Source organism: Saccostrea cucullata, unplaced genomic scaffold (genome assembly GCF_032062105.1).
Source record: "Saccostrea cucullata isolate Sc308-1 unplaced genomic scaffold, CSIRO_AGI_Scuc_v1 ctg484, whole genome shotgun sequence".
Classification (NCBI taxonomy): domain Eukaryota; kingdom Metazoa; phylum Mollusca; class Bivalvia; order Ostreida; family Ostreidae; genus Saccostrea; species Saccostrea cuccullata.
The window spans coordinates 173704-245792 of NW_026931863.1; the positions used below are offsets into that span (position 1 = coordinate 173704).

Below are 72089 nucleotides of genomic sequence, written 5' to 3' on the forward strand. Positions count from 1 at the left end.
TATGTGAAAAACAAAACATTGCTCAGTTTTAGTATGTAATTGTGTATAAAAGCCCGAAAAATGGTCTATATCTTGAAAGTGCCCTCATTTGACTACAATAAAGGCAAGGTAACAAAATTTCACTCTAATTTTTTTTAACATAATACAGAACTTTTGGACAATTTGAAATCACAAGACTTTACAAAGATCAACAGCTTAAAAACTTACGACTTTTCAACTTTATACACAACAATTCCCCACGATATTATAATCCAGGCTTTTTGATATCATTGACAGCTGCTTTTTCAATAAAAAATGGAACTCGTAAATTTACTTACCTCGTCATTGGTCATTTGAAAAATTATTTTGTTAAAACAGATTCTGATTGCACACATAAGTACTCTGAACTTGACATCAAGAAGATGCTTGAGTTTCTGATTGACAATATCTATGTGGTTTTTGGAGACCAGGTATTCCAACAATCTATTGGAATTCCCATGGGTACAAATTGCGCTCCGTTATTAGCAGACTTATTTTTATATTCATATGAAGCAGAATTTATGCAAAATCTATGCGTGAAAAGAAGAAAACACTTGCTGTGGCCTTCAACTCGACATTTAGATATATCGACGACGTATTGTCAATTAATAATGATAATTTCCATTCCTACGTCGACACGATATATCCTGGTGAGCTTGAGATAAAAGATACCACAGAGTCCGACACTTCTGCTTCATACTTGGATATTTTACTTGAAAAAGACACTAATGGTAATCTAACAACCAAGCTATATGATAAACGTGATGACTTTAACTTTTCTATCGTCAACTTCCCTTACTTATGCAGCAATATACCTTCATCACCTGCATACGGAGTATATATATCTCAGTTGATTCGATACGCAAGAGCATGCTCTACGTATGAACAATTTCTTAAACGAGGTAAATTATTGACAAGCAAGTTGATGAAACAAGAGTATCAACAGTCTCGTTTAAAGTCATCATTTCGTAAATTCTATGGTCTAATACAATGACCTTGTCAGCAAATACAATTTATCATTGAGTCAAATGCTGACTGACGTTTTTCATACCAATTGTTAGTCCATTATTTATACACTGAATTGACGACGGATTTTTTCCGTTATTTCCTGATCATGACAACGAGCACACGGCGGGTGTGACCGGTCGGCAGGGGATGCTCACTCCTCCCTGGCACCTGATCCCACCTCTGATGTTTCGGAGGTCCGTGTTTGCTCTGCTCTTATTTTGTATATTGTTTAATGGACGTTGAGATTGAATACTGTTCGTTATTTCCATATCATTCCTACATACAAATTTATTTCCAAGAATTAAAATTTTTTATCATTCCGTTTTCGTAATTTCCAACTAGATTGGGCCTTGTTAAGGGCACTCATCCTTTAGTAAATGCAATTTTTAAAAATCCAAACTTTTAATTCTTGTTTGAAATGTCACAGACTCTCGTTTCCAACATCTGTTTGTCGTTTGTCTTGGAAGATGCAAACTTTCATTTTATTCAAATTTTAGGGTTTTTTTTATCAAATAAAAATAAATTTTTCATCTGCAAAAGTCCAAACAAAAATTACATTAATTTTGAGTTCTGCTAGAAAACAAAGATTCCAGAGACCTTCCAAATTTTACGTTATCGGTTGTAATGTTTTTTCAACAATCACTGACCAAACTCCATACAGTGTCAATTCTCCGGGACTATAACTTTCGATCCCTACGAGTAATGGAGTTGTAGCGTAACGTAACACTGAGCTGTTTGGAGCTTGATCACTAATTTCTGTTAAGTGAAAAAGTACTTTGTTAATTATGGGTACACGTGTACAAAGAAAATAATTTAAGAAAAAATTTAATCTGGATATATTTTTATATTTGTTCAGTGATGTCCTATATAGCAAACATTTCGCTGGAAGAAATGAGCAAAGAGTGTGAAAGAGCGATATATGGTAAGTGTCTCAATTGGCCCCTTAAAATTAATATCTTAATTTTACTTTATATGTAGCTTTGATTTGTACAGCTATATATGCGACCTTTATTGATCATTTTCATTTTGATCAAAATGCTGTTATTTTAGAAATATGACATCATAAAAATAACGTTTTCCCGCCATTTTAGCAAATTTTGTATAAAACTGCTTATTTACAAGCAGTTTTTCTTCCAGAAAATATAGAGCGCAGCCTAGAACAAGATTTATATTTTTACCAAAGATGTATCTATCCAATACTAATTAGTGACAGAAAAATTATGTATGTTCTACACTGCGCTCTATGTTTCCCGTAAGAAAAAACATCAAGAAAAAGGCATATTTTTGGGTTTTTTGTTAGATAGCAAAAATAGCATTATTTCTTATGTCATTTACAGCTAGTGAGTGCATATAAATGTGAAAAATATATTGGAAATATTTCTAATATAATATCTTCTACAAAATAAAAATCAATTAAACATGTTTGAAGGTCATTTTAAAATGTTGATTTTTAAGGGGCCAAAATTGGCTCTTATCATATATACTCCTTTGCTAAAAGGAAATAACTTCTCGTAACAGGTTGTTTTAAAGCATTTCTTCCTGTCTGAATAAAGCCAGCCCCTAGTATTTCACTTTGTTAGTAGGCTACTAACGAAGTGAAATAGTAGGGGCTGGCTTTAGTCAGACTGTATTTCTTCCAGAGGGGAAAAAAACGTCATTTTCGACCCCCATTTGACCCTCGGGGCAAAATCAAAATTCCGAAACCTTACTGCACAACTACATGACACCACCAACCATCTCCCAAAAGATGATTAGACTACTGTGTTAAATGTAGGAGGAGTTCAGGTAAGAAAAGTGTGACAGACAGATGGACGGACGGACATGAGTAACAACAATATACCCGAACTTTCTTTAGAAAGTGCAGATATAAAAAAAAGATTTAATATGAATAAAGTTGTCAGTAGTTAATTTTTTTATCAGGACATAAGAATTATTCGTCAGCTCTTTATTATAGACATGGTTAGATACCTGGTTGGTCAGGTCTCTAGTAGGTAGAGTCGGTCAGGTCTTTAGTACTGGACATGGCCATGCAGTCACGCAGGTCATTGCAAATGGTATATTTGTAAAATCACCAATATTTTTTCAAATGCTTAAAAAAATGCTTAAATATGATCTTTAAATTGAATTTGCATTAAATTATAATTTGTGAAAAGTTCACATAATTATGCACATAAATTCAGTTGGTTTACTTTCTCAGGTCAATGCGCATTTTTTTATCTACTACATGTAGTTAATATCAAAGTTCATAAATGTGTGTTTTCATGTCTAAAATGTTTAATTACACTTTAGTATTATACTTAATATAATACTAAATATCATACAGTTGATTATAATATAACATAAGTATCAAACATTAGATTTTTATTTGGTCAGGTCATTTCATATTTGGTCAGGTCGTAAAAATTCCGTGATATAAACTAACAGCTGAGGTTAAAAATGTTTCTAAAACCATTCTCTCTAAAGTATTAACCATTATAATGAGGAACATCTTTTAAAACTTATCAAATATTTCAAAAATATATAATTGTTTTAGATGATTTTTGGTTTTGGTCAGGTTATTTCATATTTGGTCAGAGCATTACATTTTTATGAAATGAGCTGATAAATAACAATAAAGAAAGTGGATGCTTTTAGGAAATTTGGCTCATAAAAAGAATAAAAAAAATGTCATTGATTTATACATTTTTTTTCAAATCGTAGCTAATGACTGTGTTGTAGGTGAATATGAATGGGCAAATATGCAATTAAATATGTTTGATTTTATTTGAATATGCACCTGGAAAGGTTAAAGTTTCTTCATAAGTACAAAAATCACCAAGGTCAAGGTCAAAAGGTCAAAGTTGTTGTTATCCAATAAGTGGTCTTGCCACAAAGAATACATATGTGAAATATGAAAGCCCTAGTATCTACCGTTCAAAATTTATGGCCAAAGTAAAAGTTTGGAATTTTTGTGTAAAAGTGGGTCAAACTCGAAGGTCAAGGCCAAAAGGTCAAATTTGGTTGTACCCAAAGAAAGGTCTTGTCACTAGGAATACACATGTGAAATATGAATGTCATAGGTCCACTTAATCAAAAGTTACGAGCAAGTTTAAATTTTTGTGACGGACAGACAGAGTGACTGACAGAGTGACAGACGAATGAGATTTAATGTCCCCTTGCTTTTGCAAAAGCGGGAGACAATGAGAGTTGGGCTGAGAGCCTTCTAGTTGTCTTCTCCTTGTTCCCAATGAGGTTAAATGAGTACATGTAAATTAAAACGTTTTCGAAAGATGTAATTAATACAAATTGATTCTCTCAATTACTAAAGTCTAGGTCAATAGTTTTTTTTTTGTTTTATGCATCTTTTTTTCAAAGTGCGTTAAATGTTCCCAAGGTAAAAATGTTTATGTACACTCTTAACGCACTTTGAAATATTTTTTTCAAAGTGCGTTGAGTGTGTCCCAAATTTAACGCACTTTGAAAAAATGTTCAAAGTGCTTTGATTTTTTCCAATTTTAACGCACTTTCAAAAAATTTTCAAACTGCGTAATTTTTTCAAAGTGCGTTGCCACATATCACGCATTAGATTCAGTGCTATTAGTTACATTCACTTATTGATTAAGCAAGGTTATAGTTTTCATTAAATTGAAATAAAACATTGTATATTTGGGTGTTTATAGAGTATTGAAAATGTATATAGTTCCTAGTCATGCTAGTGTGTATACTAACGTGCTGTGTCACAAGGTTTCGGTGTGTTATAGAGATTTGAATGTCGTAGATTTCTAAAGGTTTTTTTATTTTTAAATTACACTGAATGTATTTGATAATGTTAATATTTTATTTACCTTTCAATGATTTCAAAAGGCTGTTTGTGATTACAGACGTCGAAATGAGAGAGCTACAGTTCTGCAGCAAAAGCTACAATTTAACATGTTTTAGTCATTATCCGAAATGATGGGATATGGTGAAAGCGTCAAGAGAAACACAAAAGCGACACAGCCAAGCGGAGGTAGATGTAAACTACTAGTAATATTACCCAAGAGGAAACATCACCTATGAAAGTGTCTTCCTGTTGAGGAATGGCAATGAAAATTGTATTTTTACAGATAAAGATATTTTAATAAATGTAAAAAATATTGAGATTTAAACAAGATGTATTTGTGAAACACTATGTGCCCGGTGGCAACAAAGTTCTAAAAGCTATTTTTAGCATATAGGTCAAATTCAAGGTCACAAGGTCATTGAACTTAGTGTTACTTATGTAAACTTTATTAGTGGATTATACACACCAAATATGAAGTCTCTATCTCCCATGGTTCAAAAGTTACGGTGAGAAGTCAAAAATGCTATTTTTAGCATATAGGTCACAGTCAAGGTCACAAGGCCATTGACCTTGGTGTTACTTGAAAGAACTTTATTAGTGGAGCATTCACACCAAATATGAAGTCTCTATCTCCCACGGGTCAAAAGTTATAATGAAGGTTAAAGTTAAATTGACAATAGACAGACAGACAAACATAAACAGACGAACAGACAGAACCAAAACAAAGTAATCATGTACACCCTGGATCTATCGATCGGGGCGCATAAAAATATACCGTTTTAATCAAAAGAACTGCCGATGAGAATTTTTTTTCCCATCTTAGCTATTAATTAATAACAAAATTGTATTATATTTGAATGATTCTTTCTTATTTTCATTAGATTTCTTTACCAGAATGTTGATACAATTAGACTTACTTAGCAATGCAAAGAGAGATACCTTCATTATTTAGGGAAACGAGCGTGACTGAGTTGAACATATTCTTTCTTTTTCTAATTTTAATTCTAAAATGCTATGGTTAATCATGATAAAAGTCTTTGTCAACATTTGGAAGATTTAGGGGTATATAGTTTTTGCCCTGGCCGACCGTCTGTCTGTCTGTTTGTATACTTTAAAACTGAACACTACTCGTAAACAATTGTACTCGTAAATAGGCATAGTCCGCCATATTTCCCGTTCTTCAACGCTCTCCCTACAACTCGTATATAAGAAGCAGATCGCTAGTCAGTTCAATGTATTTCACTATAGTGATCCGACGAGTGTAGACGTACATCTTACAAAGCGTGCTACTCAATATCGATGAAATTATCAAATTTTACGCATTTTTTCCGAAACAGGACAAAAGTATCAAGGAAAATGCAGGTCATACATTATTTACAAACAGAAAATGCACCTAAAAACAAGAAATAAACGCAAAAATTTTAAGACCACAAAAGGAGTACTACATGTCGGCCACGAGTTTCGAGTGTGCAATCGGGTGTAACGAAATCGGACGGCTTATATACCCGTCTGACAGTGCCTATTTATGAGAAGTGTTCAGCTTTAACATGTCCATAACTTTTGAATGGGTGGGTCTATGGCTTAATTTTTCACCCCATCAGTCAAATATTCGTTTTGTTTGATTTGATCCTTCGCTTCAGTATTACTTGTGTATTAAGTATATAATCCCAAACAATGGGATGTGAAGAAAACGTATACCAACTGATGTAGACTAGAAAGATAACGTCATCAAGAAGATTCGTGGCGTACTGTGTATTATTACGCCTATATATTTTAATAAATGACTAGAATATTTAGTGTTTGAAAAATATATTGTTTAATTTAAAAGAACTGCCGGTAATAAAAATGTTTTTCCTTTGATTAATTAAAAATTATATTATATTTATTATAATTGAATGAATCTTTTTTTATATTTATTTAAAATTTAATCTGAATTTTAAAACCATGTGACTTATCTAACAAAACAAAGAAAGATAACCCAAGAATCAGAGGAAAACGCGTGTGATTTACTTTCTTTTTAGTTTTACAATGGTTAATCAATTTAGGTCTTTGATAAATATAAAGGGAAGTCCAATAAGAATAATATTTTATGGAGCTTTTAACAAAAAGTTGGTTTATTGAATAGCTTCATCCAATGACATAGCATCATTTTTTTAAAGTGAAAAAGAGGGAAGGGGGATATTCCAGCATCCTTTTGACTTGGCGCCGCGTCCGAGGTATAAAAGAAGTGTACGGAGGTTAACCGATATCTTTCTTATAGGAGTAGGGGGTGGCAGCTAGAGAAAAAAATCAAAAACTTATCTGAAAATACTTGACCAAAAAAAAACAAAAAAAAACAATATCACCACAGATAATTTAATTTATGCCGTTATGCATATGAATAATTTGGTAAATTTTACACCTTCGAATAGTTACGGATTTTTTTTAGCTAATCAAAACCATTGTTTTTGGGAAATACTTGAGACTGACCTACTAAAGACCTGACTGACCTGACCAACATCAAATTGGTCAAAAATGATTATCATAATTTATTTCCATGATATTTTCTCGATAATAATATAAAATTAAGTTGAATTCATGTTTATATACATATTTTTACCAAATTTATTGTTATTTATCAGTTCATTTCATAAAAATGTAATGACCTGACCAAAAAGAAATCGTTAATAATAGCTGTCTTTTTTAAATATTAGATATCTTTTAGACGATTTTCTTCATTATGATGGTAAACACTTTAAATAAAAATGGTTTTAGAAACAGTTTTACCAAAGTTAATAGTACATATCATGAAATTTTCATGTCCTGACCAATTATATTAAAATGACCTGACCATATGAAAATGACCTGACCAAATAGAAATCATTAATGATAGTTATCTTTTTTGAATATTAAATACATTTTAGAAGATATTGTTCATCAAAATAGTAAATATTTTTAGATAAAATGTTTTGAGGGTCGTTATGTCAATGATTTTCTTATTTAAACACATGATTTCTTTTAACTGAACAATCAAAATATGACATTTTAAAAAAAAATTATTACTTAAGTTTAAATAAATCTACTTCAATCTACTATAATTTCAACCTAGCTGATCTCTGAAATTTTTATTTTAATTTATAAGCTTTTTTAAAGCTTGATTTATTAAAAAATAATCGTTTCAAATTTAATTTCTTTAATTTTTTCACTTAATTGATAACTTTATTTATTTATTCCTCTTAGATAATTGAATTTTATCAATTCATTTTAATCAATAGCGAAGTGTACTGTCTACTTTTATAAAACAAGTGGTATATAATGTATACTGATGGGATATTGAAATGTAATGGTTAAACAAACAATATGTCAGTGTCCATTTTGACACTTCTATCGCAGTGACAATGTGTTCAGCAATGTAAATTTTATCAATTTTTAATAAGATTTCTGCATGAATATTATATTTTAAGTATTAAATTTAAAATACTAAAGATAAACGAATTCTTAAAGAAAGAAAAAAAGATAGAAGATAGAGAAGATTAAATTTATACTTTTACCATAGAAATTAATTGTAAAATTTAACAGATTTAATTTTATTTTTAATCCGAGTTCTGAAAAAAATATTTTATAATATTTATTTTTTTCTCTTTCATATATTAAAAAAAGACATAATCATACCGACATCAAGGAATCATTTGTTCTCTGCATGTCTATCAACAAGTGCAGATCTAATAATAAATGGTTATAATTTGTTTGTCTACATACGTGCACTATAACTACTAGTATACATGTCTCACAATGACATAAAATTTAATATTAATTCTACTAATTTTTAAGATGTTGGAATATGTGGAAAAAAGTTGAAAATAATATCAATTTTACTAGTACATGTATATAAAATATCTAAACATTAAATTACTGCTTTGGATTAGTAATACGTCATATACTGAATCTTATACTTCATTACTCAGATTATTGCACTCTGCATTCAAACTTAAAAAAATGAATTTTAAAGATTTAATATGAATAAAGTTGTCAGTGATTAATTTTTTATCAAGACATAAGAATTATTGATCAGCTCTTTAGTATAGACATGGTTGGTTAGGTCTTTAGTAGAAATGGTCGGTCAGGCCATTCATATAGACACCTGGTTGGCCAGGTCTCTAGTAGGTAGAGTCGGTCAGGTCTTTAGTACTGGACATGGCCATGCAGACACGCAGGTCAAATGGTATTGTTGTAATATCATCAATATTATTTCAAATGCATAAAAATGATTAAATATGATCTTTAAATTGTATTTCCATTAAATTATAAATTGTGAAAAGTTCACATAATTATGCACATAAATTCAGTTGGTTTACTTTGTCAGGTCAATGCGCATTTTTTTTTTTATCTACTACACGTAGTTGATATCAAAGTTCATAAATGTGTGTTTTCATGTCTAAAATGTTTAATTACACTTTAGTATTATACTTAATATAATACTAAATATCATACAGTTGATTATAATATAACATAAGTATCAAACATTAGATTTTTATTTGGTCAGGTCATTTCATATTTGGTCAGGTCGTAAAAATTCCGTGATATAAACTAACAGCTGAGGTTAAAAATGTTTCTAAAACCATTCTATCTAAAGTACGTATCAACCATTATAATGAAGAGCATCTTTTAAAACTTATCAAATATTTCAAAAATATAACTGGTTTTGATGATTGTTGGTTTTGGTCAGGTTATTTCATATTTGGTCACATTATTACATTTTTATGAAATGAACTGATAAATAACAATAAAGAAAGTGGCCGGTTTAAATGGCGATTCGGCAGGAAGTTTGGCTCATAAATAGAATTTTAAAAATATTGATTTACACATTTTTTTTTCAAAACATAGCTTATGACTGTGTTGTAGGTGAATATGAAATAGGCAAATAATCAGTTAAATATGTTTGATCTTATTTGAATATGCACCTGGAAAGGTTAAAGTTTCTTCATGAGTACGGAAATCGCCAAGGTCAAGGTCAAAAGGTCAAAGTTGTTGTTATCCAATAAGTGGTCTTGCCACAAAGAATACATATGTGAAATATGAAAGCCCTAGTATCTACCGTTCAAAAGTTATGGCCAAAGTAAAAGTTTGGAATTTTTGTGTAAAAGTGGGTCAAACTCGAAGGTCAAGTTCAAAAGGTCAAATTTGGTTGTACCCAAAGAAAGGTCTTGTCACTAGGAATACACGTGTGAAATATGAATTGCTATGTTTCTAGAGTATTGAAAATGCATATAGTTCCTAGTCATGCTAGTGTGTATAATAATGGGCGGTGTCACAAGGTTTCGGTGTGTTATAGAGATTTGAACGTCGTAGATTTCTAAGGGGTTTTATAAAAAAAATTACACTGAATGTATTTGATAATGTTGATATTTTATTTACCTTTCAATGATTTCAAAAGACTGTTTGTGATTACAGACGTCGAAATGAGAGAGCTACAGTTCTGCAGCAAAAGCTACAATTTAACATGTTTTAATCATAATCCTAAATGATGGGATATGGTGAAAGCGTCAAGAGAGACACAAAAGCGACACAGCCAAGCGGAGCTACATGTAGATCTAAACTACTATTACCCAAGAGGAAACATCACCTATGAAAGTGTCTTCCTGTTGAGGAATGGCAATGAAAATTGAATTTTAACAGATAAAGATACTTTAATAAATGTAAAGAATATTGAAATTTAAACACGATGTATTTGTGAAACACTATGTGCCTGGTGGCAACAAAGTTCTAAAAGCTATTTTTAGCATATAGGTCTAATTAATTTAGATGGACTGAAATTCATTTTATTAGTTTACATTTTCAGGTACGCTCTCTCCGATGGTGTATTTAGATTTTTAATTAGATGGAAAATTAAAAATATTTTTTTTAGCCCTATGGCGACGTCATTGACAGGCCGTTTTTTGGATAAAATAATGCGAGAAAAATAATCATTCATTACTTACTCGTGTGGGAATAGTGAAATTCCACCTCGAGGCCAAGATTCATGGTCTAGGACTCGGCAAAGCCTCGTCCTAGACTGTGAATCTTGTCCCCTCGGTGGAATTTCACTATCCCACACTCGTAGTAATGAATGATTCTATTATTCCCATCTTAGCTCTTAAGTAATAACAAAATTGTATTATATTTGAATGATTCTTTCTTATTTTCATTAGAATTCTTTACCTGAGAAATGATACAATAACTTACTTAGCAACGCAAAGAGAGATACCTCCATTATTTAGGGTAAACGAGCGTGACTGAGTTGAACATATTCTTTCTTTTTCTAATTTTAATTCTAAAATGCTATGGTTAATCATGATAAAAGTCAACATTCAGAAGATTCAGGGGTATATAGTTTTTGCCCTGGCCGACCGTCTGTCTGTCTGTTTGTCTACTTTAACCTGTCTATAACTTTTGAATGGGTGGGTTTATGCCTTAATTTTTCACCCCGCAGTCAAATATTCGTTTTGTTTGCAGCCGATTTGATGCTTCGCATCAATACTACTTGTGTATTAAGTTTATAATCCCAAATGATGGGATGTGGAGACAACTTATACGTTGCCATCTTTCTTGTCTACATCTGTTGGTCTGTAAGAAAAGTCTTGCCGTATTGTGTATATATATATATATATATATATATATATATATATATATATATTTTAATAAATAACTAGAATATTTAGTGTTTGAAAAATATATTGTTTAAATTAAAAGAACAGCCGATAATAAAAATGTTTCTTTATTGATTAATTAAAAATTATATTATATATTTTATAATTGAATGAATCTTTTTTTTTATATTTATTTAAAATTTAATCTGAATTTTAAAACCATGTGACTTCTCACAAAACAAAGAAAGATAACCCAAGAATCAGGGGAAAACGCGAGTGATTTACTTTCTTTTTAGTTTTACAATGGTCAATCAATATTAGTCTTTGATAAATATAAAGGAAAGTCCCATAAGAATATTTTATGGAGCTTTTAACAAAAAGTTGATTTATTGAATGGCTCCATCCAATGACATAGCATCGTTTTTAAAGTGAAAAAGAGGGAAGGGGGGGGCTGTGTTCCAGCATCCTTTGACTTGGCGCCGCGTCCGAGGTATATAAGAAGCGTATGGTCGTTAACCGATATCTTACTTGTAGGAGTAGGGGATGGCAGCCAAAGAAAAGAAAAATCAAAAACTTATCTGAAAATAGTTGACAAGAAAAGCAATTTTATGACAGATAATTCAATTAATGCCGTTATGAATATGAATAATTTGGTAAATTTTACACCGTCGTATAGTTACGGATTTTTTTGAGCCAATCAAAACCATTGTTTTTGGGAAATACTTGAGACTGACCTACTAAAGACCTGACTGACCTGACCAACATAAAATCAATATTTTAAGATCAATTAATCATATTTCCAGGACATTTTCTCCATAATAATATAAAATTAAGTTGAATTCATGTTTATATACATATTTTTACCAAATTTATTGTTATTTATCAGTTCATTTCATACAAAATGCAATGACCTGACCAAATATAAAATGACCTGACCAAAAAAGAAATCGTTAATAATAGCTGTCTTTTTTTTAATATTAGATACCTTTTAGACGATTTTCTTCATTATGATGGTTAATACTTTAAATAAAAATGGTTTTAGAAACAGTTTTACCAAGTTAAAAGTATACATATCATGAAATTTTCATGACCTGAACCAAATATATAGAAATAACCTGACCGTAATGAAATGACCTGACCAAATAGAAATCATTAATAATAGTTATCTTTTTTAATATTAGATACATTTTAGAAGATATTGTTCATTAAAATAGTTAATATTTTTAGATAAAATGTTTTGGGAGTCATTATAATTATGTCAATGATTTTCTTATTTAAAGACATGATTTCTTTTAACTGAGCAATCAAAATATGACATTTTTAAAAATTATTGCTTAAGTTTAAATAAATCTACTTCTATCTACTATAATTTCAACCTAGCTGATCTCTGAAATTTTATTTTAATTCATAAGATTTTTTAAAGCCTGATCTATTAAAAAATAATTGTTTCAAATTTAATTTCTTTAATTTTTTCACTCAATTGATAACTTTTTTTTTATTCCTCTTAGATAAATATATTTTATCAATTCATTTTAATCAATAGCGAAGTGTACTGTCTACTTCTATAACAAAATCGGTATACAATGTATACACATGGGATATTGAAATATAATGGTTAAACAAACAATATGTCAGTGTCCATTCTGACACTTCTATCACAGTGACAATGAATTCAACAATGTAAATTTTATCAATTTTTAATAAGATTTCTGCATGAATATTATACTTAAAGTATTAGATTTAAAATACTCAAGATTAATTTTTTATCAGGACATAAGAATTATTGGTCAGCTCTTTAGTATAGACATGGTTGGTCAGGTCTTTAGTAGAAATGGTCGGTCAGGCCATTCATATAGACACCTGGTTGGTCAGGTCTCTAGTAGGTAGAGTCGGTCAGGTCTTTAGTACTGGACATGGCCATGCAGTCGCGCAGGTCATTGCAAATGGTATATTTGTAAAATCACCAATATTTTTTCAAATGCTTAAAAAATGATTAAATATGATCTTTAAATTGAATTTGCATTAAATTATAATTTGTGAAAGTTCACATAATAATGCACAAAAATTCAGTGGTTTGCTTGGTCAGGTCAATGCGCATTTTTTAATCTACTACATGTAGTTGATATCAAAGTTCATAAATGTGTGTTTTCATGTCTAAAATGTTTAATTACACTTTAGTATTATACTTAATATAAAACTAAATGTCATACAGTTGATTATAATATAACATAGGTATCAAACATTAGATTTTTATTTGGTCAGGTCATTTCATATTTGGTCAGGTCGTAAAAATTCCATGATGTAAACTAACAGCTGAGGTAAAAATGTTTCTAAAACCATTCTCTCTAAATTATAAACCATTATAATGAGGAACATCTTTTAAAACTTATCAAATATTTCAAAAATAAAACTGTTTTTGATGATTGTTGGTTTTGGTCAGGTTATTTCATATTTGGTCAGATCATTATAGTTTTATGAAATGAACTGATAAATAACAATAAAAAAGTGTATATAAACATTAATTCAACTTAATATTATATTATTATCGAGAAAATATCTTGAAAATATGATAATTGATCTTAAAATATTGATTTTTGACGAATATTGTGTTGATCGGATCAGTCAGGTCTTTAGTAGGTCAGGTCTTAGGGTTTGTTCCCGTTTTGCACACACATCTCCTATTGTTTTTAGTGCGCCATTGATTTTCTTGTAGCCTGCATAGTGCGGTGGAAAAAATAAAAGAACAAGCTAATCCAGAGAATTTGTGTCCACCGCTTAGGGAAAAAGTAAATCATGCGCAGTTCGGGGGGAGGGGGGAGTCGGATCCCCCATACTGAAATTGTAGAATTATTAAATGTATACATGTATACTGAAGTAAATAAAATATGTCAGTATGGATATAAAGATTTGATTGCTTATTCTTAATTATGTGTATAGAAGATTCTTTTTGTATATTTATCACACTGTAATGATGATTTTATGAGTTTGTACAAGCTAGACCTCATAAATTTTTCATTTCACTTGCTGAATACTATCATTTAGTAAATAATGTAAAGTTTTACAACTGTGATGTTGTTCAATCCGAATCACTGTATGCGATGGTCTATAAAATACATACTTACTAGACTCAAAACCTGAGTATACATCTGAACGTTTCGTACAAATTATTTTTTTAAGATTGATTAATTGAATGTATATTGTTTAACGTCCCTCTCGAGAATTTTTCACTCATTTGGAGACGCCATCACTTGTCGGTGGAGAGCTGCAAATTTTCATCCTATACTCGCTACTTAGGGCCATTAAGCAGGGAGGGATCTTTTTCGTGCCAGCACCTACTGCGACACGGGATCTCGGTTTATATGGTCTCTAAAGAAAGCTCGTTTTTTAAAAAAGGATAATGTCTTGAAATATGCACACACAAAAAATCTACTGGTATGTAAATTCATTTATCTGTTAAAAAAAATAAATAGTTTTTACATTCAGATTACGCAAGTGGTGGCGAATCCAGGAATACTGACAGGGGCAGTTTGATTAAGGTCGGGGGAGTGACCCACTGCTACACCAAAATTTGATTTATTATATCTGATGTATATTTTGGACACAAAAGGGAAGGGGTGGACCTTTTGCAACAGTCCTCTCCGATGAGCGGAAAAAAACTCGAATGTTTACGGGGTCATTCATACAACCCCCCAACACACACACATACAAACAAACTTTAACTTCATGAAAATATGCTACATGGAATTTAACACAGAAAAGTTTTCTAAGTTTATCTATCAAGAAATTTGTAGTACACGAATTTGCTAGGAACACTCTGCTAGTAATATTTTGAGATTTGAAAAACATGGGAAGATAAATCGAGAAACAGCGCACTTCCATTTCCATTGTTTTTTTTATCTACACAAAGTGTAGTTTTACATATGGTTTTTCCTGGGCGGCGAGGGAAACATAGTTGTGTTCATTTTTTGGCTGTTTGTTATTTTGTTTTACCCCCTTTTTTGATGACACAACAGTTTAGAGCATTTTGTATATGTTTTTTTTTTTTATCTTATGATGTTTCTTTTGTTTTCGCTTGCTTAAAACAAGCAAGCTCAGTCGTTTGGCAGGTGAACTAAGGAACATAAATTCACTTTTTCAATGGGTGGCACTGCAGCTCTCCCATCTGACCTTAGAGAGTTACAGTTCTGCAGCTAAGGAAACGTTTGACTTATTTGGTATCTTTGTATCATTTATAGGCAACAGATATGTTGAGTAGAGACCTCATTAAAGCTTTTTATGATGCCACCAATGTGCCTAAAAAGCCCAAAAAGGTAACACAGCTTTTAGACTTTATGACATTGGAATTATAGCTATAACCCCAGCATTCCTTCTGTATAACATTAAATATTAAAACTAAATATGAAATTTTCAGCCAAACCTCATCCGTCGTGTCCTACGATGCTTTGGGCAATGTCTTTGTTGTTGCCTTGCTCCACAAGCTGATTAATGCCATTTTTTCAAGACTCTTAACTTTTTAATTGATATGGGTGATTTTACATTAATTTTATTTTTACATCAGATCTTTTGTTTTTCATCTTTTGTTAATTGTAATATCACAGGCACCTGGTACATGGATGGTTAAACCCAAATATTGGGATATCCAACTTTCAATTTTCGTAAAGTTTCAGAGTTGACCCGCCCTCTACCGGTACATAAAAATACTAGTAGAGGCACCATCTATGAAATAAAAACCGGGAAATTTAGAAATAACATCAACTGCTTTTATGGCAATCCATTGATAAATTGCCAGATCTAAATTCAATTATCAGAAAAAGGGGCCGGGGGAAGGGTATCCCATCCATGTGCCAGGTGTTCGTGGTAAAGTTTCCTTTTTTTTTTTTTTGTTTTTTTAATATTTAAGTTTTTCTTTTAACATTTTCACACAACATCCGTCTGATTAAGATACAGAGTGGGCCATCCCTTTTTAATATAAGACACCATTCGGCTTCTGTTCCGCCCAAAACCCAAAGACTGATCTCCGCCCCAATGGGCTCCAATTTGTATTTTGATGGATAATTGTTTGAAAGGAAATAATTTTTTTATATATTGTATTTTTGTTCATTATGTGTAAATTTAGTAAATGCAATTTTTAAAAGTCCAAACTTTTTATTCTTGTTTTGACTCTCGTTTCCAACATCTGTTGGTCTTGTGTCTTGGAAGATGCAAACTTTTATTTTCTTCAAATTTTAGGGCTTTTTTTTTCAAATAAAAGATTTTTTCATCAGCAAAATTCCAAACAAAAATTACATAATTTAAGAAAAAGCAAACGAGGCCTTTTGAAAACACAAAAATGGGATTACATCCCCTGTTACATAGTCGAGCAAAACTTTCCCCTTATTGAAGACCCCTTCTTATGAATTGCTATACAGCAAAAAGTACCTCTCTGACTCAAACGAGAGTTCTGCTAGAAAACAAAGATTCTGGAGACCTTACAACTTTTACGTTTTCGGTTGTAACATTTTATGTTATTTCAACAATCACTGATTTCTGTTAAGTGAAAAGGGTACTTTGTTATATATGAGTACAAGTGCACGAAGAAAAGAATTTGAAAAAGAAAATAAAATCTGGATATATACTGATAATTAGGCAGTGGTGTCCTATATAGCAAACATTGCTCTGGAAGAAATGAGTACTGGTAAAGAGTGTGAAATTTGCTAAAAAGAAATAATTTCTGGTAACAATTTGTTTTTTAAAACATTTCTTCCGAAGGGGAAGATTTGCTTATCTGAAAAACCCGAGAATGGTAAATTTTCTCCAGGTAATTTGTGCAAGGGATGATCTTGGCTTTAGAATACCAGTCAAGATAATTATGGATTCGGCCAGGTCGTCGGTATGGGTAGTGAAACGTCATTCTGACGTGGAACCAATGACTTTACGAATGGAAAAATGCCATATATACATGTAGCTTCGAAAATAATGGAAGCTGACGATGGAAAACGTACTATAGTGATACGTACAGATTGAAGAAAACGAACAGTATATTCAGCTCATAAGTCCATTTATACAATACAAATGAGCAGAGCAAACACAGGCGCCTCTAAAACATCAGATCGAGGAGGGATCAGGTGCCATGAAGGAGTGAGCATCTGCCAACCGGTCACACCTGCCATTTGCTCCATAAATTGTCGAACTCATCACGTGTATCATTAAGTTTAGGCTAGTTGTTAGAATAGCATCAGTGTCTTTCTCTAGGTAAAGATCCAAATAAGAAACAGATGTTTCAGACAATGTGGCTTAAGTGGGATATATCAAACAAATGTCTGAATGAAAATGATTATTTTGGATTAATTAAAAATAACGTCATCGATTTATCTTATTGTCGAATTGAAAGTCATGTACAGCAAAATGTCACATCTAGTACCCTAAAAGGCTGTCGCTCGGTTACCTTCGTTTCTTCGAAAATTAAAAAAAAACTTTTTTAAAAAGTTATTATCATCTTCCCATAGTTGTTTTAAATCTGTATGCCAATAATTATATAAAATTAAATATATACCCAAACAAGAGGCCCAGGGGCCACAGCGCTCACCTGAGCACATCGGCTAGGAAAAAGCACATATCAGATCAGAACTAAAAGTTTACTGGGGGGGGGGCTTGAATTTTAACCCCCGGGGGTTCATGATTTGAACAAACTAGAATCTACACTACCTGAGGTTGATTCCATATAAATATCACTAATCATGGCTTTGAATACTTGAAAAGAAGATTTAAAAAGGTTTCCCTATATATATGTAAAACTTGGGTCGGCCATTTTGGCCCCACCCTGGTCCCAGGGGTCATAATTTGAACAAACTTGAATCTTCACTACCTGAGGATAATTTTACATGAGTTTCATCTTTCCTGTCTCAATGGTTCTTGAGAAGATTTTTAAAGAGTTTTCCTATATATTCCTATGTAAAACTTTGATCGGCCATTTTGGCCCCACCCTAGCCCTGGGGGTCATGATTTGAACAAATTTGAATCTACATTACCTGAGGATGATTCCACATGAGTTTCATCTTTCCTGGCCCAGTGGTTCTTGAGAAGAAGATTTTTAAAGAGTTTTCCTGTATATTCCTATGTAAAACTTGGGTCGGCCATTTTGGCCCCACCCTAGCCCTAGGGGTCATGATTTGAACAAACTTGAATCTACACTACCTGAGGATAATTTTACACAAGTTTCATCTTTCCTGTCTCAATTGTTCTTGAGAAGAAGATTTTTAAAGATTTTTCCTATATATTCCTATGTAAAACTTTGATCGGCCATTTTGGCCCCACCCTTGCCCCGGGGGTCATGATTTGAACAAACTTGAATCTACACTACCTGAGGATGACTCCACATGAGTTTCATCTTTCCTGGCACAGTGGTTCTTGAGAAGATTTTTAAAGAGTTTTCCTAGATATTCCTATGTAAAACTTTGGTCGGCCATTTTAGCCCCACCCTAGCCCCAGGGGTCATGATTTGAACAAACTTGATTCTACACTACCTTAGGATGATTCCACATGAGTTTCATCTTTCCTGGCCCATTGGTTCCTGAGAAGAAGATTTTTGAAAAATGCCATTAATTTTTCACTAATTCATAATTATCTCCCCTTGGAAAAGGGCGTGGCCCTTCATTTGAACAAACTTGAATCCCCTTCACCTAAGGATACTTTGTGGCAAGTTTGGTTGAAATTGGTCCAGTGGTTCTTGAGAAGAAGATGAAAATGTGAAAAGTTTACGCCGACGACAACGACGACGACGACAGACGACGGACAAATTTTGATCAGAAAAGCTCACTTGAGCCTTCGGCTCAGGTGAGCTAAAAAGAGAAAAGAAAACTGTGGTTGTTGATAAATATCTTCAATTCAAATGAGACCATAATTATATAACAAATTAAACAAAAAAGCCCATATAATGGAGAAATATGCAATGACACATGATATCAACATATAATTACAAAGTGTAGAAATTTTTACAAAAATTACATATATTTAACTAATAACATTTAACGTATGCATAATGTTTCAAAAATAAAACTCAAACTGAATGCGTCCTTCACAACAGCCATAGAAATGTTTGGAAACAACAGAGTGATCTTCGTTTTTTCTTTGTATTGCCCTTCGTAATATTGTTTCAAACAAGTTAAAAGAATGCGCGGGGTTTTTTAAATAATAAATAGACAGTATACACATGTACAAGTCAAGATGGTATAAGATGAGCAAGGACCGTCTTTAAACCGAAGTCCTGCAATATTGTACAAGTAAGTGTTAACCTCGCCTTACTTCTTTGTGGCTTAACTGTGCGTTCTCTTTAACTCCTATGATACTTAAAAATGTATAATATTCAGCGAGGCATCTTATGTAAACACACAGTGAGAATGATAATACATGTCACAACATACATTATTCAATAAATACACATACGTTAAACGCTTGTCTTTATATGCCATGCACAAGTTATCTTTCTTCTCACACAAAGTTGCCTATTATACATATCAATGGTCTCGAGGATACATAACATGATGAAAACATGAACTATTTGTGTGATATTAATGAATTCAGATTTGTATGAATTAAAATACATCTATAGACCATTCAATGCACAACTTTGAATCACTCAAACCGGAAAAATCGGCTATAATCATTCAGTTGCATTAACATTCAAATACTGCATGACCAATAATACAAAAATATGTAGAAAACACCTAACCAAACCCACGGACAATACATCTCCCTTGCTAAGTTCAATATTCATATCAAAATATTTACACCAATGATTCATCTACAAGACAGCTTAGGTAATAAAATAAATTTCAGGAATTCTTTTTCCTACGTACAGATGAAAAACAGCCTTCTTCAGTTTAACCATTTTATCATATCTGTGTTATGTAGAACTCCCTGTGAAAAATGGCAAGGGGAACTAGGATTTTGTGCCTTCTGTCAGCCGTTTGATTGTCAGTAAAGCACCGAATGGTTGACAATAACGTCTAACTGACCTAAACAAAATCACACGGGAGTTGTTCGTCTTATAATTGTTTCAGGCGGAAGTGGAACCGTCATATGTTCTCGAGTATTGTTTTCTCGGACCACGTGATCGCGGTATTCGCGCGGCGCATGCGTATCGACAGTAGTTGATATGGTATTTCTAGACACTTCTCTCGGGAATGTATAGTTCGAGAGTTCATTGGAAGCATTGTCAGATATAGGGGTATATGTATAATAACTATCAGATCGACTCATGGAATGGTCTCTTGAACAACGCTCCCTGGAGACGGACCTCTCGCGACTGTGATTTGTTGGCTTGCGGTATCTCCATCTATTACTATGATCATTTTGCTCCTCTTTTAACATTTGTTGGAGTTTTTTCCTGTGTTTCTGTTTGTAACGAGTGATGTACAGATATACTGAAAAAACTCCAGATAACTCAGTCAGAACAAAGGAGCAGACTGTCATGATAAACGAGGCTCCATAATTATATTTGAATTTGACTTTTTCGTCGCCGCTGGGTTTCCCTTTACTACCGACTTCCTCGGTAATGCTGCCTATATATAGAATGATGCCAACTAATGTACACAAACCTAGAAAATAAGTTTTTAAAAAAATTAACAATAAGGTCAAATCAAAATGAACATTCTTCGATACAATGAGAAACACTGAAGAGAAACGCATAATAAAAAAAAACAACATTTTGTTCAATATTCGACTTTGAAAAAAAAAGGAACAAATGTTCTACAATCTGTATCAGATTTATTTTATTTGCTGATCAAAAATTTAAAATATTACCTGCAAGAACGAATAAAATACCGCAGACAAACGTTAAGTTCTTTCTTCCAGATTTACACTGACCAACAAAACAAATGATGGCTCCAATCAACAAAATCAGGAGACTCGCCAGAGGAAACCACGTGGATCTCCGCATCGTCACTGAAAAAGAGGCAAATGACCCACATTAGTCACACCAGCTTAATCAATGATTGAATTTTTGCCAATATATACCAGCGAATCATTCATATAATTATATACATATATTAATTTATTTAAATTCTTAATCAAAGGATTCCAACGTGCACCTAAATATTTCTTAAAAGACCCCTTTGGAGAACTCTTAATTTCTCTATCCTTCATATTGTGCATCGGTTATGGTGAAAATTTTACCAATAAAATGCTTTTTGTGTTTGCTAAACATTAAAGCAGATACAGGACTAAAAGTTGCGACATATAACAGAAAAAAATATCACTACTTAATTTATTGGCTCAGACGTCAATCTTTATATTGAATCGTCCACGGATTTCTCCGCTTGCCCAATTATGACTTAAAGCAGGTGTAACCAATTTACAGGGGATGCTTGCCCCTCAATTGCACGCGATTCAATCTCTGTTTTATTTTTCTTTGGTCCGTGTTGGCTCTACTCATAAATTGTTTTAATGGACTTTTGAGTTCGATTACAGTTCATTGTTCAAATTTTAAATAAAATTAATTTTTTGAAATTTCTTCTTTTAATTAGGGATTCTAATAAAAGCACTTTCAGTGGTATGTTGAAGTTTAACTTTTTAAATCCTAAAGATGTCCTTTACAAACACATTCGTCATTTGAATGAAAATGCCTTGCTTTTGAAACGGATTAACATTGGCAATGCACATTGGGGTTCTTATACATATATTATAAATCATAAATCATATTTTAATTCTTAAAGAATAGCAATCCTTTATTAGCTTGTTCAAAAATCATCAAGCTATTTCTGTACATGATATTAATAAAGGTATAATTAAACAAGAGGTACATTGACCACAATGATAACATGAGCTATATTATGGAACTTCTTGCTTCATACTAAATATTCTAATGTAAAACATGTTTACCAATTGTAGCAACTTCGCATCACACTTCATGATTTGAATAAACTAAAATTTACATTACTTGTGAGGACGCTTTGATGCAACATCAGGAATTGAACCCTGGGTAAATGTACTTTTTTCAATAAAGCAGATCATCAAGACAAATTACACTGTATTTCAAATTTTCTGTCATTGTTTTCTCTCTTGCATTTGAAAAGAATATTCTGCAATTGCATGGATTTAAAATTATAACTACATTTGTATGCGATATTCGTTTCACGGCGACCATTTTAAAAACATCAACAGAAAAGGCAATCTAAGGATACAGAGAAGTGATAATCAAAGATTAACATGATAAGTATGAAGGGTACAACAATACGTAAACAAATTAAAAGGAAATGCACATTGACGTATGTCTCAAATCGTGCATCCTAAGAACGTCAGACGTCATTTTAAGCAGCTGGGGGACATTTCCGCAAGATATTTCGATTCCTTAGTAGTTTTCTTATTAACCGATAAGATCTGATGAAACCTATATATATATATCAAAAGTAATTTCTCAGTACTTTCCACTGACATAAATATTGCCTCTTGAATTCGGAATAAATTTATAGCTATTTACTAATATATATTTGACATGCCGTCATTTACGCAGGGGGACATGTTTGCAAGACACGGATGGTGTTTGATTAAATATCTTAGCGCCTGGAAAATTTTCATTATCTTTTTGGAACAGGTTGTTGTTTAAAAATACTCATTGTATATCAATTCAAATGTGTAAATTTCTTTTTTCCCCGTGGAAAATGCGTTACACTAATTTTTCATTGAATGGGACATCTTAAAGGACTTTATTTCAAAGGATGTGGGTATCTCTTCTCTTAACAGAGGTTGTCAACAAACATATTATGTCTAAATATGATATAAGAGAATGACTCTGTGAAATATCAGAGAGATCCGAGAAGATTTTTCAACTTTTAATAATAAACTGTGTTGAAGGTATTTTTCTGTTACAACGGGACACGACGGAAATTGACGTTATTTCGGAATATAGTAGTCTGTCAATGTGTCCATACCTTGTAATAATACTTCTGTTCATTACAACATTATTGGACGTAAAACCCTTTATTTTCATATAAAACACTACATGTTTATTTTCAAGACTGTGCTACAAATGTAAGCTGAAAGCGGATTAAGCGTATTATTTTCCTATTTGTAGCAATTCCTGACGTTACGTCTTTACTTTTTGTAAGGATTGAAATTTGTCCGTTGTCCGTCGCCGTCGCCTTTGTTATCGTCGTTGTCGTCGTAAACTTTTAACATTTTCATCTTCTTCTCAAGAACCACCGGGCCAATTTCAACCAAACTTGCCACAAAGTATCCTTAGGTGAAAAAGGATTCAAGTTTGTTGAAATGAAGGGCCATGCCCTATTCCAAGGGGAGATAACAATAAATTAGGGAAAAATTAATGGCATCTTCTAAAAATCTTCTCAAGAACCAATGGGCCAGGAAAGATAAAGCTCATGTGGAATCATCCTCAGGTAATGTAGATTTAAGTTTGTTCAAATCATGACCCCTGGGGGTAGGGAGGGGCCATAATGGGAGATCAATGCTTAACACAGAAACATATAGGAACAAGAGGCCCACGGGCCTTATAGGTCACCTGAGTATCATGTAACAACTTTCCAGCGATTGTATTTGGTTCGTGTTTTAAGCAAAAGCCATGAAATTCACAAATTTTGAAAAAGGCACCATTGCTTATCAAAGGGCAGATTTCAAAGCATTAATTCATTTTTAGTCAAAGTACCCCCTTGGTACCCCTGACCCAGCAGCCCTGAAATTATCTATTTTGAAAGAGGCCCCTTTCTTCATTATAAGGCCAGCATTTTTTTTTATGTTTAGGTTTAGTTATGAACATGAGAATAAAAGAGTCCCGAAAGAAAAGGAAATGAATTTTTTTTTTTGATAAATCAATTATTAACATTTGTACATTCTTTTTTTTATGCTATCCTAATAGGCTCCTTACCACTGGACACATAATGCTTACAAATAGGAAAGTAGAACATTTAATTGCTTATTTCATCATCTGCCAGTTTGGGCCAGTTATATAAATTTTGTGATGTTGATCAAAATATATTTTTAAAAATTTAAAAATCAATACTTTAAAAGTCTTTCAATATATCTTTATTTTTTAAATATGTGTTAGGTGAATGTGTAGACATTGTTCTAAAATTTACTTGATGCCTAAAATTATAATTCCTATCATAAAACAGACAGGGAGTATTGGGGAGTAGGGTCAACATTTTTTCAATTAAGTGTAAAATGATTTTTCTGGCTGATACAAATGATACTACATGCCTGTATATATTTGTATATTCTTGCCTTTTAATAGTTGAATTTTTTTTTTATTTCTTCAGGTTATTGTTTATTTCTTCCTCAAATGGACTTCACTTCTCCCATAGTTTTATTCATTACATCTGATGCATAAGCAACCCTTTTCTGAAGAATGATGCTTAGACTGTAAGCTATAACAGAGACCTAAACAATGTCCCTGGCAATATGCAATAGCTACCACGGGCAGTTTAAAACCTGGGGGAGGAAAATAATTTACAGTTACTTTTGAATCGAATACATAATTATCTCACCAGCATGTCATTGTGCAACAAAGTCGTCAGCATTTTATTTGTCCTTTGAACGGGTGAAACGTTTTGAATGGCACTCTTATCGATGAATTTTACACTAAACCAAGCTATCTTCTCAGATCTAGCTTTATTTACTCACCGTTTCATCGTAAAACCGGAAGTGCGAGTTCGTAAATTTGAAATCTCGATCCCGACTCAAATTTGACATCGGAAAGAAAAAAATTGTTTTATTTTTTTCTAAAAATTCAAAACCTTGAGCGGAGGGTTTGTAAAACTGAAAATAAAATAAATCCTGGCCTTAAATATGTAATTAGATCATTAGCATATTAACCAGGAGCAAAGGATAAGATGTTCAAAGAATTCATGCATTTCACTATATAATCATTAGAGCCCCACCCTAAAACAAGAACCCCTGACCCTGGGGCCATAAAATTCACAATTTTGGTAGAGGCACTCTTGCTAATCTTAACTATGTACTTAGTTAGTTTATTTAATACCCAGGAGCAGAGAAGAAGATTTTCAAAGAATTCATGTATTTTCACTATATAATCAATAGAGCCCCGCCCTAACACCAGAACCCCTGACCCTGGGGCCATAAAATTCACAATTTTGGTAGAGGCACTCTTGCTCATCATAACTATGTACTTAGTTGGTTTATTTAATATCCAGGAGCAGAGGAGAAGATTTTCAAAGAAATAATGCATTTTCACTCTACTTATTTAGCCCCGCCCTAGCACTAGAACCCCTGACCCCAGGGCCATGAATTTCACAATTTTGGTAGAGGACTCATTGCTGATTACAATCATGCAAACAGTTTGACTGCTTGATGTCCAGGAGTAAAGAAGGAGATTTTTAAAGATTGCTTTAATTTTAGTGGTTTTGGCCCCACCCCTCAGGCCCCAGGGGGGCAGGGATAAAAAATGAAATTCACAATTTTTGTTCCCCTTCACCCATAGATGCTTTGTGCCAAATTTGGTTGAAATAGGTTCAGTGGTTGCAGAGAAGAAGCTGAAAATGTTCAAATGTTAACGCACAACGCACGACGAACGACGCTCGACGAACGACGACGGACGAAAACAGATAGCAATAGGTCACCTGAGTTTACTCAGGTGACCTAAAAATCTTCTCAAGAACAGCAAAGCCATGATTGGTCATAATTATATGGAATCATCCTCAGGTAGTGTAGATTCGAGTTTGTTCAAACCATGACCCCAATGGTAGGGTGGGGCTACAATGGATGATCATAGTTTTACATAGGAATATATACTAGGAAAAATCTTTAAGTTCTTCCCCTTTCATCTTCCAAAGAGCCACGCCCTACTTCCGGGGATCGTGATTTGAACAAATTTCAATCTACACTACCTAGTATGGATGCTTCCATATGAATATATAACTGATCATGGCTTTGCTATAAATAAAAAATATAAGATTTTTTCCTATCTATACCTATGTAAAACTTTGATCACCAATAGTGGCCACACCATACCATTAGGTCAAGACGAATAAAATTGAATCTTCACTATTTCAGGAAGCTTTCTTATCAGTTTTTTTCTCTATGACCCTGTGTCTCTTATGAAGAATGTTAAATGACCCCACCAAATTTTAACTTTTTCTTAAATGTCTCGCTTTGAAAGAGGATGTGGCCTTTCATTTAAAAAAAATTGAATACCCTTTACTCAAAGATCCGGAAAAAGAAATGGAATTGTGAAAAGTACAGTCAAACTTGTTTTAAGAGGCCACCTTTGGGAAGTCTGGAAACTGGCCACTTAAGACAGGTGGCCTCTTATTCCAGTTTGCCCTCGAAAAAGACATTCGGGTAATGAATAAACAAAGCACTACAGTTCAATTAATTACTCAAATAATAAAACAGGTCAATTTAACAAAGGTTTTTTGTGTATATATAATAATTCAAGCTCATTCAAGAAACTATTAAAGAATTGGAAATTTTTAAGGTTTTGTGCATGTTCCTGTTCCTACATATTAGGTAAACAAAAAATACATACAGTGCCTGGCTATCATCCTTTTTTGTAAAGAAGAAAAAATTACACAAAAATACAGTTTAATGGTAAATAAAATAAAGCATAGAAATTTAAGTAAGACTTTGTCAATTAAAATTTCACTTGCATATGTTCAAAAATGGTCATCAGTGTAACACCACCCCCCCCCCCCAAATTAATTCATCGGCAATTAACTTACTTGCTGAAGTTTTTAAAGTCTGATAAATTTTATTGTTTATAAAGCTGTCATAATTTCTATGTAACATACACAGACACACAAATAAAACTAGAGGTACTGTGAGCGATGAGCTCACTAAATGATACCCCCCGCCTCCCCTATGGTTATAACTGGTGAAAAAGTCCATGTTTTCCTGTGGCCGGGAAACCCAAAATATGTGTCGGATCAAAAAGTAAAATAGGAGGTGCACAATGGCAATATGTAATAAAGATTCTGTGAAAGTTTCATCAAATTTCATTCAGTGGTATGAGAGGAGTTACGGATAAGAGATGGGTACCCCAAAGCGTAACAGACGGACGGACAGACAGACGGACGGACGTACAGACGGACGGACGGACGGACGGACGGAATTAACGATTACTATATACCCTTCCGCTTTTCAAGCGGGGGGTATAACTAGAGGTACTGTGAGCAATGGGCTCACTAAATGATACCCCCCGCCTCCCATATGTGTATAAATGACAGTGTCCATGTTTTGCTCTGGGAAACCCAAAATATGTGTCGGATCAAAAAGTAAAATAGGAGGTGCACATTGGCAATATGTAATAAAGATTCTGTGAAAGTTTCGTCAAATTTCATTCAGTGGTATAAGAGGAGTTGCGGATAAGAGATGGGTACCCCAAAGCGTAACAGACGGACGGACGGACGGACGGAATTAACGATTACTATATACCCTCCCGCTTTTCAAGCGGGGGGTATAATTAACCACTTGACCAGAGAGATGTATTGACGCAGTTGAAAATCATTCCATAACACAGGTGTGATATGCAGTGGAGCGTGACTAATCCCTATCGATCGTCTGTTGATAGTGAAATTCACGAGATAATCATGCCATATGAAGCACTTTGTTTTCACAAGAGTAGCAATTAGGGCTTCTACATGGAAAAAAATCTAAAAGGTGTGAATTTCTTTAGGTAGAGGAAAGTATCAATTGTATTTAAATTCTTTCTATTTTTCAATCGGCGATCTTGAAAAATAATTACAATTTTATCTAACAGGTTTATTCATAAATACAAACAGAGTTCAGTGTATCCAATAGTAATTTGTTTAATTGCATTAATAGCTGAGTTAAATTGGCTATCGGCATATTATTACCCAAGCGAATGAGTTTAAAAGACATAATAGAATCGCAGCAGGTGACGAAATGGCCGCCTATTACAGTGTTAATAAGGCTGTTGGGGGAGGATTTGAGTGGCCGCTGGCCGCGTTACACAGGTGGCCGTTTATTCCAGTTAAAATATATAGGAAAAATCGTTGGGGGGAACTGAAAGTGGCCGCTGATCACGAGTGGCCGTTGATTTCGGGTGGCCGCTAAGACAAGTTTGACTGTATACGACAGACAAAGGACAAATTGTGATCAGAAAAACTCACTCCTTCCGCCCAGGTGAGCTTAAAGCTGATTAAACTGACCATTTTTTAATTTGTAATTATTATTCATATCTATATCCTTTTTGTATTTTTGTATATATTTTATTCTGTTCTATTCTGTATAAATTTGACGAGCCTTTGGCTTAAGGAGAAAAGAAACTGAAACTGAACTGACCATTTTTAAGATGACGTAACAAGAAAGGTTATTGAAAGTAGAGCAAGGACCTATATCTAAATCCTTAACTATAAAAAAAAATCACATAGAGAGATTGCAATTCATTATTTCTCTTCCTCTCTGTGAAATATTTGTAATTTGTTTTACAAAAAAAATCAACCCAGCTTACGTCACTGCGACAGTATGAATTATCGGTAATAATCTTGTTTTGTTATGACAAACCATTAAAAGTTTAGCCTCAGATAATTCAAACAATTTCTTTAATTACAAAACCCATTTTATTCCGTAATTTGTTGCGTAATCGTCCGCAAGTCTTCCTAGAGTCAAATTGATTTTTCCCTCAAAAGTACAAATTTAATTGCACTCATTGTGGTCGGCAACACCAAGGATTCTTAAGCAATTCAGCGAGTACATAATTCACCGAAGACGGTGGGACCATTTCCTGATAATCCGGAAAACTGAAGATAAAGTATTCATACACTTGAGTAAGCGTCTACAGGCCAGGAATAGGGCATACAAGCTTGTTCAACAGAAAGTAGGCTACATTTTTGCATGACAAAAACATGCAGTTAAAATTATTTTGTATCACTTTCCATATTTAGGAGACCCTTCAGTTTAAATGTATGAATCTGCATTGACTTAAGAGCCTGGTGTGAATAAGAAACAGTTGAATTTACTTGTTGAAATGCGTGCAATGCAAAATATTTACATACACTGAATTTTCCCCCCTTTATTTCTGAAGACGATCATTGCCATTTATCAGTGCATAAACGACGCTAAGAAAACCATTTGAATAGATTTTTTTGACAATGGCTGTTCCATCAGTTATGCATACAATGACATATTCATCTATAATACAATATTTAATATATTTAATTTTACTTTTAGACTGTTTTTTTTTTCATAAGTGTAAATGTGAACAATAAAATGTTTTTCTTTGATTGTTAGTATGGGAATGAACGTCGCAGCTATTGCAGAAAAAAAAAATACATAACCCGCTAACGCAGAATCCGTATTTTTTCTGCAACTGCTGCGTCATTAATTCCCGTACTAAAAACCAAAGAAACATTTTATTATTTAAATTCATAACTTTTTTCGCGTGGAAATTATACCAATTGGTTTGTTGAATGTTTGCAAACGAATTTTATTAAATCATCGACTTTTCTTTATTTTTTGTTGCAGAAAGTTTGATTTAATTCCGGAAGTATGGTATATGTCAAAATTATGATCAAAGACATAAAACTCACACAATATTGCTTGCGTCTGTGGTAAGCCCTCTTTTTCATCACTTGGGGTGAAATACATGATGTAATTGCAATCCATTTTTGTTGGAAAATAGCCTGAAAAGAGAATATAACTTTTATTCAAAAGGCAGTAAAACAATGTACAAAAATACAGTTTCAGAAGAGAAGTGATTTGTGTCATGACATTAGACAAACGGACAATTGCTCCGATTGTAAACAAGTTAATCGATGTTTGCCGGTTTGTAATAAAAGAGGTTCAGAATAACTCTACAACAAACAAAATGGTAACCAACTAGTACTAATGTCGAACTAACAACGGAACTTCGCACTACACTATCCTGATGATTTCAAACTTTTCTGTCTTCAACTTTCCTTGTTTGTGTGGACATGTACCGTTATCACCTGTACATGGAGTCGGTGTCTCCAGGTTGACTCGATGCTTTAGAGCAATTTCTAAAATAAAGCAGACTGTTGACAAAAAAGTTGATGATACAACAATATTAATAATCTGGTTGAAAGTCAACATTTCACAACTTATAAAGTAGATAGTGACCTTGTTTGCAAATGCAATTTAATTTGTCGCTGGTGACTGAGTCTTCATACAGATTGTATGGCCGTTACTTTCATACAGAATTCCCTATGAATTTTCTGTTTGCCTAATCATGATAAGGAGTTCACAACGGATGTGCCTGGGCGGCAGGGTATGCTTACTCAACTACGGCACCTGATCCTATCTCTCTTTTTAAAGTTCCGTGTTGGTTCTGGTCATAATGAGTTAAAAATGGGATGATTACTATTTGTTAACTCCAAAGTTTGTTTTTAATGATAAGAATGAATATTTGCAGCAAGTTATACTAGCTGAGGTCTTCATTAAGTTTTCCGAAGCCCTCTACTTCAGTAAGCATAACATTTGAGGGAATATATAGATTTTAAAGTAAGAGGATCGCGAATGAAGACATCTTCCAGTAAAGTATATACATGTAATTTGAAAAATACTCTCATATAGTGTATCTTACTAAGAAATATTCATATTTGTAGTCAAACTTTTCTGAAATGTAGTCTCCGATCAACAGTGAAAGCAAATACATTGACGAAACTGATTCAAGCTAACATCAGATTACTAGTGTATAACCCGATGCTGGTGTTAAACCCGATGTATAATGTACAACCCAATGGAGAAACTCGTCTACTGCAAATTACCAAAACACTCTCTGCACCCAGTCTCCATAAATGTTTGATATAAAAAAGGCAGCAAATTTTCGACTTCATATGTTTAAGTTGCAAAATGTTGAATTAATGAATGACACGTAAATAGAACAGATCATTCCCTGATTTTACCCGACAGGAACACATTTTTTCAACTATTAACCACTATGTAATCAAGGCTTTTTTATTCTAGGAAGATAAATAGCTATCTAAATCTGAAGGACATTGAAACAATGGGACCTCAAAAAGAATTCCAGGTGGGATCAGGTGCTATGATGGATTAAGAATCCGAGTGCGTTTGGTGATCGGACAATCGGAAATATACACTGACAATTCAGTTTGAAAATAATGGCTAACCAATTTGATTGACATTTTTTTGTTGACAAAGTCTTTTTGTATCGACATAGAATTTGAGTAATATTGACTTTAAACGAGAATGTTGATATCCTTGTCATCAACTTATTTTTTAAAAGCTTGGCTCGTTTTAGAAATTGTTCATATATAGATCATGTATTTGAGTATCGAATCAACTTGAAAGTATCAACTCCAAATTTAAGTGATATTTGTTTATTGGTAAATCCGTACGGGAAGGTGATGAAAGAAAGGTGAAGCCATTTTGTTGATTATAATGAGTTGTAAGGTTAATATTCAAGTCTTTTTCCAGTGAATATCCAAATATGAGAGAGATTTGTCAGAGATTGTGGTGTCTTTAAATTCGAATTAAAAGAATACTAGTATATCGAATCGAAGGAATGAAAATGAATATGAAACCCATTTTTGGGGGCTTTTTGATACTTTTTATATTAGATAAGAAGCTCGCAAGCTTGGTGCAGTGGTTAAAGCATTTGCTCGAGAGTAAGTAACTGATCCTAAACCGCGTTTGAAATCATTGGTTGACGCAAGTGCCGAATACGGGTCTAAAGCTCTTTTCAGCTTTCTACTGGCAATTGCTATGAATGTAAAATTCACGATGGGACGATATAAACATACAACAAAACAAACAAAAATTGTCAACAACGTTGTCAATACATGTATATCTAAATGTTGAATTGAAGGTTACACCAAGACCCCTTTTCATATAAAATCTTCAATTAATTCTGCTTCATGTGAACAAAAATAAGTATATGCTAATAACGGGACGCAATTAAAGTACATGTAAAAATTGTCATTACTAAGGCATAATTATTAGAAACACACAAAATTTAGTCTGGTGCAATCAATTAACGAGTATGACATCTACGAGAGTATTAAATACGTTTTCCCTTGTAGGTACGCGATTCAAAAAGGTATACAGTGTAACCATGTGAAAGTAATAATGCATTTATTTGATATCCACACAAGCCTCATCAGAAGAGTTTTTTTTAAAAATCTTGTCAATATTAGGAGGAAAGTCGATTCAAGCCAACCCCATTGTTATTGTTCTGATTTCCTTTAGGGCCATCGTGTTCTTTTAAGGCCATTGAACACTATTCCAAGTTGTCAAGATGTTGCATATTGGTACATGTACCAACTATTGTATGTGCATTTTTTTAATGCAATGATTTTAATTTCACATGTTCCCTTATCATCTCACTGTCGTATAATGATACCAGTTTGATACTTGCGATCAAGAATGAAGTCTTAGAAATAAATACAACTTTTCGCACAGATAGATATAAATACAAGGTTTCGCAATCTGTGTTTTATCCAAGATCGAAGTATATATTTGATATGTTTTTTTTTTCTATCTTAAGGCTACATAACTGTTTTACAAGATGCTATTGAAGTATCCTATTTAAATTTTATTACAATAAATTCTTCTGCATTTCTATTGAAAAAAAATCTTTGCCTAACCAACTAACATATGACCATTTTCCCCTTAAGAAACAACTAAATGACATCACAATTTCCATACGAGAGTGTACAATTACTTTAACGGGGGTATCTCAACAGAATTAAATATTCCACCTCATGAAACCGGAAGTCATCCCTACTCCTTAATTACTTTTTCTTTGGCTGTGCAAAAATTCTTGGCAACACGCAACGCGTCTTCTATTACGTGTCCAGTACCATTATCTTTCGTTGGCCGTCAAGTTGATTTTTTGGGGGCCGCCAAAGGCTGTAATTTCGGACTTGTTTTTGGCTTTTTTGTCAGTATTGCCTGCAAAATTCATCTCGCTCAAGATATACATATGATATAAGAAAGGCGGCAATCTCTCTTCTTCGTTCATGGCTAAATCAATTACTTTTAAGTATATAAATGATAGTGTCTGTTAGGGAAAGTTCGTTTTGTCTGCCGCCGCAATTACCTCCTTTCGATTCCGTCTACATTATGTCTTTGTACACAGAACAATTGCACATAAACACTGCTGCACTGTCACAGAGGTAAATGAACTTTTCTTTAGACTTATATGCAAGAATATTTGTAGCCTAACACAAAACGAAACAAAAAAAAATAATAATAAGTGTATCTTATTATTGCTATCTGCATCTGTATTCAAAGGTTAACAAGTTGCACTTTCGTAATCATATCTTGTACATGTAGATACGTCTTGATTCTTTATACCTAGGCTACATATACCTACATATTCATTAATTCATCCAATATTTCAATTACTAGGATTCTAAAATACAAGATATCTAGTCCAACCATGAACTCAAAAACTTATATTAAGTAAGACCACGTTTTCTTTGAATTTACAGCGCATTGCCCTTTTGCCAATAATATGTACAAAAATAAGAAAAATATCAGGGTGTTTTGAAGGAAAACAATTACGTAAGTATTATGATATCATCGAAATAAAACCAATTTTGGGGGCTTTTAATATCTTTGATATGATATTTTTGTGAACTGCTCTAATGTATTTTTGTCATTTTGTATAATTTTAAACCACAATTTTTATTCATTTAGGAACATATAATCGTTTCTCATGCTGTGCTAATATAGGTTTCTTTACGTCGGAGATTGCTCTGCAAAGATTTTTCCTCCCACAACGGATCATAATGACAAAAGAAACATAGGTCTTATGGCATATTTTTTTTTAAAAAGTTTTATTATCATTATAACCATTACATTGTTTTTCAAAAATCTATGTCGTGCAGAAGAATGCAATGAAAAAAAAATGTAATAAAAATACTTAAAAAGAAGAATATTCAAGAGAGTTGCTTTTAATGAAAAACTGGTATTTGCGTTGAAAAAAGGTTAGATGGTCGAAAATTTAAAATACAGCTGTACTTGCAGTGTACACATTTTGTTTTTTAATAAAGGTATCGGATAATTAACAAAAACTATGCCTAGTAAGGTATACCCGACTATACAAGTATTTAATATGACGAAATGGTTCTATGAGGTAATATCATGAGAATAATTCGAGAGTGGATGGTTGATCATTAAAAATATGAAGATGACGAACACCAACAAAGCTGAAAAATCCATCGAAACCACAAGTAGGGAAAAGAGCAAACATGGAGGTCAACAAATTTCAGAGGTGGGATCAGGTGTCATGGAGGAGTTAGCATCCCCTGTCGAAAGGTCACACTCTTAGCCATGATCGGAAAAATGGAAAATGTGGACAAATCAGTATGACAATGGCCTCATAATTAGTAAAAAGAGATTTTATATCGATTTCAGCACCAAAAAGAAAAAAAAACAAATAAAAAAATAAAATATAATTAAAAAAATTCAATTTAATTCACACAAAAAATAGTAAATGCGAGTTGAATAAATGAAAAAAAAATAGAGAGAGCATAGAAATTTCAATCACGAGTACTGTTTCTCGCAAAATTCCCCTTCGCGTATATTTAGGAATCTAAGTATTGAAAGAAGGGTGGGTCGTTTAACTTCATTGGACAGTAACCATATCCCTTCTACGACATACGTTAGGAACTCCTATAGCTTTCCGCTTTATACGTAGTGTTGTTTCTTTAAGTAATGGCTTACTCAGCAAAATCCTAGTTATCTTGTCTCTATAAGACAAATAAAGGACTCTCATGGGAATTATATGTAATTGGAAACAAGTGCAAAAACGTCGCCATAACAATTGATTTACTAATTGAAATTTACACAATTTGCCATTGCAAATAATGTACTATTTTAACCTAATCTGCCTGTAAAGAGAAGTGTGGTCCCTGGGGTAAACATGTAATTGAAAGAAAACACTCTCCAAATTAAACATTACAAACCGGAGACTGATGTAGCATAAAGAATTTTGAAATTCATCGACCTCGTAGGATTTATATGCGAGTTTCCAAAAACCGCCCAGCATTTTTTTTTTTTTTAAACTTTGATGATGTAAGCTGTGAGTTTTTCGTTTTTGAAAACCTCTTTTCAAACTGCATTTCCTTTAAATTTTGTAGGTCCGTTTAAATCACATAATCTTCATAGTATAATAATCTTCAAAATTTGAAGCCACCATTTGAAAGACATATTAAAGATCGTTTACCAGGTATTACACTGTGCAATGTGCAATTGTCTCTCTTGAACGTGAGGTAAAGATATCCTTAAAAAGACATATCTATGACATATTACTAGATAAGGACAATCACATAATTTAAAAAAATTCTTTAGAAATGCCAGAAAATATATGAAGATAACAAGCAGCATTCAAGCTCTAAAGTTCATTAAAAAATACAAAATTGGAGTAGAGCAAATTATTACGGACCTCCAAAACTTCTTTAGATTGGAAAAATGGGGAAAAACAATGAACGTGTATACAAATTGAATCCGAAAGATACTGTATTGTCCAGTGAAGGAACACTTGATGCAATATGTATTTTCTTTGAAAAAAAATTAAAATATTGAAGGAAATTTACATGGAAATCATGGAGAGATGTAATAAATATACAAGTGGGGTCGTAGCTCAATTCAGTCGAAAGAGAGGACAGTGAACTTTCAGGAATCCTTTCAAATCAACGTATGGAAATGGTGTCAAGGCAAAAGAGGTTCCAGAAGCATTATTAATGTCTCTTAACGCAATTTAAAAAGAATTGTCATGAACATAATACTTTTCTGCTGCTACAAAGCCAACAGTTTGATTATGAAAGCCTTTCAATTGAAGGAATCTGTTCATTTTCGCTTGAAATTTCAAGAAATTTTCAGAACAATATTACAATATTTACAATTGTTTTTTAAACTGTTTTCAATAACAATTTGTATTTCGTAGATTTTTACGCCATGATTGAGATCACTGGGGAAAAACCCTGATGAGTTTGCTAACGTCGCCTATATAATGCACTGCATAGGGAGGGTCATTTAAGTGCGTACCATATCTGGCATGGAAATATTCCCATGTGCCATCGTAATATCCCAAGCTTACGTCAGGTGGAAACGAATACATTTATTATTGAGCCAAATTTAGGAACCTTTCAATTTTATCTACCATATGCCTCCAAGAATAATGACAATTTGTGAACTGCAACTACATCAACATTTATATCGCTACAGTTTAGTCAGGAATATTGATATAAAGAATAAACAAAAAAAATGAACATTCAAATGCAATTAATGATGTTTCTGAAATTTAAGATTTTAGATTAATCTTCTACGAAAAGGTATGAATTAATTTAGTTATACTTTTAAAACCTATAACAATTCGCTAATTTTCAATGTCATTAAGACTTTCAATGAAATATATGGAGATAACGAACAATATTCGAGCTCAAAATAACACACAATTGGAGCCGAGCATACACGGACCTCTATAACATCAGAGGTGGGATCAGATGCCATGGAAAAGTGGGCATCCCCTGCCGACCGGTCAAACCCGCAATGTACATGTTGTCATATGATCGGAAAATCACGAAATAATCTGTCGACATTCTGTGTGTCTAACAATTAGTTTGAAAAACGTCAGTCAGCATTTGACTTAATGATAAATTGCATTTGCTAACAAGGTCGTTGTATTGACCATAGAACTTACAAAATAATGACTTTTAACGCCACTGCTTATGGTCTTGTTCAGCAACCTCTTTGTCAATAATATATCTTGTTTTAGAAATTTTTATTACATGTACGTAGAGCATGTTCTTGCATATCGAATCAACTGAGAGATATAAACCCAGGCGACGAAGGTATATTGCTGCATAAGTAAGGGAAGTTGACGATTGAAAAGTTAAAGTCATCACGTTTATCATAAAGCTTGGTTGTTAAAATAGAAATAACCAATAAAATTGTATTTCTTTCTTGAGAAACGTGGTTTAATGTTGTTAACAACAGAATAATGATTAGCCATAACGAATGAAAAAAAAACTGCTATTTTTGGCCATTCTGGGTTCAATGAGACCTTGTTACACAAAAAACTGTTTAAAGTTACTTATGCAGCAACCTCCTTTTACCCTTGCTTATTATCTGCATACGGGGTTTTTGTCTCTTAGTTTAGTTGATACGCAAGAGCATACTCAATGTATGAATAATTTCTTAAAGGAGGTGAGTTGTTAACAAACAAGTTTATGAAACAAACTCGTCTAAAGTCATTTTTTCATAAATTCCATGGTCGACATTTTCAACACATACAATCTATCATAAAGTCAAATACTGACGGACGTTTTTCATACTAATTGTAAAGCCATTATCTACACATTGAATCGTCGACGGATTTGCCGTTATTTCCCGATCATTACGAGGAGCACACGGCGGGTGTGACCGGTCGGCAGGAGGTACTTGCTCCTCCATGGCATCTGATCCCAACTCTGATGTTTAGAGCTACTTGTTTGCTCTGCTCCTGATTTGTATGGTTTAATAGACTTCTGAGCTTGAATACTGTTAGTTATATCCATATATTTTATCAGTTTGATTTGAAAATGCAGAGGTATAGGATCAGGTGTCAGGAGATGTAAACGCCTCCTGTCGACTGACCACACATACCTTTGGCCTTATGTTTTTATCAGGTAGACAAGGTAATGTTTAATCAATGAAAAAAAGCAAATAATACCTAAATAAAAATACTGGGTTGTATTTGTTAACAAGATCATTGTAAAAATAACAGAATTATAACGAAATGCCTAATTTAAATGAAGTTAACTGTTGTTGAAATCTCTGTATCATCAACTTATTTGCGGTAGTTTGCATAAATACCATATGCAGGTAACAGGAATATTTATGCATGATATGATAAGTCGATGGCAAAGCTGAATTAACATTTCGAACATCTCCATATGTTTCATTAATTAAGTCATGTTATTCGTCACGCAGTTAACTTGCTAGCTGGTTCTTATCGTCATGAGTCATCAGACGAAAAATGTAAAACAAGAATGAAACAAAAATATTTCCCCACACACAAAAAAGATTTACATGAAAAAGAGACATTATTAATATGAAATATTTTTTGATGAATGCATTTTAGACTGATAACGTAATACAAAACTAAAAATGAATAAAAGCCGAAGAGCAAAAAAGCAGATGAGTCAGGAATTTTCAATACAGAAACTTCCTTTCAAGACCCCATAACACTTGCAACAGGTCTTCATAAAATCAAAAAGTTTCATAACAAATTGACAAACTTTGAATTAGACTGCAGCTAGTATGCTCCTTTGCATACAAGTTATATTTAGAGTACGAGTTTCCTACTGTATCGGAGATACAGGGCGGGGCTTGAGGCGAGAGCGATAGCTCAGCCCTGTTTTCATAGGAAAAATTCTAAATGACTTGTGACATGACCTTTCTAATGACCTCACTAATTTACATGCGTATTTGGGTACACATCTCTCAACCAATCAGATGATTTTGCAGAAAGTTGATTTAGTATCCCATTTTAAGCATTCGCAACTGAAATGCCGAGAGAGGTGGACGTGCAGGTATTTATCATTTTATCATTTTAAAATAATTATTTAGGGGATGCATTTTATAATTTGTTTTCCAAAAAAATAAATTTAGATTTGATTGCCTAGGTTTTTTTTTCTCTATTCAGCTGCTGCCGACATTTTTTTTTTAAAAATTTAAGCTAAGCTTTAATGCAAAACGGAGGGGGGGGGTATTTTACCTTCATATTTTTAATAAAATATAGAGTAACCAAAGGGGACCCCAGCACTCACTGATTCCCCCCCCCCACTCAACCCTCCTGTGAGTTTTTTTTTCTATTTCGTAAATGAATTTTGCTAAACTTGTATACATACGCTTTTTAATTTATCAACAAAAAACGATAGCACCACATAGTGTGCTGGTTGGTAATAAATCGACCCCCCCCCCCGAAATATACCAGTTTCCACTTTTTTTTGGGGGGGGGGTCAAAGTAATTATTTGTGAACTGTCCCACTCCCTCCTTTCTAAAAAAATTTAATCCGACACTCATAACGTTACGTTGTAAAATTTTATTCTTTATTCATCTCAAATTTTGAGTAAATACTAACAGTGCTTTCATGGGAATTGAACGATTCGTATGTCTGTATACAGATTCAGCTTTCCGTCATCGCTAAGAATAAACCGTACTGTATCGTTGATATTTTGCAGATACAGTACAGTTTCAGCTCATTTGCATAAGAAACACCCACAAAAAGTGTTCTGTATCGCAGTTACAGTACGCTTGACTTCAAAGGAAAACTCGCCGGGTCATGTCACAATCGAAATCAAATCAGGCTTTTTGAGGTCTAAACAATTCTCGACCAATCTGATTGCATGTGATAATGAAATTAAATAGTTGGTGAGTATTACGTTTAATAACCGGTCACGTGAATTACACGAGATTGACAGTGTCACTTCCCAGAATACACTTGCCGATTCAGCTCACAGCATTTAGTCCCTGTAGAGTCCAGTCCCGATAACGGACTTGTCAACACGTCCGTTTCAAGTGCCATCTACGTCTGATGAACGTACGATTAAGCTCCTATAAGAGCGATGATAATAGAACCCAATGTGCAACATTCTGGATTCTGAGTAATTCTATTTCCCGTCAAACAGTGAATATTGTGATACAGAATGCTAGTCGTTAAAAATGAATTCTTTTAGTCTGAAAATAAATGGCGCAATGTCTTATACGGACCACGTCCGTGTGAATGTAGGATTCCTTGTCCAAACATTCTCAAAAAGAAGTTACATTAAACTTTCAGTGCTTTTTTTCTGAAGATCAGAATTTATAGTTTGGCAAAAAGATTTTTAATCTTATAAAACTGAAACGACAATTAAAGTACCTCAAATAATTACTATTACTAGTATCATTGAGATGCTCAGCAAACTCGAGAGATCGTTTTGGAAGTAGTTTTTAGCACAACTCTACGTTAAGCTGATCTTAATTATCATTCTTTCGTGTTTTCAGTATATAAAAGTCAGAAGCCTTTACAATATCTTTTTAAAAAGTAAAACAAAAGTTCCTAGTTTAAACAAATAGGGAAATGCGATCTAAATTCATAGTGAAGTATAATCCCATTTTGCGTGCTCGCTGGTAATTTTGGGAACTTTTTTTTTACGTTAGGGTCATCGAAGAATTCGGATTTTTACCATTCTCTTTCTCGATTTCAGTCTCTAATGGGATACAACTAATTTCCGAAAGCACGGTTTCAGATTTTATTACTTTGAATTTCCCATTCCGTAAATAAATAACAGAATCAAACACTTACAATCAAAGCTCCCAAACCAATTTAATAATTTATTTCACTAGCTCGCGCCACTAGAGCTCGATATAGTTTTCCTTATATTTTTAAAGAAATCTCATGATACATACGGTAGATTATTGATGCCCATACTTATAATTCAATTTTGGCGTAATTTTCATTCCGAAGGAGTCGATTTATGAAGGGTTTGTTTAATGATTTTTACCTGATAAATAGGACCTTCTAAACATTCAAATAACATTATTAAATCAAAATCTCTTGGGAGCAAAGTTTTCCCTACACTAAGAACTACTATGATTGGTCAGAAATGGAAGAAAAATCGTTGAAATCTCTATTCATATATTTCCTTAAAAATGTCAAATTTTGTATTCTTTACTTATTTAAAGGACAGAACTTGAAGAGAACACACATTAAAAATCATTATTTTCTAGATGCTTCAAAGCCAGGAATCCAACGCTAATTTCGACATCCATCTTAGCGTTCGTCACACCAGTTCTTTGGAAATACACTAATAGTGCCTTCATCGAAGAAGAGTTCATCTTTGTGATTACACATCGTTCAATAACTCGTTCCTCGGTAATAATGTCGATCGTTGCAATACATGGGCAGACATTGATTGCCCGCTGCATATTTCAATAAGCACCCACGTCTAAATTACCAAAGCTGTTGTCGACGTTGTTCATTGATTGAATGTCTGAAATTGGCGGGAAACGAACCAGATATCAATTTATTTTGCTTGCGAAAGAAAGTCTGCACGTTGTGATCATGCATTAATGTTTCCTCTGGTTTGGCCTTAATAGTGTTCATATGCCAGCATCCTCTCAGATATCGAATCAGGTAGCAAATAAACTGAGAGCGGTGTTAAATTATCATTAATTTTGCTTCTTTTTTTTTTTACATTACGGCAACACACTTCCTGACCAGACCAGATGATAAAGAATTTGACCCAATTACCATAATGGTACGTGTTGTTGGTCGGAAGATTGATTGAATGTTGTTTTAATTCCCACTGCAGAAATTTTCACTCATAAAGACGTCACCATATATCCGAATCAGTGCGTAAGTTTTTACCTAGCTCTACTCGGCACTCAAGGCTGTTGAGCAGTAAGGGTTCTTCATCTTTCAACGCGTACCATGACACAGTCTTAAGGACTCATCCGAAAAACCTTGACTCCTAATGTCAGGGCTTGGCAAAGGAACAATTAATGCCGATGTTTCCATCTCAGGATTGACGGGATATGGCGAACGAGAATCCAACCCTGGTTTCCTGATCACGAACCAAACGTTTTACCACTGGACTACTGTGACCATCCTCTAGATGGAAGAGAGACGTGAAATCTAACAACTGTTAGTACTAAACAAGAGCCCCATGGGTCTTAGCGGTTACCTGGGTTTCATGGCCCGCATTTTCTTAGACAATGACCACTTTTGGTCCATATTTGGATTCATGCAACAATTGCAATTGATAGGGAGTTTTTTTAATCCTTATCATATTCATGCAACTTATGCCAGCAGTAAATAAGTTCGGATATTTTGTATAATGTATATTAAATGATAATATACTTGAAAAAAAAAATTCCATATTACCTTTGACTGAATCCATTCACGTACTAGAAATCATCTTAAAATTTTATAAAGGGCAAGTAAATTTGCTTTCCGTCGAATTTCCAAAGGTAATTATAAAAATATGTTCAAGCACATAATATACTGGCTTAGTCTACCTTGCGCTGTGAACCATTGGCCAACTGGTGGAGGTGGGGATAAGTAGAGGACCAAGTGTTAATCAAAATTATGTAAATTGTTCGTCAATTAGTAAAGAAGAGATTTCAAAGACTACAAAATGTTTTCAAAGCAAGTATATTCCTTTGAGGAAGTAAACCTCACCCTGAAACCTAGACGCTGCAAAGGACGAAGTACTCATTGAATTCATAAACATTTGAACCTGCTAAATTTTCGTAATAAAGAAGATTGTTTAAAATATATATTTAATAATTCAATTTTAGTTGCAACACGTCAAAGATTTACTTTATATCGTATAACATAAGTTGCCTATGTCACAATGCTCAATTTATCATATACACTGAAATTAAATTATAAGGAATGAAGCTTACTAGTATCTTAAGCTATGATATACGATATAACATAACTTTTGGCAGTTTACGCTTTTTAAAAACCGGTTCGCGGTTAATAAAGCGTAAACTGTCCCAAGTTATGTTATATTGTATAACCTATTTATATTGTATAACATATGTTAAAATAAGCTTCATTCATCAAATATATCATAAAATTTATGTAAGAGGAACCTAGTCGGACCCTGCGACCTAAATAAACCATGAACCAGTTTTTTCAGAATTTTGATAAATACTGTAAAAATTGGAAGGAGCACTTCAATTTTCTTACTTTAATCTTAACACTGACCTAATTATTCCTTCATTTTGCAGTGAAATGTTTCATAAAGTAACAAATAGACAACGTATCTAGTTCAATATTTAAAAAAATATGTATTAAAAATTTAAAATCACTCTTCATCATATTTTACTATTAGCTCAGACCAAAGAAGCAAGCTATTTATTTCATGTTGATACAAATATAACTTGGGTTTTGCAGTTGATTGCTTGGCCTTTTTTTTTTTAATTTAACGTCCCTCTCGAGAAGTTTTCACTAGCCGGTGGAGGGCTAAAAATCTCAATTCAGCACTCAGGGCCGGTAAATAGTCAGGCATCTTTTATCATGCCAGCACCTACCACGACATGGGGACTTGGATTACACGATCTTATCTAAAGGAACAGTATCCCTCTTCCTAGGTTTGATCACTTAAGAATCAAACTCTATTTCTCGACTCTAGAGCATACCAATGCACCAAGCCTGCGACGGAATATATAATGGAAGCAACGAGATTTCGTTAGGATTTCCAAAGTTTACAAACGTGGTGACCAAGAGAAAGGCATCTGGGAAAGGTTGAATAAGAGACTCTGAATAAAGTTGTCTTGGCCAACAATCATGCAATGAGGTAATAAGTAATCAGTACAAGATCTACCATTGGTACCTCAACACAACCATGCCGGAAAAAAACACATGCCTCAACAGTTTGAACTGCAAAAATCTTTTAAATATATAAATCAGAGAAAGAAAAAACATTATGACAAACTATTGTAGGTCGTTATTTATCAAATATAAAAAGGATTAGATGAGTATATGACGTCACACTTCCGAAAGGCGCAAACCAATTATTTCACCATAAAGAGATTCAGTGGCCATGTGTAGTCTCAATGGGGCTTCAATACACATCAACATGAAGCCAAATATTGATAGATACGGTGACACCATATCTATCTGATTTAAAAGTGAAAACAGTTATTCGCAAGAATTTACATCCAATCCTCCTACGTTTCAACTAAAATAGATTTTTGATAGTGCAGTCACAGTATAAATTTCTTCTTTACACTCTAAATAAACGGTTCTTTTATTCTATTTAAGGAAGTGTTGGTTATTACTCAATCGTTAGCCTACTAGAAGCATCAATTACATTAAGAGAGTAACGTCTGGAAACATTAAGTGTCGGATTTATAGCTGTGGAACTCTATTCCATATATATTGCTATACTGTTGGGCAAGTTTGCTTGATGGTAGCAAATGGACTAGGTCTGTGTGATAACATCCAAAAACGTATTCTTATACAAATGTTTTAGTGCCATACGGTATTTTTTTTTTAAAGGTGGTCATTTCAAATTAAAAGGTCGCGGCGCAGTGGTTATAGCGTCTGCTCTAGAATCGCGAAGTAAGGAGTTGATCCTTACGTCGTGGGTTCGAATCCCACTGTGGGACAAGGAGACCGGTCCTTGATGAGACCGTATAAACCGAGGTCCCGTGTCGCAGTAGATGCTGGCACCAAAAAGATCCCTCCCTGCTCAATGGGCCTGAGTGCCGAGTATAGGTTAAAATTCGTAACTCTCCACCGGCAAGTGGTGGCGTCTCCATAATGAGTGAAAAACTCTCGAAAGGGACGTTAAACAATATACAATCGATCAATCAATCAAATTAAAAGGTGGCTTTTGCTACTTATTGTTGGCAATTCCATCATGAATCTTAGCTTTTCCAACTTTTTAAAAGGCTTTGTGTGTTTATTCGTAAGCCTTTAGTTGGATTCATGTTGCTTTTTACAATTACAACGGAAGGAAACGATTAATTATGAAATTATGTTAAAAGAAGGCATAAAGTGGATCAAGAGAATTATAAATGCTTTCAAAGTTTGAAGTTATATGCTTGGTCAAAGAGAGGAACAAGTTTAATTGCTCACAAATTTATTATCGTGCATAAAGCTTCAAAATAATAATATTAAAGAGAAAACTTCAGAAAAGGTAAGAAAAGCTCAAATCAAACTAGACAAGGATAAAGGTATTATAGTTAGACTAAATTTAGGTAGGATATTTGAAAAACTGACTTTAAGATTGGAATAGGAGTTCTTTTACGTTCACAATGTTCTCAGGATACTAGTATATTAAACTAACTAATCCTTGTTGCACCTTGAGGTATACAAGACAAGGACTTAAGATTTTTATTCTCTTTTTGGGGCTACCCTTTCTCTGGAAATTTTCTCAGAACAGTACGAAATCATTCAAATGGATCACACACATTGTTTTAGATATATTTGTAAACCGATGCAATTTTGTGCACCTTGCATGCACGCCTATACAATATTAGCCCTTTCTATGATTTTAACGCCAAAAATTTAGACATTTGGTAGCCCGCGACGTGCATTGGTCCGAAGGACCGGTCTTCACGTCCCACAGTGGGACTCGAACCCGCGACGTAGGGATCAACTCCTTACTTTGCGACTCTAGAACAGACGCTTTAACCACTGTGCAATGCGGTGACCGACGCAGGTTCAAATTCCACTGTCGGATGTGGAGACCTGTCCTTTGAATGAGTCTATAAACCGAGGTTCCGTGGCGTAGTAGGTGTTGGCACGAAAAATATCTCTCACTGCTCAATGGCCGTTAAGTTTCGAGTATAGGACAAAATTTGCATCTTTCCACCGGCGACTGGTGACATCTCCATATGAGTGAATAATTCTCGAAAGGGACGTTTAACAACATAAAATCAATCAATCAAAACACATTTGGGCCTTGAAAACATTTTTCTCGTATATCGAAAATTGTAATAATCTTGAAAGAAACTCCTTTAACGCTATCATTTCGTAGTACTCTGTATACCTGATCATTACATACACCGGTAGGGTTCACGGTCTGTGTGACCTATCGACAGGGGATGTTTGCTCTTTCTAGGCACCTCATCCCAGGCCACCTCTGTTATTTCTAGAAATCCAGGTTTTTGACCTGGAAATAATGTTTTGCTTAATGAATTCATGAGATTGGTTGTTCGTCATCTTCACATTTATTTTTAACAAAAATGTACAAATGTATTTGCATGAGAATGCAACTTTTTAAAAAGTTGTTTAAAAGGTTGTGACTATGGTGTCCCCATAGGGTCATATGCAAATTGTAAAAATGCGCTTGGACCAATAAGTATAGATCCATTCTCGAGCATGATTAATCGGGTAATATTATTTACGTAATGGGGTAAATGGTTCGATGTTCGCAAAAAATTTACATTCTGCGAAAGGACTGATAAAAATAGAATTTTAAACAAAATGGCCAAACACATTATTTTTGGATAGCTATTTGGCCTACTCTTGAAGTTTTAATTAAAGTGGTATGGAAATGCACTTTTATGTTTATATATATAATATATTTTTCATAAACAACAATGTATTTTTCATGATCAAATATAAAACATGCCACCAAACACTTGTTTTGATTAGCATGAAAAATAAGACAAAACAAACTGAAGAAAACAAGGTGCAATTGCATGTACGTGTAACAATTATTAGTTTTGAGTGTTTTCAGTGCTTTTTACGTAAAATACGAGTATAACGAAACAGGTCTTTTCAAATCAACATGGTGTCCATTATTTTCAAATAAGAAATATGTGACCGTAACACGTAACTATTTTTTGTAATTTCGTCTTCAAAGCAAAAAATGTATAATTTGAATGTAATTCAATAGTCCAGTTATTGTTGTATCATCATCGTTCAATCACCACTCTGTCAAAATAATTTTCTTTTTGAGAAATTATTTCTCCCCTTTTCTGACAAATGAGCATGGGTCAAACCATTCGCGCCTTTCTATTTGTAAAGAAACGGGAAGAATTGTGAAACATTTCCATTAATCTTTCATTCTTCTCGACATGATCAGTCAAGAATATTAAAATACATTCTCTCTGGAATTGGCAAAATAAAATGACTAATGCACTTATGATCGGGCAGCGTAATAGAATTTTTATTTTTTGCAAAAAAATCATCCCGTGCGTCAAGCATCGACAAACAAGCTTTCTGGATTCGACCTGTTTTCCGATCTGACGAAGAAAGCGGCAAAGAGATCGGCATCAAATTAATCAATCAATTAAAAGTTTCTACGCTGATAGTTCTCCAGCGAGCCTTAAGTATACAGAACTAATAACCCAGTTTTATCATAGAACTATTATTTTATGCTCTGTTTGGTAACACGGGCACATGGTCATTAACAGATTAATAGAAATACTGTAAATGAATTATATTAAGCGTGTACGATATTTAGTAGAAAATGATTTTTTAGCAAGTTAGTGTAGATTTGATTTAGTGCATTTCTTGATGTTCTTATACATGTATCAATGTTTAAGACATTTAGCAATGTACTTTAATTAGCGGAAGTTTCTTTCCGCCAAAAGCGCTTAAAAGAATACACCGTCAAATTTTACGTTTAAAGTAACTCGTCTGTAGAACGTGATATTTAAGGTACTGTCTATTACTTTTTTTTAAATTAAGTAGAAAATGAATATAAATTTATTTGGTTATTAATCATTTTCAATTTAGGTTTCTAAATTTAACAAAGATTCCTTTGACTGAAAAACATTCACTGAAGTCAACTGAATTTAAATGAAAAACAATGCAAAGAAGTCAATTCGGTTTTATCCTTCGTTTTTTTTTTAACTTCAGTTGACGACGGAATATTCTATCATACAAGAGCTCACAACGGGTGTTACCGGTAAACAGTAGATGCTTGCTTCCCCAAGGCAACTGATCCCACCTCTGAAAATTCCAGAGGTCCCTGTTTATTCCTTAATCACAAAATTTGAATTCCTTGTAGATTTTTTTCGATCACTGTTTATCATCTTTACATTTTTCATGAGTTTTTTTTAATACTTGAAAAAAAAAATACTGAACGCCATACATTTAGTTATTTCTTTGTGGGGATTGTTTTGCTTATAATGCCTTTCTGAATTTTTTCCCAAGCAATGTACTGCTTAGTGCTACATTTTCTTAAGAACTTTGTCAATACAGTGAGTTCTTTTTTTAAAAATCTAGACAGTGTCGAAAAAAACTAATTCCAAAATCTCATTACTCTCATAACAAGGTAACTGACTTGCTTTAAAAACGTTTATTTGTCGATTTTGCATGGAATTATATCCCCAAAATACCCTTCGTGAGCAAAATATTTTTTCTCAGATGAGCAATTGCAGCGTTAAACAGCTACTGTTTAAGGAAGTCTTTTCGTAACTCTATAGCAATATTGTCTGCACAATAAAAATTTTATTTCCCATTTAAAGTGCCAATCGTTTCCTTATAAACAATGCCGTGAAGTAATGCATCCTGCCAAATGGTTCAGCTGGTGCAATCAAATGGGATTAAGGACACTGCTTCATTTTGAAAACGTTATATTTTTTTACCTCTCCAGGGATTTCAAAGGTATTGGACTTCCTGGTTATTTGTCTTTAATGGGATCAATGCGTTCAATCCCATAAAAAAGTGCATGAATAAAACGGTAAACGGATATTTTATCCGTAACATCATGACAAATTGGTTTATTTGTGAAAAGATCTGTACGTTTTTCAATAAAATGTGGTGATGTCAAACCTTAGGCGTAAACATAGTTAGTGACTGATCCTTCGCCATACGCCCGGCATTAGGAGTGAAAGTCACGGGGTTTAAAACCCATGGTTCCGTATTACGGTAGGCATTAGCATCATTTAGAATCCCCAATACTCAATGGCCCCGAGTGCCAAGTATAGGTCTAAATTTGAAGTCGTTGACGTCCCTATATATATGAGTAGACCGAACACGGAAGTCTAGTGGAAGGACGCTGTGATTCGTTCCTCGTTCGCTGCGACCCATAAAACTAAGGATTCACCAAGCACCCGACACTAGAAGTGAAAGTATAGTCTCTTTTGGATGAGGCATTAAACCTAAACGTAAAACTGAGGTACCTTGACACTGTAAGCATTTGGACGATAAAGAACCCTCCCTGCTCGTTGGTTCCGAGTGCCGTCCACAGGCACTTGGGGTATGGACCCCCCTTTTCCATTTTTTAAAATTTTTAAATCTGGGTTCGAGTCAACTTTTTCCTATATTTCTTTTCTAATATGCATTATATGTTATCAATAATGTAACTCTTTTGTCTCTTTTAGCTGTTTTTAAATGTCGAAAACGAAATATTTTAAAACAGCTTATAGACACAAGAGTTACATTATTGATAACATATAGTGCATATTAGAATAGGAAAAAGGTGACTCGAACCCAGATTTTAAAAAATTTTAAAAATGGAAAGAGGGGGTCCATACCATATATGTTTTAAACTCTCGAATTGGACGTAAAACAACATACAATCAGTCAATAAAGAAATCTTTTAAATTATAAAAACAAATGCGGTTGCGATAGTCATGTTCTGATTTATACCATAGATATTACTCCACTCCTATTTTCAGTCTTAAAAGTGTCCAGAAATTACAACGCATCACGATTCGAACTCAGACATAACTATCAATAAGTACCACATGCTCTAGAACAAAATACTTTTTATGACCAGTCTGCCAAACATTGTTGCCCATTTACTTTAGGTGTTGAGTGATTTACCGATGTCACTTCCAGGGGGGAAGTCAAAAGTAGGGTATATGCACCTACTCAATCTCAACAGTCTTAGAGGAAAGTACGCGTATCTCACGATGTCCCTCGACGGCCATATCTCTGTACGTGTCAACAGACGACTGTTTTCTTCAATGCCCGATACCATATTCGAAGAACATGACAAAGACGCATCCATCCCGAAAGATGACAAAATCTTGCCCACACATTTAATGCTCAATTGGTTATCTTCAATCCCTATTACGATTTATTTGTCATTTACCAGTCCCAAAATGCAGTTGTTTTTGACGAAGTTGTTTTGTTGACAGAGGAATATGCGTATAAAGTTGTGGATAGTCGTAGCTAGATTATATGATTGACTGGAAACTTTTAGCTCTAACTTATAAACAAGTTGATTTATAGCCATAATGTGCACAGCAAGCAAGAAAATTGCGAGCAATTTTCAAATGTTCAATTCCTCGTGCCATTTGTATGTCTTAAAAATACTTTCGAACGTAGTCTAATTTACCCATTGAAAGTCACTAAATCTGTTTTTAACAACTTTAACAAATGACAGTTTACAGTTTACAGACGGTTTATTTGACAATTGACTTAACAAGCAGCACTTCACAATAAAGGTCATGGTTATTTGTCAAATCATAGTAAAATTTAAGTAACAATGAACTGAATATGGCATTCCTATTAACCCGAACAAAACACTTCATTTAGAGGGTTGAAATACCTTTGAGCTAACTACATTGAATACCAATACTGACCCTTGGTACAGACAAAAAATGATAAAAGTTATTTCAAATCGATGGGTTTTGACCAAATGTTTCCTCGAAATACAAAAGCATAAAGGTCCACTGATGGGCTCTAGCAATTACTCACATCAATAATAATGAAAAGATCTACCAATTCTGACTGTCTAGAAGAAAACTTAAAAAGGATTACAGTGAATGTACAAAAGACAAGCTTAAACAACTTTGCAAAACGTGAAAATGATATGCAACTCTAGAGCACAGATAAAACACAGTTTCCCTCGATGATCGTTCAGAGCAAAAAAAAAAACCTAAATGAAGAAAAATCATCAATTGACTACGGAAAAGTCAATATCAGAAGAGGGGCTTATAATCACCAATAACGAATTCCCAACGATCCTCATTTACATAGCCTGGTTCATTTAGTACCTGTCGATATTAATTTACGAATGCCAAGTGGTTTTGCGAGCCCGAAACACTAATAGAAACTAGTACTTTGTATAAAGCACCTAAGTAGCAGTATCCACTTCGAACACTCCTTCCCTGATTTTATAATTAAAACTCCGGCGAATCGATCCCGTCAGCATTAGGAGACGGGCAGAACGTGATGTACAAAGAGATGTACCAATACTGGGGCGAAAGTGAAGATGTTTGGAACCTATTCATTTAATTTGTTCATTAATGCCCAAACACTGCTCAAAATTGTTATTTTATCAAGCCTATAAACTAGTAAAAGTATGGTCATGCGGATCGATAGATGCTATCCGTACATTCCATGTTGCCTTCAAAATGACTACTGAGTATTTAGAGAAAAGTTTTCGTAATTTATATCAAAGTTGCATAGATTTCTAGAGCAGTGTCTTTAGCTCTGATATTACAGCAGAAAGAAAACACGAAGACAGACATTTTTCTTGCCAATTCTTTAAGGTAAACTGGTCAAACTACTTATAGAAACACCACAGCTTTAAATTATTTTTGAAAGTTTGCCCTAATTTGGCTTGATTTCTGTCGGATTTTTAGTAAACCATATAAAAATACGCTTTTTTCAAGTTTTATTGTATTTAAAGGATTTTTGAAGTTATTATATTCCATATAAATATATTTTATAGCATTTCACACAAAAATTTAAAAATTTATTTCGTTTAAAAGATATTGAAATTTCAAATTGTCACAAATTTAATTTTATTCTTAATCCTTAGGAAAAGTGGCAATCTCGTTTTGTATAAATGAAAAATATTAATTTAATCCAGAAAATTCAGAGTAGACACGTTCGAGAGCAAAACAAACACACAATATATTGTCAGTCCGTGCAGTTGTGGTAAGCAGACTGTTAGTTCGGTACACAATAACTATACAAAAATTGTACATAGTGTGCTGATATGCTCGGAATGACGATACTTGTGAGGTGTTTTGACATTTCTACTCTGGATAAAAGTTAAAACACATCAAAAAGTTAAGAATAAAGTTAAAATTTGTGAAATGTTGCCAAAAAATTTAAAGTTTTAATAACTTTTAAATGAAATATGATTTTTAATTAATTTTTGTGTGAAATGCTATTAAAATATATAATTCGTGATATTACACAGAAAAAATGAGAAAATATTAACTTCAAATCTGTGTCCAAGTACCTTTAATCACTTTTGTCTAAACTTCTTAACAACTATATTGTATTTAGTGGTTAAATAAGTGATAAATTTGAATAACAACTGTATTGTATTTAGTGGAAGTTATGAATCTGGGTTACATATCTTGCACATAAATGATTAAATGTCCTTCAATGCAAACACACAAAGTCTGACCGATTTGAAGATGAGTTCGATTCTGTTTAGTGCAAATATTATTAAACTGCTTTGATTATTATGCAATAATGTAATGAAACATCAAAGAATGGACTAAATTGATGAAAAAATTCACATTTATGAAGCACTTCAAAGGCTTTATCTATGACTAGCCATGATTCACTTAGCGTCCTGTCTATTTTATTCTTTACATTGTTCAAAATCGACCCAGCTTTAAACCACATCATGGGATTGAAATGAAATTAATGAAATGTATTTTCTGCCCTGAACATTGGTTGATAACGCACAGGAACGATATAAAATCAGAAATTCATATCTGAGTAATTTTTCTCTTGAAGACACGGACACGTCATTGTAACGAAAAGGGACAATTTTATCACATTCATGGCGCAAAGTCATATTTATTCTACTATTGATATTCAATTTGTTGATTTCATTAATATCATAAAGCGTCTAAATAAATTTATCAGGGGAAAATCGATATGTATTTTAGGTTCCATTTCTCTAGATATGCTTTCTACAAAGTGCAATTCTGTCGTTGGTGCATTCTCACCTCCTTTAAGGACGTCTATCATTTCTGGAGCCCAGAGCAGTGTTAACCGTACATCGAACCCGACGATTAATACCTCGTGTATCATTTGCTATAATAGCAATTTTAGAGCCTTCACAAACTTACAAAATGTGGAGTAATTTACGAAACCGATGATATACAATGACAGAATTTAGTGTAAATGTGAACGTGGCTATTCGCTCTGATGCTCCTTTGAGGATTGAACCTCTATAAAAACTATTAGACTATACTTCTCAAATAGACTAGGGGAAAAATAACAATCATATTTGTGACAACCCTTTCCTTGATATATAGAACAAAAAAGAATAATATCAATTTACCCATGGAAAATATTTTTTTTCAATAATACCTATAATTGTTTAATAAATTCAACTACATGGCAAAACCTTTGCAGCTTCCCATAAAATTTATGAAAATTAAAGCCTCAAGTAATTGACACTTAAGTCTCAAATTCTCTCCTAGTTCCTAGTAAATCAGCTACCATAAAGCCATATAAGGTCGACTTTGAGATGAGGTCTCGGTTAATTAAGTCTGATCCCTCGAGCTGCTAGAAGTATTGATTTCAGCAAGGTCAAATATACAAGAAAAAGAATCAACGGTTATCATCACACATGGAAATCATAACAACCGATTTTATCTACACAAATAACGTCATCAGTGTCAGATCTTTAAGATAAAAATAAAATCAGGGCTTACTCATCAAAATTTCTTTGACCATTTTGATCACGAATGAATAAACAAAGCTAATAACACGTGACTGGCTGTAATCTGGTTCTCTGACCGCTGTAATGGTTCTCACACGGCTCATTATAAAGACAAATAACCTTATTACTGGACAACCTTACCGTCCACTCTGCACGTGCGCCAAAGCCCAGACCAGTGATTTTCGTACAGGTCAGTGTCGTTTTCCGATTCTTTTTGGAGATCACTCGTGAAGAGCCAATAGTCTGTAGCGACACCGATAGCCAGTAATCCAAATGCTGCACACGCACATGCACTTGTCATAACCATCAATACTCGCTTCTTACTACAACAATCCATTGTATAATCCGTTCAAGACACCGTTCCAACCGCACACGTGAAAAAGTCAGTGAACCAAATCTGTCTCCAATCTTATCCACCATTGACGGTTTCGTATTATGCCACATCAAGACTTTTACCAAAGGATGAAACTGACAACTTCCTCCCATCCGCTGAATTCACTGACAACGGCATGAAAATACTTTGAAGCAACGGATTATCACTTATAGGAAAGAAAAAATTTAACAGTGCTCTTCTGAAAGTGACAGGATACCCCTGCGGAGAAAAACTTCGAAGAAAAAACGATTTTCTTTAAAGCACTCCTGAGACAGTTTTAGACTTGATATTTGTGATGCATTGCCTCGTCCGACCCCGTTTACAGAAGACATCTCATTCAGTTTACATGTCCCTTTTTTCAGAATTCATTCAGATGTAATGGAACCGAAATGATTGTTCTCGCTGTCTGCCTTGGATAAACGATAAACCATGTCAACGATCTGATTCCATGAAACGCTTCGAGAGGGGACGGCCTATTCGTATCTTCTCTAGAACTTGTCCATCTTAGCCCAAAAAATCAATAGTAACTCTCAGCTCAGTGTGCGCGTGCTTAGACAACAGACAAGAGACAGAAAGAAATTGCAAGTTATTGTCAAATCTGTTTCCTTAGTGATGGTTTCTAGATTTTTGTATGAATATTTGAAACCGTGCTTACGTAATTCCCGCTAGATCATTGTACGATTAATACTTTTATGTCGTTTTTTTACGTGCTCTTGAACAAACGATCTGATGATATCAGCGTGCAGAATATAATGTAACTATCAATTTTACAGCATATCGTGACATTATATATCACATAGTGTCATTTTATTAAAATAATTATTGGGGGAAAGGGACCATTTTTCTTACCGATGTCTTTTGTTTTAAATGTCAAGTAAATTGATACGCTTCAATATTCTTTTCTCAAGAAATTATCGACAATTTTTTTAGGTTAGTAACTCAGCAAAACTTGACAATTTTAGATTTACAGTCAAAAATATTATAAATCAACTATAACAAAATTAGGATGTATCAATTGTTCATCAACTTCCAGGACAATAATTACAATTAATTAACCATCTTTTTTCCTTTTAGGGTTAGCAAACTTCATACAGGTTAATTTTTTTCGTTTTTAATGCAAAATTAATTATTTTCATTAACCTTTTGATGCTAAAAATTACATTTTATGCATATAGATTTAATTTTGACCACCAAATATTTTCTTAAATTTTAATGAAATAAAATTCCTTAAAGATTTTAATTGCGTTTGTATGTTTTCGCTGTACAGAAAAGAAGTATCTTATTAAATACAAAGGTATGTTTAGACGAAAAGAACTTACGAATGTTAGTCAGTGATAAAATGATTTAACAGTTGATCAAATATATCAAATGTACTACTGGGGTAAAAAAAATCAATTATGTAACACATTTTTTTAACCTCTGCATGAAATAGATCACAGATAATGGAATATTCGTCCTCCTACGCCCTGTAGAATTATTTTCTCCCACGATGAACCTGTCAATTACTAAAACATTGCGTTTTAAGGTTTTTGAACCCGAAAGAAGAATATTGGGGGAAAGCGTCATGCCATGCAGCATATATGAAATTACAAAGCAGGAACAATATACGATTATAGACTAGCAACAAAATCAGAACTATATTATAGTCAAGGTCTTTGGTGCTAGACACATTTGTAGGTATGCATATCTATATTGGATGATCCTTTTTATCATGTATTGCAGAGGCCATTGTATACAAATTGTTTGTCCCACGGACCTAAAAGCAAAAAATTTACCAGCATTAAAATGTGTTCACGGCTTCATATGTCGCTTTTTATGTGATTATTGATTGCAAATTAGAAGCTGAAGACGGTTACTCTTAGGCATAAAACTGGTCTTTGCGGATAATCAAGTCTCCTGCAAAAAAAAAAAACCTTGGAAAAGTCTTCAATCTGAGTTTTTTTTTACAAGCACAGCACTTCACATGGAAAGGGAACGACAAAGACATATTTTTCTATGTCAGGGATTATAACGATGATCTCGTTTAAACGAGACTTAGCTACAACAATTTTTAAAAATCGGAGTCGGTAAATGGTGCCATAGAGGTTTCCTGGGAAACTGTTCGTTGTCTCTTGTCATCTCTACGCCGTATAGGACTGTTAGATTTATCAAGAGAAGCAAATTTTAATTTCTGCTATAGAATTCGTAGCTGAATGCGACGGAGATTTCCCGCGAGGTCTTTTCCTTAAGTATATAAACACCCTCCAGAGTCCTTACCATGCTGGTAAAACGGAGTGGATTTGGCGAGTGCAATCTCGCCAATTTTTTTTTCTCCCTAAGTATCGATTTTTCACTACAATTAAAATCATATTAATACAATCTGTAAAAAAATTGTTAAGCTTTAATATCGAATGATCTTTTGATTGAAAAAAATATATCATGCACAGACAATTACAGAAAATGTCAACTCTTCTTTAAAATCGAATAGTTAACAAGCCCAACAAGAATTTTGAATGTTTAATTTTTTTTTTATATATTGAAAATGTTAAATTCATATGAAATAACAAATCAGGAGGTTCTTGTTTTCAAAAAAAGATTTTATTTTTTCAATCTGATTAAAATACAGATCTCTACATAGCACAAAGCTGCTTTGCGCTTTATCGTTTATGAAGAGATCTGAATTTTAATCAGATTGTTATTTTTTTTTTAGATAGAAAAAAAAAGTCAATCGCAGCAACGAGGAATGGTAGACAGAGAGGCTGAAATCAGGCAAGGAATTTATGGATAATAGCATTTTTATTTTGAAACTATTATTAAAATTTTGTTCCTCTCAGCATTAAGGACATTTTTTTAAAATAAGAAATCGAAATCAATAAAAAATATATTATTTATAGATATGTAGATATTTACAAGATCACACTTTGCGAAGCTACAATCAAACAAAATCGTAGTCAAACTTAAACAATGTCATTTTTTTTAGAAAGTAGCATTATTTGTGAAGTACTTCAATAGAATGGTTTGTTTGTAGGCTCTCTTAATCGAAAATAAAAATTACATAAATACATTGTTAGTAATGCACAGACTAATGATAGACAAGATAGCAGTACATGAATACATTAAAACACACTTATAACGAGGTGCCAAGGACGGGCGATTTAGCTTCCACATAAACGTAATTTCCTTATACCAATTAAAGTCCTGGCCCCAAGACCATAAACTGACAATAGGCTTAAGTGTCAAAATTTAGATTTTAAATATTTTAATTATTATTTCATGAACATGACTAATATTTTTCAAGTATCTTGAATATTTAAATATCAACATATTAACTTGAAAATTTTGTTTCAATTTGAAATTTATTTCAAAAGTTATACTGATTTAAAATTTCGACTTAATTCTATTCTCACTTTATGGTCTTGGGTCCTGGTATATTTTAAAGGGTGTGTTCCCATTTCGCCTTAACTGTGAAATAAAGGTAAGAAAAAAAGTACTAAGGCGAAATGGGAATTTTAGTATTTGTAAATATAACTACTAGGTTGATATAAAAATTCAAATGATAACATTTTTTAGATTGAATTTAACAACAAATAAGAATTTATGAATTCTGTGAATGAAATAACACGTGAAATACCAAAAAATACTTTATGCTATATAAAGTGATCTTCATCACCTTAACTCACCTGAGAGCTTACTAAGGCGAAATGGGAATGCTAAATTTTACAGTTAAGGCGAGATGGGAACAAACCTTTTAAAGTCATGGGAAATGAAAATCACTTCGTTATAAGCGTCATTTCATTATAAGCGTGTTCGTTTTAACCGTGCTTTACTGTATTGTGTATCAACAAATTTAAAATATACGAAAATAACCTTATGCCAGTCACCAGAGAGGGTTATCTTTCTTACAGCAGAAACCAATTGATAAGTGAACAATTTCTAATTTAAATGTCATTCCACTCCAGAGCAGGTGAATATGATTTACCTTGCCTATCTTTGTAGTCTTTTGAGGTCATCCAATAAGCTGTAAGAATTTCCATGCTTTTATTGTGTTCTTTTGTTCCTATATGCTTATGAAGATGAAACAATAAAAATCTTGGTAAAAAAACAACTGTTGCTTTGGCCTTCATTTCGACATATACTGTGGCGTGTCTTTAATTTTGAATTCACTAGCCTTAGGGTATATCGAGTCGAATTATGAATGGAACAAATTTAAGGACAAGTGATAAAAAATTGATATTTCTGAAAGTCGAGTTGATTTCAATAGCAATTGATTTCCTCTTCTTTTGTTAAAGATTTTTTTTTAAATTCTGCTCCATTAAAATTCAAAAACAGCTAGACTAGTAAGGAAGCACAATTAGTTCCCATAGGAATTCCATCTATTTGTTAGAACGCTTTTGCAATCATTACCTAAATCTTAAGCGTTGGAGGGTTTTTGGAGTTTTTTTCGGGAATTTGTTTTCATCAATATAGAACAGTATTCGAATATTGAACGGAATTAAAATACTTTAAGAATTGGTGAAGAAATGTTCCCAAATTTTATAAAGTAAAAGAAAGGGATCCTTCGCGCTATCAGATTTGAAACGTTTATTATGGTTATCTTGCCATACAAATAAAGTGTATATGCCAATCATATATTTTTCTAAATCAAATAGTTCCAATTTGCTTGTCGCCCATTGATTCAATAAAATCTAGCTCTTCGGCTCAAATTCTCCTCATCTTTGTTTCAGTTTTGTTTTTGTTTTACATGACCCCTAGCTTTGCAAGTCCAAGGTCTATCTATAATGTTAAGTAACGAGATTTGTCTCTTGGTAACCACATAAATGATAAAATCTATTCCAGCAATTTTTCTTTTTCCTTGTTTACCACAACAGCAAATTGGCCTGACCATTTTAACGTGAAGCTCATTATTTAATATTGATTATAAAAACGTGTTTTCCTACATGTACGTGTCTGCCTCTCAATGAAAAGAATGCCCTCTGCTTAAAATGTTTACCTGCTTTGCATTTAAACAACCAAAATTTCCCAAATTTTACTTATCTTTAAAAATACATACGTATGCAAATCTTACCATATAGAGTGAATACAATATTTATAAGACCCAAAATGATTTCCTTTTTTCTGACTTATATGTCTTATTTCTTTCTACTTTGAGCTTTGAGCTCCCTAGAAGTTTAGGCAAACAGGTATCTTTATCTTAAACCCCTTCTTCAATTGATTAAATACAAGCTAATTCAGAGAATTTGTGTCCCCCGCTTAAGGAAAAAGTAAAACATGCAGAGTTCGGGGGGAGGAAGGGGGGGGGGAGTTGGATCCCCCTCACTGAATTTGTAGAATTATTTAATGTATACATGCATGTATACTGAAGCAAATAAAATACACCATCATCGATATAAAGATTTAAGTGCTTATTCTTTATTATGTGTATAGAAGATTCTTTTTATATGGAATATCTATCACACTGTAATGATGATTTTATGAGTTTGTACAAGCCAGACCTCGTAAATTTTTCATTTGGCGTGCTGAATACTATTATTTAGTAAAAAAAAAGGTATTTCAAAAAAAAAGTTGTCCGTCCGGTACTTGAACTCGGGACCTCTCACAAAGAAAGCGAGAAACATTCCACTGGACCACAGAATCGCTTTAAATAGTGTCAAGTATATGCAGAAGTGAAGTCACATACATGTATATATTCATGTTCGGTATTGTCAAAATTTTACACAATCCATGTTGTTTGATTTATTAAACAGTTCTAATAGATGTAATAAGAACATAAAGTCCGCCGAGAACCTGTTTTATACGCAATAACTCTCCTCATGTCCCTGTGCTAAAAATAGCGACATGTAATACTATAAATACTAATAAAACAAACGGGGCGGGGCACTTTGAGAGGGGTGAGAGAGGTCCTAGGGAGTTTTGGTATAAAATTACATTGAATAAGCTCAAAATCTTCTTGAAATATCGCCCGGAAATGATAGTGTTACACACAGACAGAATGTGTAAATTTACGACCTTGAACTTTGACCTTTTGACCTAAAAATCAATAGGGGTCTTTATTACGCCACAGGGAGTTGTTATATAAAATTTCATTGCAATAGCTCAAATGGTTCTAGAGATATCGTGTGGAAACGAAAGTATTATAACAGACAGAATTTGCTAATTATTGGCCCTCAACCTAGTGTTGGTACTCGTAAATCTATAATAATAGAAGTGATGCAACCTGTTGCTAGAGATTTCAATTCTGGAAGTCACTACATTATTTAGAGATCTTATATACAATTTTATTCATCTCAATGGTCTTCCGAATGGTCTTCCATTCATGTATAATAATCCTCTATTTCTATTGGTTTCTTGCATGCAGTCTTCGACAACTGACGAAAATCATTCGGTGTTTTGCACATCCAATTGCATTTGGTCATGAACACTCCAGTAAAATAGTATATTAAAGATATTTAACATGCTAATTCCTAGAAAGTTTTCTTTTTCCCCAGAAGCGGTGTTCGACATATATTTATCTTAAATTTTCAATTTTGTTGAATGTTCTCTGTATAGTATTAGTAGGGTTTGAATTCGACTATTAATTTATCATATAGGTTAATTAGCAATTATACAAAGTACAATAGTCATTTTATCAGTAATTTTCATCTTTGTATATATCATTTACACTTTCAGTAAATATATAAAGATTAAATCTCTCCTTACATTTTGTGTGTTCTGTTCGTGACTGCAGTTTGTGTATTGATGAAATCTTTCATCACATTTAAAACGCCATTCTTCATCATGCTCTATATCTGCTACATTGCTAATTGAGAACGATTGTTCTAATATGCACTTTCTTCATTTGTTTGTCCTGAGTAAAAATATATTCTCTTCTACAATTTTCTGATCATCGATGTTTTTTTTTCACAATACGCAGATAATCCAAAAGTTAGAAAGAAAATGGAAATAAATGATCTTCTCAATCAAATCCTGAATTTTACAGCTGTTAAAATTTAAATTAAAGAGCTCGGTTCACTTTATGCATAAAATGGCCCTATAGATATATATACCAATTGATTGATTAACACTTTTTTCTATGCCAACTTCATTCAGTACCATTTTTTATGAGATATAACTTAGTCCTAAGCAGGCTTTGTGAAAAGGGCCCCAGGGTAACAAGTCTAGCAGTTCAATACTGCGCAAAAGACAGAGCAGGCATATTGAAACAGAATTTCAAAAGTTAGAATTACAATGATTAAGATACGAGTAGTTCATGAAAATGCTGACGTAAATTGAATATATAAAATTAATTCTTTAGAAATAATTTATGGACTTCTAACCCCCTGGTTGGGAAAATTTTCTAATCATATGTGTGTGCGTAAATATTCAAACTAAACATGCTGAAATAAAATTTCAAAATGTGAACAAAAAGCGTAGTTGAAAATAAAAAGAAGGCGGATCCAGGGCCGGCGCCCCGGGCGTGCCCCCCCCCATCCCCCGTTTGAAATTTTTGTATGTTGAACATCCTTGAATCATATTGTTCCAACTGGAAACTACAGGTTAATGTGGAGAAGTCTAAAGTTCTTATTTTTAACTCAAATGGTAAATTCTGCATTAATGAGTTTACATATAATGGAAATGTCCTTCAAACAGTTTCAAAATTTTGTTATCTTGGATTAACTTTGAAATGCAATGGAAATATGAACTTAGCTATGTCAGTACTTATGGAAAAGGCCAGAAAAGCATATTTTAAGATTAAGAAAACCATTGGTTTGGATAATCCATGTAAACTTTTGGAAAAACTTTTTGACTCAATTATAACACCAGTTCTTCTTTATTGCTCTGAGATCTGGGGTATTTATGATAACATTGGTGAAAATTCTATAAATGAAAAATTTCACATGAAGTTTATTAAGGAAATTCTATGAGTACATTGTAAAACTACTAATGCTCCTTGCAGAGCAGATTTAGGTAGACAACCCCTGTGGACAAGAATACAATTTTCAAGTATAAAATTTTGGAACCATCTTATTACTTCCAAGAATACTTTAGCATTTAAAATCTATAAAACAACAGTCAAAACAAACTCATGGACTAAAAATATTTTTTTCAATTTTCAACAAGTTGGGATTTTCATTCATTACTAAAAAAGAAAATTCAATAAAACCACTTTTGAGAAGCATAAAACAAAGAATATCAGATCAATGCATACAAGAGGAATATGCAAAGATTCATAATTCATCAAAACTAAAATTTTATCAAGTTGCTTTTAATAATTTCAAACAATGCGGATACACTGATATATTAAAAAAGAAAACAGACAGATCAATTATTAGCAGATTGAGACTTAGTGCTCATAACCTTGCAATAGAAAAAGGAAGACATTTTTCTATACCTACAGATAAAAGAATTTGTAATATATGTAACACAGGGGAAGTTGAAGATGAATTTCATTTTCTTTTCATCTGCCATAAATACAATAATCACAGGGACATAGCAACCGGGGGGCCAGGGGGGGGGGGGGCCTGGCCCCCCCACTTGTTTTGCCAACAATACTTTTAGTATTGAAAATGTTCATTGAAAGGCTGGTTGGACCCCCCACTTTATACTAAAGTAAAGTAATATGAAGGAAATATAGTATTGTAAGCTTTAGAAATGGATATGGAAAGGAATTGGTAGTGGAAAAAGTTTGCCTCTTCACCCCCCCCCCCCACCCCCCACGAAATAGGATTTTCAGCTTTGGGCAATTTTCCCTTCTTTTTTTTTTTTTTGCTTGTCAACTTTTTCAACTTTTTCAGGTATGTAAAAAAAAAATTTCAGTGGCTGCCCCCCCCCCCACTTTCGAAATCGATGCTACGGTCCTGAATCATAGATAGGTTAACTTTTGAAAGGAATTTGATGAATTTTTTCCATGATAAAATATTAAATATGTCTAATACTCAAAAAGTTAAGCTTTGCTTTAATAGCCATTGTCCAGAAGTACTGAAAATAACAAACTCATTTATTAAAAAATGTATTACATCTAGAAATGACTGCTTAACATAATTACATGTATTTTACAAATGATGTACAATTTAGCTATGATTATATATAGCCTTACATTCTATACCAGATTATTGTTTAAATATAATGAACAATTGATGATGTGCCTTTGCCAATTATTGTAATTGTGTTTGTGCCAATAAATATTTGTATTTGTATTTGTAAAATTTATATGTTCATTATCCTCAAATCATGGAAAAAACATCTCTTATTCGTAAGAACTTGTCAGCTTCTGGGGGCGATGCCCCCGGATCCCCCAAAAGGACCTTGTCTAAGACCCACTGGGGACTTCAGTACAGCCACCTGACACTCTGCCTTCTGCTGCACCCCCCCCCCCCGTTACGGAATTCCTGGATCCGCCACTGATTGGTTAGAGTGAAAATTAATTGTAGCTATCAAATACACTGTAACATAAAAATATCAGGATAATGACATCAATATAAACTGTTCATTCTTTTTTCACAATAAATACAAGAGGGGTAAAATTTGTGGGTCCCTGGGGGGGGGGCTATCGTTGCAGTCGTTATTCGGATTTAATTTAAAGTAAGGTGAGTCTCCTGGTGAACGAGCTAGAGCATTATTCACTGTTAGGTCAGTTGATGCTATAAATAGAATATATCGGTTGACGAGTCTTGTTTTTCATTGAGTGCACTTTGATCTCTCGATCTTTAGTCACGTGTTCATTTTGGTGGGAATGTTCTTTTTACCTTTGTTAACATGTCGGCCTACTGAATGTGAGAGTGGTATAGTTCCGTTGAATCATTTGCCTTGTTCTAAAGTTGGCATGGATTTTTAAATCCTTAACCCAGGTGAGTTGTCTTGAAATAAATGCATTTTGTTCCATTTAATAGTGCAAGTTTGATAGTTTTTATTGTTCCAAATTTCAGTGTAAAACTTGAGTTTATCAGTACTGTGAACACAGGACAGTTGGGCATGCATGTTTCATGATTTTTCCTTGTTCAGCAGATCGATGTAGTCATGGTCGATATGGTGAAATGGGAAATGCCCAGTGGCCCATTCCAGAAGGGGTTTCCTACTCGGCTAGAAAAATGTGCCTCTGCAGTCCTCAGCAGGTAAGATTCTATGACAGTTACAAAGAGAACAAAATCGACATTGGCGTCGGAAGCAAATTGAAAGTGGGGGGGCTAAGTGTTAAAAAAAAAAAATTGTACGTTCAAAAAAAAAAAAAAAAAAAAAAGGAAATGTGCATTTTCCAAACACGAAAATCCTATTTCGTGGGAGGGAGGGGGAGGGGGGTTAGGTTCGAACTTCAGTACCAAAATGTTTTCCTAACACCACCACTTTCCGCATTTTTAATCTATACTAAGACCTATCTGTTGAAAGTGGGGGGGCTAAACCTACGAAGATATGTTCAATGTCTATACTAAGTATGTATTGGGAAAAAAAGTGGGGGGGGCTAAGCCCCCCCTAGCCCCCCCCCCAGCCCCCCCCGTTTCCGACGCCTATGATCGACACCATATATTAGTAGTTATTAGTAGTAGTATTTATTTGGTATCATGTCATGCATACATAAAACAAATACACAAAATTATACATGATCTTATAAAAGTTCTTTGCAGTTACTTAGAATATGAAGATCAGGGTCACCCATAGGAAATCATTTCACTTGGGGGGGATATTTTATATTTTTTTATTTGGGTGCACTATCAACCTCCAAAAATTCCTTGACAAGCATACAAAAAAGGGGTAACCAAAAAAAAGGGTCATCGAGCATTTTCATTGAGGGGGCAGAATATATTAACATGCAGTAGCAATCATTTCTATAGTAAATACTTTTACTACATGAAGTTTTCTATAGTATACTTTAGGTTTTTCTATAGAATAATATATATCAGCAAAATTATTCTTTAATGGGGGGGGGGGCTTTCCTTCAGCCATGAAGATAAAATAGAATACACTACAGTCAGGCAAAAGAATCAATTACAGAGGTATGTTATAATCACTAGATTTGGACACATACATGAAATTAACTATATTTTTCTTTCTCTGGTTTAGCCATAATAGATTGATTAAGCTATTAAAGTATTATAAGTGTGTGAGTTTTTTTTCACAAACAAGCTTTTAATATTGGAATAAAATTGGAAGAATATACTACTAATTAATATTTTTATAGTCAGGAATTTGAATTTTCCAAAAGCCAACCTTAAGCTGAATATAAAAAAAAACATTGCTCATCTTTGAACACTTTTAAGCAATAAATTTTTCTTATTGATCAAGTAACAGTTCACAGTGTGTGAGTAAAACAGTGCAAATCATTATATTCATAAAACATCTTTTTAAACAAAATTAGGATTTTTTGATAAAGACTTACTGACACCCTTAAATGCGAACATTTCTTTGGGTAAAAAGATTCATAATTATCAAATCAAGGGCAAAATTTTGTCCTCCAAGAGGAGAAAAAAAAGAAAAGGGAAAAAAAGTGAAGTAATCAAGAACCACTGGGCAATATAAGATGAAATGGAAGCTTCCTGGGAAAGTGATCAATAAATTCAAAATTTTTCAAATCATGACCCCCTGGGGATAGGTTGGGGTCACAATGTGGGATCAAATTTTTTTAATTAAACATTTTAGGTAACAACTTTAAAAAATTTGATAACCATTGTATCTTAAAAAAAACAGCAAATTTTTGAAAACTTTCTGAGGTATAGTCTAGATTCTAAATTGTTCAAATCATGGATTCAAATGTAGGATAGAACCATAATAAGGGATATTAAAAGTTTTTCATGGCTCCATTAAAGAAAAAAATACTGGTATATTCTCAACAGACATGATAGAAATGAATAAGGCAATTATTTGCTAAAATTTCCAAGTTATATGGATTGGCTTTTTAGACCACCTTAGCCAAAGGCTCAAATGAGGTTTTCTGAGCAAAATTTTGATTCGATTAAAACCCTATTTTGAATGTTCAACAAAGAAATTTAAGTTTCTTAAACAGTTCATTCTCAATAAACTTGAAACCGATTAAGTGACCAATCCATTCTAACATCTAGTAATTTAAATCTATTAGACTACATTTTTATGCCCCGCCATGAATATGGCCGGGGCATATAGTGTTTGTCATGTCTGTCTTCCGTCCTTCTGTCCTTCCGTCCTTCCGTCACACTTTGCGTTTACCTCTGTTCAAAGCTAAGTTTCAAAGAAACTATCCAAGATATTTTCATCAAACTTCATATGCTGATAGATATTGATGAGAGCTATGCAACTGCATCAACATTTTTTGACCTTGACCTTTTCTTTGATCTTGACCTCACTTTTCTTAAATTAGTGTTTAGCTCAGTTTTAAACATACCATTAAAGATGGTGTTATGAAACTTCACATGTTGATACAAACTTGCACGGATGATGCATCTCAGGATGAACATTACCAGACTTGCTTCAGATGCTAGATCTGACCTACATTTTCCAAATGAGTGACCAGGTTAAAGTTTTTGGAGCAGGTCCATTCTTAAGGAACTATAAGCCCTACCTGAACCAAACTTGCATGGGTAATGCAACTAGGGATGGACACTACCATACTTGCTTCGGATGCTGGATCTGACCTATATTTTGATTCCCAAGTAACTATATGCTCTACCTAAACCAAACTTGCATGGATGATGCATCTAGGGATGGACACTACCAGACTTGCTTCGGATGCTGGATCTGACCTATCTTTTGATTCCTAAGTAACTATAAACCCTACCTGAACCAAACTTGCATGGATAATGCATCTAGGGATGGACACTACCAGACTTGCTTCGGATGCTGGATTTGACCCATATTTTCATTCCCAAATAACTATAAACCCTACTTGAACCAAACTTGCATGGATGGTGCATCTAGGGATGGACATTACCAGACTTGCTTTGGATGCTGGATCTGACCTATATTTTGATTCCTAAATAACTATAAACCCTACCTGAACCAAACTTGCATGGATGATGCATCTAGGGATGGACACTACCAGACTTGCTTCGGATGCTGGATCTGACCTATATTTTGATTCCCAAGTAACTATAAACCCTACCTGAACCAAACTTGCATGGATGATGCATCTAGGGATGGACACTACCAGACTTGCTTCGGATGCTTTATGTGACCTATATTTTGATTCCTAAATAACTATAAGCCCTACCTGAACCAAACTTGCATGGATGATGCATCTAGGGATGGACACTACCAGACTTGCTTCAGATGCTGGATCTGACCTATATTTTCCAAACAAGCAATTCACCTGCATCACCATTCAAGATTTTCTGATCAAATTTTACACACATACAAATTTTTATGTTGCTTTACTAATATATCCTCGGCGGGGCATTCATGTCCTATGGACATATTTGTAGTTTAAATAAAAATAGACAATTTATTTCACAATTAAATACATGTATAAACATCAGTCTAGTATGTTGGGAATGCCAGGGACATCAATGATAGTTGCATGGAAATGGGAGTGTGGGATAATTTATGTATAACGGCCTTCACTCGTTATGAAATCTACTATATGTGTACCCGTACCAAACATTCTAACAAATGCTCATGAGCAGCTCATGAGACTCACATGAGAATAAAGTAAGAATTGTATGCAAATTAGGTAGAATTGGATTTTGCTCATGTGCAGATTGTTAGTCTTTGTTAGGGAGGAAAATACTAACCAAAATGCACATGTGCAAAATTATGCTCACCTCAATGCTCATGAGCAAAAGTCTATTCAATTTGCTCACCTAAGAACAGCCTAATTTAAGATATAGCATTGGTAGTGATTTTTCAAAGTTCAAAAAGAGGTGACAAGAGGTGAGGAAATTGGACATAGTCAAAATTCAGTATTACAAAAACCAAAACCAAAGAATTACAAGTCTGAATTCCTCACGTGAGGCTCACGTGAGGAAATACAATACTTTGACACTCTATGTGGTCCAAGCTTTCCCAAGCCTTTATTACAAATTGACCATGTGTTAAGTGTTAACACTCCCTGATGATAGCATCACAAATGATTGGGGACCAGGCAGGAAACTCTTAATTTCTTGAGCTTCTAATCTTCATATTCCCATCAATTTGAAAATGCTTTCCTCTACTTAAACAACCTGTTGTGTCCCCCACTGGTAATTAAGGTGGGGCAGTATCCAATGAGGAGAGCCAGTTAGGATTTGTGCACCTTCTCAGACCAGTTCAAAATTTCAAGACAAAATGTTTGTGAGGGACATTGAAAGTACATGTATATGGATTAATACAGTGAAAAACTGAAGTATGCTTTTGGAAATACATGTCATCACCATATTGAACTAGATGCCAACCTTTAAGTTACAAATGTATCCAGTATGTCCATGGGATGAGGAAATGATTAAAGATCAATTAGATATTACCATGGTGCAGCCACAATGAAGTAAAATTTCAAAGATATCCTGATCTGAGAATAGGGTAAGTGCTTTGAAATTTATTATCCCCCTCTCATTTCAGATATTACTAATTAAAAAAAAAATGTTTATATGTTTATCAGTGTTTAAGTTTGATATACCGTATAAGTGGAAATTTTAGCGAGACGAAAATTTAGCGATTTCTACCTATAATCTGGTATTTTATTTTAAGCGAGAAGTAATTTTGGCGATTTTAAAATGGTTACTAAAGAAGCTATTACAAATAATACTTAATTAATTTTTAGCGATATTCAATTTTAGCGATGCCAGCACTCTCGCTAATAATGCCAAAATTAAATCCTCGCTAAAAATTCCACTTATACGGTATTTAATGCAGAATGTTATTAGGAATTACCGTTAAATTAAGAACTATAAATATGGTAAGAACAGATTAGGTCAGAGTGTACAATTGACAGCCTCAGTGTGGTATTCTATGAATTACATGTACATGTATTTAAGTTGCTAATTAAATATTGATGCATATCATTTTTCTATTGACTGGCTTTTCATGACCAACGGAACCTTGAAAATATACTAACTTATTATAACTTCAAAATTTTTTGCAGATAAAAGTTGGAATCAAAGGATCTGCAGATTAATTACGGACCCTAGCTGAGCTTGCATACATGACAGAGTTCTGATGTTGGCTGACTCATTTAAAGGAAATGCAAGGAAAAAAGAATGGAACAGGATGAATTGATTATGATTCTTATGACCACTGGATTATTATTTTAAACCCAAGTATGACTGCCACTCATAAATTCAGCAAAGGCAGAAGCATCTACTTGCCTCCAAGACAACTTTAATCCATCTAGTACTAGTGCAGTCAAAAATGTTGACTGGACATTTACATTGGATGTTCTATGTTAATCTACTGGAAATGGAACTATTGGATAATTATATTAAAATTACCTTGATTGAAGTGTACTGTACATAATTATAATAATTTAATTTAAATTTTTATTTCAATTTAAGTTTAAGAAATGAAGTTCACTGAACATAATCATGAATGCATCTAATTACATGTACATGTTGCTCAAGAGTATTTAAAATGTAATTGATGAATCACATTTTAAAATTACATAATTATATAATGTTTGTAATCTGAATTTTGTTCTATTGTTGCTTGTTCCAAGTGAGCAATTGTTGCACATGAGTCTCATGAGCCTCATGAGACTCATGTGAGCAATATTCTAGGTGAGCAAAATGATTCCTCATGTGAGCAAAAAATGCTAATGTGCAGAACCCTGCTCACGTGAGCATTTCACCTAATTTGCATGTTAAATTGCACATGAGACTCACATGAGCAACTCAGGTGAGAAAATCTGGTTAGTCCTCACGTGAGCTGCTCATGAGCAAATTGTGAGAATGGTTTGGTATGGGTACTAAAAAAGTGCATGGGCATCATATTTTATGCATATCTTGCAGGGACAACGATGTACCAATTCTTGAATACTTAATATGATACACAGTAGCACTGAATACTCAGTAATTCATGATTACACCAGCAACTCATTCCCAATGAGTGCACTAAATTTTGAAAAACAAAAAACAAACTAGTGCTAATTGTAACGGAGACCGTTACAGATGTTCCCCAAACGCTCCCCAACTCCCTTTAGGTGCCGTATTCCCGGTAACCTTCATTAAAGAAGACAAACTTGAGACTTAAACAACGTTTACCTAGAAGTGTACCAAGTTCATTCAAATTTTAGCAATGCACGCGTGCGCATGTGAATGCATATAAGTAATGGCCATATCATCTTGTGTACACAATCTATATATTATTTATACTAAATATTAAAGTAGTTAACCGAAATTTTTAAAAAATACGCTCATTAAAGTGTATTTTTAATTTTACATATTTCCCGTGCACGCACGTGCATACATGAGCATGGTGATCATACTTTCTTGTAGAAGTCAATTACATCTATCTATGTTCTAAATCCCATCCCGTTTGGTTGAAAACCAAGGAAGTTATAGCTGTTTAAAGTTTCAGCCAATCAGATTGCAGCGCACATACTTGCACGTGCATGCATGTGCATGGTGTCCATATCATCTTGTAGAAGTTTATTATATCTATCTATGTTCCAAATCTTATCCTGTTTGGTTGAAAATCAAGAGAGTTATAGCTAGTTAAAGTTTCAGCCAATCAGATTGCAGCGCACGTGCATGCACATATTTCCATAATTATGACTATATATCATGTTATAGGATATCCCAATGCATGGCTATGTTCAAAATTTCATAGAATTTCGTCAAAAAACAAGAAAGATATTGAGTCTTTAGTTTCAGCCAATCAGAGCGAAGCGCACGTGCATGCGCGTGAGATCTTGCTATTTTGACCATGTCATATTGTCTATGCTACTAATTTATCCTTATATTACGAGTTTCAAAGCATTTCATCAAAAATTGAAAAAGTTACGTCTATATCAATTATATTGGGCATTTCTCGTGTTGCACGTGCGCGCTCTTGCAAGCACATGCGCGCAAGATGACCTTTGTTTGGCAAATCTACATAACATGTCTACTGACCCTAAAAACATTTTACCTTAGTCAGATGTGTAGTTTACAAGATCACTCGAGGACAAAATTTTCCCAGGAATAATAATAATAATAATAACTAGAAACGAAACTCGTTGCGAGCAACGAGAGGTCTTCCGTCCGATTCTGAAAAAAAACCCCGTTAAATCAAACTGAAAAAGTGATTTTAAAAAATCGGACATAAAGGGGATTGAACCTGGGTGGCCGGCGTGAAAACTTGATACCCATGACACCTTCGGAAACCCGCTTCATATTTAAAATGCGATATCGCGAGATTGCTTTTTTTGATTCTAACAAAAATTACATTTTTTTTACATTCAGTGTGGAATTATAAAATGAAAGCTAGCTTGCAAAACTTTGCCCAAGAATATTACATCGAAATTTGTTACTTGATTTTAAGAGTATTTTTTAGGAGATATAATCTATCACTGATGAACAAATGATACTGTTTACTTTCTTGTATTCGATATGTATTCAACTTTCTATTCCATGCAACTCCATATCATGCATGCCAATGCTATCTATTACTGCACTTCTGTTGTCATTTGTCTACTAAATAAGTCGGGTCACGATACATTTTTTCGCACCAAACATCATGAGTAGTTCTTAAAGCTATTCCTTTGAAATGTTTGATCTATTGAATGGATGTGATAGCTTCAATAAAATTTAGAAATATATGTTCTTAAAACCGGAATTTTGAGCTTTAGAAAGTATATTTATCACATTGTACAAATATAATATCGTATACAGCCAAGTAACACTAAAGCATTGAATTCAGTATGATTTTCCACGAATTTTGTATCCTGTTTACCCCCAAAGTGGACTCTTTCGATTAGTTACAGATTCATGAAAAGACTTGAATGTTTCGCTGAAAAAGATCTCCAACGGTCAAGGAATCAGATACTATTTATGTTCAATAACTTGCATTTATTACAAAAATATTCAGACAGAAGCAATTCTAATAGACTTTTGAGGAAACTTCGGATTAAAACTATAATCTGAAACAGAAATGCAACGTAATTTCGACGTGACAATCCAATGAATCCTTTACATGTCATTGATCTTTATGGTAGAAGTTTCTTTCATCCAAACGCTCGGCTGACCTTCTAGACCTGACTTGCCTAATGGCGGAGTTTACTGAGACAGCCACCATCTTGGACCCACTTCAGATTTTCAAATGCGAATATCAAGTGTGTGGATTGATCAATTCTAAAATAAATTATATATTAGGCCTTTCCAGTAGGGTCTCCTTTAATATTAATTATATCAAAGAAAAATACTGAAAAACAAAAAAGTTGAAAAAATGCATTTTTTAAATTAGCTTTCGGTAGCGACCGGAAGTACTG

General features: G+C 33.5%; 1 protein-coding gene across 1 annotated transcript; it reads right to left on the minus strand.

The window, feature by feature from the left end:
* Positions 1-19275: 19275 nt before the first annotated feature.
* Positions 19276-54291, minus strand: LOC134233755 (voltage-dependent calcium channel gamma-5 subunit-like). Its single transcript, XM_062715753.1, has 4 exons — positions 53563-54291; positions 29931-30023; positions 21214-21354; positions 19276-21008 (listed from the first exon to the last, which is right to left on the minus strand). The coding sequence occupies exons 1-4, from the start codon at positions 53756-53758 to the stop codon at positions 20437-20439; spliced, it is 1002 nt and encodes a 333-aa protein (XP_062571737.1). The 5' UTR covers positions 53759-54291; the 3' UTR covers positions 19276-20436.
* Positions 54292-72089: the final 17798 nt, after the last annotated feature.

Coding starts and splice junctions, on each gene's coding strand:
- LOC134233755 (XM_062715753.1), bottom strand. CDS start 53,758: ATGGATTGTTGTAGTAAGAAGCGAGTATTGATGGTTATGACAAGTGCA. Junction 30,024..53,562: donor GCGCACGTGCAGAGTGGACG/GTAAGGTTGTCC, acceptor TTCTCTTTTCAG/GCTATTTTCCAACAAAAATG. Junction 21,009..21,213: donor TATTTTATTCGTTCTTGCAG/GTAATATTTTAA, acceptor CTTATTTTCTAG/GTTTGTGTACATTAGTTGGC.